Source organism: Rhipicephalus microplus, chromosome 4 (assembly GCF_043290135.1).
Source record: "Rhipicephalus microplus isolate Deutch F79 chromosome 4, USDA_Rmic, whole genome shotgun sequence".
NCBI lineage: Eukaryota > Metazoa > Arthropoda > Arachnida > Ixodida > Ixodidae > Rhipicephalus > Rhipicephalus microplus.
The window spans coordinates 39453665-39525753 of record NC_134703.1 but is presented as its reverse complement, the minus strand read 5'-3'; the positions used below and the strand labels follow the sequence as shown (position 1 = coordinate 39525753).

Below are 72089 nucleotides of genomic sequence, written 5' to 3'. Positions count from 1 at the left end.
CTTTCCGTAGTTTCTCGGCGCAATGTTCCTACTTATGGCACGCTATTCAAAACTCCCTTTTGTGCGAATCGTTCCACTTATAGCTCTGCTATTCATAACGAAAGTAGTTGCACGCTTTCTCGGTAGCTACTGCAGCACGCATAAGTGCATCGCTTTTAGGTTTTCATGCTTCCTTGTGCTTGTCGAGTAGAGACGTAGTTCTGCATTGCTGTTCGCAGTCGCTTCTTCAGTCCAAGGGCTCTTATACAACCATGAAGGGTGCATTTAGTCTTCGTATTCAATATTCAGAGAGGAAAGCTTTAGATGTCTCATTAGGCGCAAAGTTCTACTGTCTGCGTTGTCGACTCGTGGGCTGCGAAAAGTGCGCCAGGTGTTATAGGCATCTCGCGTTGCCTAGCACCTGGCCCAGCTCCGCCTAAAGCGTGGACGACATTGACTTGGCCGGAGCGCTTTCTCTTCATCCTCTTCCTAATCTTAGGCTTGACTATAACCCCACTCCTTCAATAATTTCCTGGTCACGAAACTCCGCCCGTCGTTTCACAGAGCTACAGGAGCCGTCGCTAGGGTTACCGCGGTCAACGCCAGGGCATCAGTGCGCGCGCTCTGCTCTCGGCTGAATGTTCTGCTGGTTCGAGGCAATGCTTTATTTTGCACCGAATCACAGTAATTCAACTACCACTGATACTTACCTGACCAACAATGGGGCTGTTTCCGATGGAGGCGGAAATGTTGTAGGTCCGTGTGCTCAGATTTGGGTGCACGTTAAAGAACCCCAGGTGGTCGACATTTCCGGAGCCCTCCACTACGGCGTCTCTCATAATCAAATGGTGATTTTGGGACGTTAAACCCGACATATCAATCAATCAATCAATAAATCAATCAATCAATCAATCAATCAATCAATCAATCAATCAACAATGGGGCTGTTGGACACACGTGTGAAAAACTTATTTTCGTGCGTTGTTTAAGGAGATGAAGGCTGCGATGAATCCGTGTTGGACGCAGCAATATCCGCTGCACATGTTGTTCCAGTGCGGTTCCCTATACCTCATGCAGTGGGGCACGAAAGCACTTATTCTGGCACACGACGTTTACTTAGACTTCTGACACTGGACAAGCCTTGTGAACTCCCCAATGCGTAAAATGAAGTCTAACAGCGAGAGTTGAGCCAGTGCCAATTGCGACCACCTACGGCGCAGTGCATGACCGCGCAACTTCTACATTCCTGGGTTTGGAGCTTATAAAAGCTAAGCTCACTCTGCTGCCGCCTAATACACATAGATTTCGCAGCACTTGAAAATGGGAATGACGAAGTATTCTTAGGATAACTAACATAGACAGCGTCAACACACGCTGATCTCTAGAATATATAGCCTAGCCTTAACTCCGAGCTTGCAACCACGTACTGTTTATTTCCGACGTGCAACTTCGACAACTATACATGTTACGCGGACAATATTGCACTAGCGAAAGTGTGTCGTACTTTACATTGTGCAGCGTAGCAAGGGCAATGTGTCATGGTGGCACTTCACGGAATTACAACGTGCGTTACTTTGACTGCTTATTGGGGAACTTCGTTTGCACCATTGTGATGCAACGAAATTATTGATGGTGACTGCTCACATGGCAGACTTGATCAAATGAGACACACAGTGCAGAGTTTCAGTGGTGGTCGCCCAGTGATGTTGCCCTCAAGTATTGTAGAAGGGCTCGTGTGGCTTTTTTGGGCTGATCTTGTTCGAAGTCAGGACAGGGGCACAAGACGTGGTCAAGGGTTCCCACACAGTTTCAGTTGTCACACTTGGATGAGTTAGCCATTGTGGTAACTGGATGAGTTGGCGAAGGCTACGCCGACCCACAAGCGACACAGCATTGTAGCGTCACTTCGCGAAGTCTTTGATGACGGGTATAGTTGGAGTGATGAATCGGGGTTCTGTGTACGACCAGTGGAGTACAGTGGAGACTTACAATGCGTAAGAGTGGCATTATACTCGATTCGGCGAATTTATTTTGCAGCGTGGACCCTTGACAGCGTTAGGAGCAGTGTGGGTGCTCCGTTGTAGGCACATCGGGCAGCGTTGTAGGTGTGGTGGCAACCACTCATCCCACAGTAACCCGGCAGCCATTGGAAGATTATGTCAAGTTCTTGGTTACCATCAGTTGTCGTCCCAAATCAATTAGATTACTCATAATTATCAAAAGCATCAAAAAGTGAGGAGCTGCATACGTTCATTATACATTGTGGAGGTGAAGTGGGCTCTTTGATGCGGAAAATAATTAATTATGGTGTTGTGGGCACTTCGCAAAACCATTGCAGACGGCATTTTCTGTCAGTTTGAAATGATCCGAGTGTTACGTGCACATGCGTGCGCTTTTTTGCGCTATGGTTGATGTATCGAACAAGAATGGACGTCGAGCCCGCAACTGAGAAGGCGGTGCTGCGCACAGGGCCCGACCACGCTGTCGCGTTCTACTCTTCAAGACGAACCACCACCCAAGTTTTTTTCGTTTTTCTCTTTAGTTTGAATGTATCAAAACGTGAAATGTACAGCAAAAATACACGAGCCTGCAGACGGGGATTGCGTCTTGAATTTGTAAAACTATTTCTGGCGGACTGTTCCTCTTAAGTATATGTAAGCTGTGGGTATAGAAAAAGTGGTTAACGATTCAGAGTACTTAGCACTCTACTATAGGAGAGCTGAAAATCATCCCGTGGACTACACTTATCTTGTACCCTCGCACGCCATTGCGCAGCGCTGATAATCATTGGTCACTGCCAAATAAGCTTATATGTCGGCAAATATGATATGAACGTTTGCACTACCCGATGACAATCCTGTGCTTGAAGTGTTAAAGGTAAGAAATATTACTTTGACATATTTCATTGTGGTTGTTCTTCAGCAAAAAATTATTTTCGAAATTCTCGAAAAAAAAACGTCTAGAATTGCGCTGCATGTGTGAAACCACAAGGTTTTATTTCTCGAAATGAAACATGCCAATTTGACCTTTGCCACTCCAACAAGCGGTGGCGTACTTGTGGTGTCTTCCTGCCATGCATATGAAAGCATATGAAAGCATATGAAAGCAATATGAAAGCAATAACTATTATTACATTATATACTTTAGGAGCTCAGGAGTGCATACGGAGCGCCTTATGGAATAATTTTTCATTAGCTATCGGGTCAAAATTCTACTCTTTCGATCGTAAATGTCACTGCTTTTACGCAAAATTGTTTTCACGTTGGTGCATTTTGAGCGTTTTTGCAATGTCATTGAAATACTAATCTTTTACTTGTATTTGATGAACTCGCCGTGCTTGCGATGCAATACGATGCATACAATGTAGTTCGAAGTTATTTACAAAATGACCTCATTGTTATTAAGGCCGTTGATTTATTGGCGCAGTAGCGCTTGTATAAAGCGTCAAAACGTCTTACCAACACGCCCGTATAATGTTTCATTTACAAATAACACCAAGGTGCACATATAAGCGTACCATCTCTTAAAATGCCACGGAGTAAAGCCAGTGACGTATGTGGCCACCAACATCTTCTTGTTCGATGTATCCTCATGTTAATATATAATAATAATTAAACCCGTTACTCACTGCTTGTGCTCAGAGCAAAGGTATAATTTTATATTAAAGTCGGCACCAAGAATGCACCCCACCGATTCCGCGGATCAATTTGGTCAGGCATCCGTTATTATTGACTTAGCGAACGAGAATCAGTTAAATTAAACTCGATGAATTGAACTCCTTTCTCTTTCGCGCCTTCCAAAATGACGTGCTTTCTTTTTTGAATAAAGGAAGCGCAAGAGCACAAAACCAGGGTAAATGAGCGGGGGAGAAGCGACTTCTTAGAGAACCAAATAAATCGCAAACTAGTCCGCTAACTCACAAAGCTTCAAAAAATACAGGGGTGTAAGAGGGTTAGGACGAGCGGACGGGGAGAAATAGACGCACTCAGTTATATAGCAAACCGACGGCGGCGCGTCATTACTCTCCGAGATCGCGCCAGCGATGTCGTTTCCGGCCGGTAGGCGTCGAAGAGAGCTCTTCCTGATAAGAGACAGCCGCCAAGCCTTGGTGACATCGTTCAGTAGCTCTGGGGTTCAGAGGGCAGCGAAACAGGAAACAAAGAAGTGTGGCTACTGGCACAGCGTATTAATGACAGCGCAATGCGAGAGAAGAAAGTGAAGCTTCGGGCTCACTTAAGAAATGAAGAAGGAAAGAGATAAGAAAAAAAGGTGATATCTCTCTTGAAAAGTGTATAAAAAGCGCTGTATGCCAAGCAGTGTGGATGAGAAAAAAAAATGACGTCAGAGGAGTGGATAGGGGCAAGACGCATTGTCTGGGTTTTGAATTCTCCTCTTTCGGTGAAATTGATCTGCTACGCTGCCCCTGTCGCTGCTGTTCGCTCGTTATAGAAGAATAACGGAGCCCCGCCCGATTTGAAAAGGAGGCCTGACGTCGCGCTAATTAAAAGGGGACTGTGACTCGTACATATTTCATTGCGATTAAATCGGGCCCGTCCAAGACGGGCTGGATAAGCTGTCGCATGGTGCAACCAAGTTATAAAGACGACGATTTGGCGACGTTGAAGGAGACGAAACGTTTAGCGTTTGGAGATGACGATTAGCCACTCTAAAAGTGAGCTGATAAGTTTTGTTTCTCAGAAAAGAGAGAACACGAAAGAAATACTTATTGTTATGCGATGAAGGCTTTCACAGGATGATTGCACCACGTCGTACCTCTTTCCTAGTGTTGTCATTTTGTGATAAGAGAAAGTTACTGTTAGAACGTGCCAATTAACCCGCAATTTTTTTTTGCGCTGAATGCCTCGCGAGCATGTAGTGATATCCATGCTTTCTTATTTTTTATTGCGACATAGCTTTGCGCCGAAGGTGTGTCATGATATCATGTGTGATCTATGTGTGCCGTGAGTTGGTGTTGTGTATGAAGCAAAGCAGTGTCTTGTGCAATCAGTTATATATTCGGTGGTCTTTGCTGGTAGTGTCACTGTAGCGAAGAACGGCTTGCAGGAGGTAATGGGAGAGTTCCTATTGTAACCCCCGGCATTCATCCACTAAGTATTTACTACCCGATGATGAAGCATGCCTAATGTTTTAGAGTTTAGGTCAAAGTAAAACGTATACGTTAGATGCAGTGACGGCATAGTGATTAGAGCACTAGCCTCGAGTGCGAGAAGTCTGTGGTTCGAATCCTAGTGGCAGTGGTGCGCAATTTGCTACCGGATTAAAAAGGTTATCTCTGTGAGGATGGAATTACATTAAAGAGGGCTCGTGTGTGGCTTCACCGGTGCAGTATCTGACCACTAGCTTCCACATGGATGCGCCAATTAACCCTCGCCCCTCAGTCCTAGCGGATGCGAAGCAACTGACCACGGTGGCAGTCAGATCTGCGAAAAAGCAGGGGGTGCTGAGAATCTCTGGGTCCGGACAGGCAGCCATTGGAAACTGAACTTTGCAACATTTAACGCTAGAAGCTTGTCGAATGATTCAAGACTAGCTGTGCTATTCGAGTAACTAGAGGGCGTTGAATGTGATCTGAGGCCTACACAGTGCTACATAATGGGCACGTCCTTGCTATCGTAGCATGGCGGACAGAAGAGAACTGGGGGTGGGGATCTTTATCCATATAAATGCAGCTGGTAACATAGAGGGATACTGTAGCATTAACGAAAGGGTGGCTCGTATCGTAAGGAAACCTAATTAGAGGTACAAGATGAAGGTGGTACAGGCCTACTCGCCTACATCAAGTCATGACGTACTAGTTGAAAGCTGCTATGAAGATCCAGAGTTGGCAATGAGTAAGGTAAAAACACAATATACTATACTAATGGTCGACTTCAATACCAATGTCAATACCAAGGTAGGCAAGAATCAGGCTGGAGACCAGGCAGTAGGGGGTTATGGCATCAATACTATAAACATCAGAGGGGAGTTATTAGTAGAATTCACAAAACGCGATACTTTACGGATTATTCAACTTAAGTTGAGGACGAATCCGAGAGCAATGGAAAGGAAAATGATAGGTTTAATCCTAGAAGACAAGCGCAGAGTTTATCAGGGAACAAACGCGTGTTAAGGACATCATGGTCAAAATCAAGAAGAAGAAATGGTAATGGGCAGGGCACGTAGCTAGAAAGAAGATTACCGCTGTTATTTGAGGATCACAGACTGCATTCCGAGAGAAGGCGAGCTAGTGAATGGGAGACAGAAAGTTAGGTGGGCAGATCAGGTTAGGAAGTTTACGGGTACAAAATGGTAGGACCGAGTTGAAGCACAGGACCGAGTTGACTAGCGGAACATTGGAGAGGCCTTTGTACTGCAGTGAGCGTAGTCAGGCTAATGATGATAAACACAATAGTTCCTTTACGGAAGCCTCAGATTCCTCGCTGATGATGCTATTTCATCTGTCACCATAATATCGCTTCCCAAACTAGTCTGTTTCGGAGGCTTTCCTATCGAACCTACATTTTGTTCAGTCACGTTTTCTTCGCGAAGCCAACGCAAGGAATGACGTGTCGCCCATGTAGTTCCCGTATAGGCGCCAACGTCTCGCCAAAGTTAAGATTTCCTCTTCCCGTTTGTATACTTTCCTTTCACCATGCATTTCGCATTGCCGCGCTCTCGCGGGAGAGACATCACCCGTAGCGAAACAATCTTCTTTGGCCCGTCGAAGCCGAACACGTTCGCACATACGGAGCGAGAGGATGGACAGAAACGCAGGGACGTAGCTTCACTCAATCCGGTCTCGTTGTTGACGTCGGTCGAAACGGCGCGCACGGCGTGCACAGAGAGAAAGACTTTCCGGGGGCAGCGGGCACGTGCGGCCGTGTGATGCGATTGCCGGGGAGGGGACGTGCCCGACGAGCTACAGGCAGCGGTGGACACAGCCGCGTGCATTGCTGGCGTTGCACACGCTAACACCGCAACGCGTGTCCCGTTATCCCGTCTGCTTTGCCCGTTTCCCGCGTACAACGCCTCCCTCTATAGTTCGTTTTCTCTCTCTCTCTCTCTCTTTGGACTCTCCCAGGGCACTGTTATTTTCCTTTTCACTTCTTTCTTTCATATCACGCGTCGTTTTACACGCCCGTCCCGCGGCGTTATCTCTATCGGCGTGCTCCAAGCGTTGTATGTGTGGGGACGCGCGAAATGTTTTTCCGGTCCCCTCGTACTTCATTACTTTGTTTTGTGCTATGTGGAGATGCGTAGTTGTGAATGCTTTGCCATATATGGGGTTTTGGGGTCTGGTGAGAGGAGTAGTACAAGAAAACAAACAAACAAACTAGGCAGCGTTTACGTAGGCCTATCTTCGCTAATCCCGGAAGCGCACGACCACCCGAGCGCACTTGCAAAGATGAACGCTATAAATTCCGCAGTACGGGCGGCGTGAAATAATTAGTGCTGTGTAATACAGGTGCAGCGTCGTTGCGGCACGACAGCGCAACTGCAAAGATGAAACGCATAAAATGCTAGAACTCAGCTTCACTATTAGATGTACCGCACCATGTGTCGTCGGGCTTGTTTTTTTGTTGCGAGGGGCCTCGCGTTAGATTACGAAGGATCCCAACTTCTACACTATTGAAGCAGCTCTAGCACGCGAAAAATTTTGTTTGTTGCTGTTGTCAACCTTTGTCGGAGCGTACTAACAGAGAAGCCGAAAAATGCAGGTGCAATAGAGGCGCCTGGAATGTGGAGTATTTTCTCACGAGTAGCGGAAGTGATAAATGGGAGCGCGTGCCTTACTAGTTGTGACACGCGCGTGTGGTGTTTGGAAGCTGCCGTCACCATGGGGCAGGTGTGACCCACTTTGAATACTGAATTTTGCACGTCAGCGCCTACCGTTGACGTCTGCGCTCGCTATAGAACTTGCGGTACAGCCAATCTCAATAGACCTTGGTGTTGTAACAAAAATTTTCGAGCGTGCAAAAAGTGTGCTTTCAAGCGTTGCGTTCACTCTAGTACTTCAAGCGCCTATAAGTTAGTTCCGAAGCGCCTGTATAACATAATGACTTAAGGTTCCTGCGACTCTTTCCTTTCTGCGAGGAAGCCTATATACAAAAGGAAGGTCTATCTACAGCGTCGTAGACGTCGTGGTGGCTTGGCGGCCAAGCTGCGTGACTTCAGCACTTGAGTCCGAGGCTTATGACTCTCTCCTTAGGTGGCGGTGCTATGATGGATGCACATTACAGGAACAACAGCGTGTTTTTGTTTAGATGTAAATTCAAGAACGCTCGGCAGGCAGAATTCATCCTTACTTTCCCGAAGTGTGCCTGAATATTATCAGAGGTTTAACTCTCGAAAACGCTTTAGTTTGCTTTTTAAATTTATTCTACAATGCTTCTCGAGCATTTTGTTAGCTATTGCGCGTCAGTGTAACAAAATAATAAAAGTAAACTATGACTCAACTATGGCATATAGCTGGGGCAGCTTACATACTGAGAAAAAAAAATTCTCGCCTTGCATTTTGGGTCTTTCGAATCTCACCACAAGAACGCCTGAATGGATATAACGCCAACATAAATATTTCCCGCTTTTTTTTTTTCAAACGCGAACCACTGCCGCATTCAAGAGTCGCTACAGTAAAGACAAAAGGTCATTTTGGCGCGTGGTGGCCTTGTCGTCAAACTGAGGCCACACGCGTATTGCGTGTAGTGCGCGAAAAAATATATACAATAAATAAAAAATAACGCTCTTTCGGCGTTTCCAGCGTATCAGACAATAAATTCGCCCCGCGTCAGTGCAAGACGCGACTCAAGAGACCCCCCACTTGACTCAATAATTCAACCCGTCGGAGACCGGGGTTACTTGCTGGGATATTGATGGGTTGAACCCTGGAACGCAATCCGGGAGACGGTGTCCTCAGACTTGGTGAAGTCTGTAGCGGCGCTGGCTTTGTTCGTACTTCTTTTAGCTGCTCTTCGTGCGCGCAATGATTGATACCTCCATTAAAAAAAAGAAGAAAGAAATCAGAGCCAAGAATAACCGGAAAAGTTAACTTTTGAGTTTGTCGGAAAGTTCTGCAGCTTTAATATTTCTGTAACTATGACGAGAAACCGAAACATACAGAAGGCGCCAGAGTAGTGGGGTACGTTGGGATGTAAGATAATATAAACTCATCAATTGGAAAGTCGCTAAAAAATCCTGAAGAGGACACACACACACACACACACACACACACACACACACACACACACACACACACACACACACACACACACACACACACACACACACACACACACACACACACACACACACACACACACACACACACACACACACACACACACACACACACACACACACACACACACACACACACACACACACACACACACACACACACACACACACACACACACACACACACACACACACACACACACACACACACACACACACACACACACACACACACACACACACACACACACACACACACACACACACACACACACACACACACACACACACACACACACACACACACGAACGCAAGCACGCACGCACAAAGTGATTAAATACACTGCTCAAAAATGGAAGGGTTTGGTTAAGATAGTTTATTAGAGGAATAAAGGCATAGATTAGCAGCCATTGAAAACAGTAAATGAGCTGAAGAAATAAAAAGAATTCTCGCGTGAAAAAAATCAACCAGCAGGTAATTATTTTAAAAGTTTTTTCACGCCAGATAAAGTGAAAATGTCACTGCGAGCAATGACTGGCAAAAAATGCATACGATAAATTTTCGTTTAGTTCTCGCGTTTGTTCTATGGTTTATTCACACTTACTCAAGTTGGAAGTAAATAAATAAAATAACTTTATGAAAATAAAAAGAAGAAGCATAGACAGTGAGTGAATGAGTGAGTGAGTGAGTGAGTGAGTGAGAAAAGTATGCAGAATATCAGTAGCATCTAGAGTGAGACAGATGCAGGTGTGATAAAAATGAAACACATATACTCCTAAGAAATATTTTTTTTTTCACCTGTCATAGCTTCATTAGATTCAGTAATAAAATATCGTCAGTGATCTTTTTCTTCCATCTTATCAATTCTCTGAACGAAAAAAATGTTTTCAAATAAAATGACAGACGAGTTTTCGAATACCTAGCTTCTTCTCATGCACTTTGCAAACCGCCCGAATTCGTCACGAGCTTAGCTTGCATTACGTCAATTAAAATTACATAAAATTGAAATAAAGGAAACAAAAGAAAGCTACCGATTGAAAGCGTCAGCTTGCTGTGTGGTGAAAGAAAACGCCTTTTGTATACTTTTACGTTCTAAATATACTTATTTTTTTGCGCCACTAAAACATACAAAGGAAAGAAATATATACTTCTTGCGAAAGAGCTAAATCGGACTGGAATGACAAATATGCTTTTATTGATGACAGTTTCGACAGCCACTTAGAATCACGCAGAAACACTTGGCCCGGGTGCGTCTTTTACGGAGTCTTCGGGAGCTCAATCTCGTCTGCAATTTTTTTATTCTTCCTTATAGCTACCCGTTACTTCTATAGGATTGTGACTTAATCCATCTTTTAGTCGTACGCCTGTCGCAGATTTCGCAAGTGTTGCACTCGGGCGTGCTAGAAGTTTTTCCTAAAGCCTGCTACTGACGCGTTGGTATCTTTTGCAAGGATGAAGGAATTCGCACATACGCCTTTCACGCCCACTCGTAATGTGTTTTTAAGCTCGTGCTGCAAACGAAGTCTTTACGCGAGCACGATACCCTGCTGGCGACAACAGCTTTCATAATCTCCTGCAGCGGTGAAAAATAACAGGCGGAGTTAGTGATGAGACAAGCGCTGCGCCGCTGGTCTAGCATTTGCTTGTAGATAGTTCTTCATTTTTTTTCATTTTAAGCTTTGCCTGATACATTTTCGAGTTAAAAGTAATATGAAAAGAAAAGCTCAATTAAGTTTGATGCCTTGTCAAAGTGCACTGCACTGAAATCATGCCATGATTGTATTTTATATTACTATCATTATTTAAAAGAAAGCAGTTTTAAAGTACTTACTCTTGATTCAAGCTGGCTCTGCCGGTATGTACATTGCGTCCAGTGCTGTAGGTGGAACTCCCGCGCCAAAGTGATGCTGCAGCAATACCCGAATGCGCCTAGTTTTAGGGGGAGAAAAAAAAAATCACACGTGGAGTTTTCGCAAGTGCCCTGTTGTGCTTTTTATAGCGAATGACTTGGTTATTGCCGTGTTACCACGTTAGCGAAACATCTGCGGGATCTTCTTTTAGATTTCGGTAAATCGTTGGACCGTGCTGCACTTGGTGATCTTCTTTGATGTTTGTCTGACTAATTTGTCAGACAGTGTCGGTACTTACTACGCAAAGTTACGTACGCGTTCAAATGCTTGTGCGTCGTCTGCGTATTTAAAAATATCTTTTGCACCGCCTTACTGCGTCTATATTTCTTTTTGAGAAAAATTGAAATTCCGCGGATCAATTTAGTGTTTGCACGAAACATCACCTTCTGTCATACGTAGTTAAAGTTACTGATATATATACTTTTTATTATGAAGGCCAGAACGTGAGACGTCTCATCCAACGCCAAAATTATTCACCGACGGCGTTCGGTGGGTGGCGTCGGCTTTTCACTTCGACGGCGTCATCACGACTGGTGCAAAAAAACCAAAAAAAAAACCGCCATTGGTGACATCACCATATGACGCCAAAATGACGTCACAAATCGTTCAGATTTGTCGCGCCATAGTGACGCCACACAACGTGGCGTCGCGGGATGGTATCATCACATGGCGTCCTCGCTTGGTCTAAAATGTACCGATATTGGAGGCAGCGCGAAACCACGTGAAGTGCAGAATGCACTAACATAGCAAAATGAGCTAGCGGCTGAACGTAGTTTGGTACTTAATAGTCGATGCAATAATTGAAAGAAAAGGCAAACATAAGCATTGCTTGGATGTAAAATATATTTTTTGAATAGTTAACCTAAGTCAGGGAAAAGCTAATTTAACTATTACAAAAAAGAAGGTACCGGAACTGTCTTTGCAATGAACTCAATTGGTAATATATAAAAAAGTTTACGAAAAATTGTTGGTTCACTGAACATGTTCTTGAAGTAAAACGTTATGAGTGTCAGGGAAGAGATTTTACGCAGAAGAAAGGTTGCATTGGTAAGTGTTTTTTTTTCTATGCGTCTCAAGCTGTGAAGAAGAGCGCATATCACTGAAGCAAAAAAAAAAAAACACACAGAAATAATTTATCACAGCAAGATTTACTGATGAACTTGAGAAATTATTTTCGTGTCCCTCGTGGACAACACGGTGGCCTAAAATCTTCACAAGCTTTTAATAAAGTTCTTGAATAAATGACTGTTTATTCTTCGGCTTCCACCCACTTTATAGAACCCCGAATTTATTTGAATGGTAGCGCAATATATTGGTGCTTTGTCCGAACGGACACGTCAGATAGACAGTGCTTATGAAGTGTTTGCGAAGTACATCCCGGACTTTGTACTAGCAGTGGCTAGAAAGTATACACAAAGTAAATAGAATGCGAGGATAAGTGCCTATTCAGTGATTCATTTAAGGTGGTGTTTACGAGGATAGATAGCTTGGATATCCAGAGAGCAAAGAAACGTTTGCTCAAAGAAATAAAAACTCTGGTCGAATAAATTACTTTGTCCTAATCTTTTTGTATGGTATATCGCACATGGATTATTTTAGATTTAGGTGCACGTCAAAGAACCTCAGGTGGTCAAAATTTTCGAAGCCTTCCACTACGGCGTCTGTCATATTCCTATGGTGATTTGGGGATGTTAAAGCCTAACAATTATTACATAGATTATTCATTATATAACTTTGTGCACGCTACATATTTATTGCTGAGAGAGCCGGAGGCTTCTCTATGAACAACCAGAGATTGTACATGTGTATGAGCTATAGACAACTGCTTTACTTACATTGGGAGATGTGAAAGGTGTGCTAAGAAAAGTTAATATATCTTGCTGTTGTGTACCCTAAAACAACATATGTATATATAGGTGATATAGGATACACTTTAGTTTAGGGTTTCGAAAATTTCAAGCACATGGGATTATTCAACATGTGTCATTGTTGCGACGCTGTTAGTGCTTAGTTTCTTCTGATTTTTCGGCGGAGTAACATTAGAGAGCAAACTCGAGCTATCTCGGCAAGTGTGGTCTGACCACTGAAGTTATTCAAGATGTTTACGGTTTGCATTCTTTCTTTCTTTTTTTTTTGCAGTTCAATATGACGTCACCTGTTCGAGCACGGAGATGAAAGTGGTCGTCTTCCTCAACGACTCAGCGTCAGCCACATACCTCGAGAAGCTCAAGGCCTACTCACGTAAGTCAGATTCGCTGCGCGTGATCACCAGGCTGTTCAAGAAATCATGTTCCTGATTTACTGGCAACAAAGAGCGATAGACAGAGAATGGTTAAAACACAACAGACAATGCAGTGAGTCGGTAGTTCTTTCAGACATTAGCGCCTTGCCTGTCGTTTTATCACCATCTCGTTTTTAGCTCGCGTAATAATGATGTGCCCACCAGACCACTTAGGCGCCCTCCTGATTCGACCTTACAAAAATAATACTGAGCTGGCAATCGCCTTTTGGACTCATTTAGAGATGGAAAAGGAGTGGTTGAGTGGTGAGTTGAGGCTAGAGAAGGCAATTATTTCTTCAATTTGTAAGGGAGAATAGCATACCGTAAAAAGAAAGCCGGGGGGGGGGGTGTGGAACATATTTATTAGTATATTTACAGTGAGAAGTATGGATGAGACGAGTCTGAAAGGCCTGCCCTCCAAAAATACTAGGAGGGGATCTTATAGTCCGGTATCCCTTTAGCGGCTGAGTTGGCCGGGGCTCTAGCCACCAATGCATGTACCATAGCAGCCGAGCGGGACAGCTTCCTAGTTCTCTGGGGTGTAGGGGGGAATGGGGTGGGTAGGTGGGATTTGAGGAGAATGCCCACACCTTGTGATAGGTGTCCCAAGACTCCTCTGCACGGTGCGGGTGCGTGCCCGGAAAGGCTGAATTGAAGTACTTCAGTACTGCTGGGCACAGTACAGTATCGGTAAAGAGACGCAGAAGCCAGTGCTCCTCCGCCCTGCTGAGGCCCTTACAGAGGAGGGGGGTAGAGACTATGAGAGGATTGATAAAGAGAGAAGAGAGGTAATATCTTTCAAGGTGACAGCTGGATTGAAATCGGGTTCCGGAGCTGGACTTTGTATGAGTGTATGCCCGGTGAGTGAGCGCTCGGGTGGCAGCCTTGGTGCGTAACACAAGTTTTATGAACAAGCAGCCGAGCAGCACTATAACCCCACAGTTACCATGGTGGCCATTACTCCGTATTAAGAGGGTTCGGACTCAACAAATTCTGAAAATAAGACAACAGCTTCTCTGCCCCCCACCCCCTCCCCCCTGTAAAGCTCTCACTACCTCAAATAGGGTACTACTGCAAAAAAGCCAGCTTTACAAAAAAAAAAAAGTGTACTTAGCCTAGAGGTTTAGGTAAGGTGTGGTGATGCGTTGCTCGCATGTAAGCAATTATTTCGAAGTTTTCTGTGCTGTGTGAAAAACGCACTGCATACGAGACACCTGTAGTTTACAATTTGCTAGGACAGGTTCAGAGAAACGCATACGTCGTCGTGTACTCGCTGGTGCAATGCCTTTTTGTGCTCTGCATTAGGAAAGCGTTAGTATAGACGGAACAAAAAAAGCTTTGGGGAAAGAGATAATAAAGTAAACAAATGAGCGGTGTGACACACAGATGTCATAGCAAGGTAATATTAGTCGGTGAAAAAAGGAGTTCTGGGTACATACAATATGTATCTCTTACATCTTGTACTTCTACATATTGTTATTCTGGCGGTAATATAGCTAGGCTATGCGTCGTTCTGAAATGACTTTTTCGTTTACATTTGCAAAACAAACGCGAAAGACTTTTCTGCCTTCTTTTATGCAACTCACACAGTTTCGAGCGTATTAATTAGCATGGGTACGCAAATAAACGAACGTAACTACCGCATACGGATAACGCTTATTAGTGTATTGTGTGTTTTTCTGGCAGCATGCCCACGCTTACCTATATAAAAAAACATTGGTTCAATATGATGAGAAAAGGGTAAACCTGCAAATTTTGCAAGGCTAGGTATGCCAGCTACCTACAACATTCTAAACCTATTTCTAATGTGTCTCAGAAATAGAAGGGATCCACTGATGCTGAAAGAATACATCTGAATGCAACTGCAACTTCATTTTCATTACATTGACAAACAAATAATATGCGTGAATTTTGATAGGTCTAATACATTACATTATATTTTTTATTTATTTATTTACAGTACCTTACAGAGCCCTCGAGGGGCATTGTGTAAGGGGGGCGGTACAGATAATATGTTAGCAAAATATATATACATAATATCTACATATACATTGGCAAATAATGAATATATTAGAAAATGCAGTTCAACTTATGAACATGTAAGCAAAATACATACTTTAAAAGTGAGTTACAGTATGTGAAGGTAATAAAAAAAAACTATTATGACAGTAACTACAACCTAGCAATAGTGCAAAAACATTGGCAACAGTCCTATAAACACTGATGGTTACGAAGATGCGATAGAGCAGTTTTTGGTGCATAAGTACTTTTTAAGAGTATGATAGAACTTTGTGTGGTCTTGTTTTGACGCAAGATCATCTGGCAAATCATTCCACAAACGAATAGCTCGTGGAAGAGCCGACTGGTTGAAAGCGTTAGTATTGCCATACATGCGTGATAAGCTAAAGGTGTTATGTAGTCTGCTCGAAGTTCGATGTGCTAGATTAAGGTGAACAGATGGCATCATGCTGGTGTGGATGAGTTTGTGAAATAGTAATAAAAGTGAGATGTCGCGGCGAATTTTCAGTGGCTCGAGTGCAAGGCTATGTTTAATCTGTGTTACGCTGGACGGGTAGCTGTGATTACGCGCTATGAATCGACTAGCTCTGTTCTGTATACATTCCAACTTATCTATGAGGTATTGTTGATATGGTGACCAAATGGAGGATGCGAACTCCAGTTGTGGACGGATTAGAGCAAGATAAGCCAGTTTGCGCACATTGGAGGGAGCACTGTATAGATTTCGGCACAGAAAATCTAATGATCTTGATGTGTTGGCACAGATAGAAGTGATATGTGTAGACCACGAAAGTGTAGAAGTTAAGTTTATGCCTAGGTATTTGTAATGATCAGAGCGTTCTACAATGCTATTATCAATTATGTATTGGCTATTAAAGTTATCACGTTTGCGACTAAAGGTGATTAGTTTGCATTTGGAAACATTAAGTGTCATCTGCCATGTTTTGCACCTCTCAATTATATGCTCGAGGTCTTTTTGAAGAGTTAGATGATCGCTATTGTTGCGGATGGGACGATAGATAATGCTGTCATCGGCAAATATACGCATACATGAGGATAAGTTGTCAGGCAGTTCGTTAATGTTGATGAGGAAAAGTAAGGGACCAAGAACACTGCCCTGTGGTACACCAGAGGTAACGTAACAGAGTCATGAAGAGTGATTGTTGGTGATAGTGAATTGTTGGCGGTTAGTTAGGAAGTTTCTGAGCCATGTTAGCGTGAGTGAATCAAGTTTTAGTGATGACAGTTTTAATATCAAGCGACAATGAGCAACACGATCGAATGCCTTTGCAAAATCAAGAAATAAACAATCTGTCTGTAGATTACTGTTCATGTTAGAATGTAAGTCGGTGGTGAAATCAAAGAGTTGAGTCTCGCAAGAACGACCCTTTCGGAACCCGTGCTGGTTTGAGAAAAAGAAATTGTTAGATTCTAGATGCGCATAAATGTTAGAAGCTATGATATGCTCAAGCATCTTGCAACATATGCACGTCAAGGAAATGGGGCGATAATTTCCAGGTGAACTTTTACTACCACTTTTATGAACTGGCACTACCTTCGCTATCGTCCAGTCAGAAGGCAACATTCCTGTAGCGAGTGACTGCCGAAAAATGTGAAACAGGATAATGCCAGACACATAAACAGTGTTCTTTAATATTTTTGAATTGATATCGTCAATACCAGAAGATGATGACATCTTCAGATTTTCAATAATTTTAACTATGCCTTCAATTGTGATATCTATAGGTGTCATGAATGAGTAATCGCGTTCAACAATTTCTGGAAGATGAGCATGCTCGCTAGTAAACACGGATGAAAAGAATGAATTAAAGACATGAGGACAATCAGTGTCGGCAAAAGGAGTGTTATTTGCATCTTGTAATGAAATGAAGTTATCGTCCCGATCAGGACGTATTACTTTCCAGAATTTTGTCGGATTAGATTTTAGGAGTGAAGGCAAATCCTGGGAATAGTATTTATTTTTCGCAGTTGTAATTTCGTGGCAATAATTCTTTAGGCATTCCTCGTATCTATCCCAAGACGTGTGTGAACGCGAATTTTTTGCAGACCGATAAAGCCGCTTCTTTTTGTTTCTAAGTCTGCGCAAAAACTTTGTGAACCATGGATTAGTTTTATGATTTGTAATCGTTATCAACGGCACGTGTTTTTCTATTAGGGCTGAAATCGCATTCTTGAAAAGAACCCAGTTTTCCTCAACTGAGCGACTGTAAAAGGAAGGCAGCAGCACATTGTCAAGGAAAGACTCAAGTTTCCTGTTAATGGCATCGAAATCGGCTATATTATAATCTCTAATTTCCTTTGATTCGGTTCCTGCAAAAGGTGGCAAGATGGAAAGATCAACTTGCAGCAGTTTGTGGTCACTAAAGCCATTCAAATAGTTTATGTGCTCTATAGTTTCAGGTGCAGTTGTAAGAACGAGGTCAAGTGTATTTGAACCGCGAGTTGAGTGAGTGACAACCTGAGCCAAGTGAAAGTCTAAAGTTAAGTTAATGAAGTCAGTTGAGTACTTACAAGAAGATGACAGCTGCTCCCAGTCAATAAATGGAAGATTGAAATCACCGAATAAATAAACAATGCGAGCCTCACAGATTTCGATGGCAGAATTAATGCTCCTGCGCAACTCTTCTAAGAAAGAATGATGACAATCGGGAGGACGATAACAGCTGCCGAGCAACATCCTTGTGGAATGAATTGTGCAAACTACCCATATAATTTCAATCTTATTAAGGGAAGTGACGACATAAGACGTGATGATTTTTTTAACAGCTATAAGAACACCACCCCCCCTTCTGTCTGGACGATCGCTTCGATAGACGTTGTATCTGTTAGCATGCGTAAAAATCTCATTGTCATTGATGTCAGCGTTAAGCCATGTCTCAGTGAAGACAAGAATATCAGAAAGGCTATTATCGATATAAGATGACACTATTTCACGTTTGGATAAGATGCTTCTAATATTAGTGAATGATACTGTTAATGATAGAGGAGTGCAAGGTTTATGCAGCTCCGGCTTCCTAAACGCTTGTACGTTTCCTTCTAGCTATCTGCTTGAGCGTAAACTGACTTAGAGACGGCGTCATAGACGTAAGTAACGTTTTCGATGCGCAGTTTGTCCACTACAAGCCAAAATGGCTTATTTTGAGTTCTGGCGAATTCTATTAGCTTTCTGCGGGTCTGTCGCGTTGTCAATGAAAAATCTTCGCGTATTGAAAACGTAGTGCCCTTCAGATTTCGGGCACGCGACAAGATTTGGTCCTTATCCTTAAAAAGGGTAAGTTTGGCAATGATTGGTCGACACTTTTCTTTATCATGTTTACCCAATCTATGAACCCTTTCAAACTGAGTACCAGTGAGTGTAAGCTGCAATTTTTCAGAACAAAACTTAATAATTTTCTGTTCAGAAGCTGCCCAATCTTCATTAGCATTGTCTTCCAAACCGAAAAAGAGTAGGTCGGATCGACGCATCCTATTTTCCGCTTCATCACATCGTGAAGATATTGATGTGATGAGTGAAGATAGGATGGCCATGTATCGGATCCTTTAGCTGTACTTTCAGGGGTGCCCCAGGGCTCAGTATTGGGACCACTATTGTTTCTCCTCTATATCAATGACATCAGTAGTGTGGCGGCAGAAGAGGGTGTCCAAGTTAAACTTTTTGCAGACGACTGCCTAATCTACGCCACAATTACCAAGTTAGATGACCAATTGAAAGTTCAGAATTGTTTGAAAAAGTTAGATAATTGGTGTAGGAAATGGAAAATGTCAATAAATTATTCTAAATCTACATATACACACATCAGTAAAAGGAAAACTATCCATTCCTTTCCGTACAGCATTGGTGGACACTTGTTGGTGCATGCGCAACAGTTCAAGTATCTCGGGGTAACAATTACACGAAAATTGTCATGGACTGAACATATAGATAACGTTTGCACGATAGCCTATCAAAAGTTGTACATATTGAGGAAAACACTGGAACATGCATCGCGTGACGTAAAACATATTGCATACACCACCTTCATTAGGACGATACTAGAATACTCAGCCGTTGTTTGGAGTCCCCATCAAGCGACCCTTAAGAAGAAGCTGGAAAGAATACAAAGACTGGCGGCGCGTTTTATTTGTTCAACATACCGAAGAAAGGAATCGGTCACGCTGATGTTACAGAGATGCAACTTAGATACTCTTGAACTGCGGAGAAAAAAATATAGGCTGAAGGTATTCTTCCAAATAATTCACGATCAACTTAAGATTGATAAGTTCAAATATGTACACCCCCCAGGCAAAATAAATCCCCGAACTAACCACGATTGCGTCATAAAACCATACCAAACAAATACTGACATGTTTCGATATTCTTTCTTCCCGGATGTCGTAGAAATGTGGAACAAACTACCAAACGCAATTGTTGTTTTAAACAATGTCACCGACTTCGAAAATGCTGTAGAGGCACACTTACGAGATTGTTGAGTTTGATGTAAGCGACCTCATGTCCATTATTTTGGAATATGTCAGTGAATTTTGAATTGTTATTTTGAATTCTGAATTGTTATTAATGAAATACCAGTTTTCATTGAGAAGTGCCGAGTGTTACGCAACTTTATGTACCTTGTACATTTTTTATGTATGTAATTGTATTGTCCTCTCTGTTATGACCCTCTTGGAGGGTTGACAGTATTATTAAATAAATAAATAAATGTAAGCTGATCCGTAAATCCTCGCAGTGTGTCTGCAGGTGTGACCTTAGAACTCATACCTGCCGAAGACTGTGCCTCTTCAAGTGATACCACTTTTGTACTTAGGCGCTTAATCTCATGTACAGTTGACTTCAGCTTTTCAGACATATCGTGAAGAGCTGGTTCTGTACTGTCCTTAGCCGCAATTCCGGTGGCCTGAACCTTTTCTAACGCATCGACCTTTAGCTTTAGTTGCTTCATTTCGTCGAGGACTGTGTTATGTTGCGTTACCAAAGCAGCATATTCATCTTTGAGTTCCCGTACAGTTTCCAGTGCCTGGGCGAATGCGTCAGCCTCCGCCTTCGACATAGGCCCTGGATTTACCTCAACGTCACCCGCAAGCAACAACAAAAGGTCGGACCAAGTACAACATGCAAAAGACAGACAAAATGACACCCGTTTCACTAGATCACTACACTCTGGTGGGCACGACACCGCGAGAAGACAATAATTGCTGCTTTTTATGCTGGTAGCATGATTGAGATAACTGACCTGCAAAAACATGGGTCATAAACAAGACATTCTCGATGCGGTGTCGAGCCCAAAGTGCGAGGCAGCAGACTGGCATTTATATCCCGTGGCGCGCACTTCCACCGTCGCTGTTGTCGATTTTCGTTGCCAGACGAAGTAGCCTGTAGCACCCAGATTTGGTATTGGTCGCTTTCGAGGTGGCTCTTTCAGCTCGAGTGAAACGGTAGTTAGTCGGCCAGAGCCAATGCCGTCGAGACACAAGGGCCATGTGGCTGTAGTAGACGTTGGCTTCTCGCTGAAGTGGACCGTTTTATTCACACCTAGCAGGAATGATGGCTCGTCGAAAGATGGTGAATCAGCTGCAGATCGGAAATTGCCGGGCAGACCAGAACAGAACGCCCAGGTGAGAGCAACCTGCAAAAACATGGGTCGTAAACAAGACATTCTCGATGTGGTGTCGAGCCGTTTCACTCAGTTCTTTCGCACGGTGTCGTAGGATATCGAACTATGTGACGCCTTCCTGTTCAGATTGTAAAATTTCAGCTTCCGTGTGAGTCCAATCACCTAATTTAGCAAGTGAGGTTTTAATAGCCGTGATGTCGAAGTACACAAGAGTATACCTCTATTATCTGGAGCCAAGATATCAGACACACATTCGTGCATTGTTGTCACCGCACTAAAACAGTCATGATTGTAACCGGAAGAATAACCGAGAACAGAACCGAATGCGACTTAGCCTGAAGTCTAAGAACAGCATAAGCACTTAACCGTATTGCGATATGGGTTCCTATATAGAAGCAGTATCATTGCAGTTACGTTGGGACGCGAACGATTGAGTTTCAGAGGCTGAATAGAACTTCCATGTCATTGTCTTCCACCCATTAAAGTATAAAGAAAAGAGGAAAGCTTGTCGCATGTACGGTTAGGATGAAAGCCTCTGCTAAGCGCGCCCTCGCCAGGCGCTATCACACACTTACTTTTTACCTTTGAGTAGGTGGCTTATTGTGAATAAAGCAGCTGAACTTTGTTGTTTGTAGTAGCAATGTTACTACGTTTCACGATATATATATATATATACTAAATGGGAGAAAAGGGAACTAAGCAGCACCTAGTAACTGCTACTGTGAGGCGCATTATGTGCGCCGGCCCTACAGGAAGGATGGAACAGAAAGTTTAGCGTTACGAAGAAGTGAACAAAAAAACAATAGAAAAACAACATAACAGTGTACGATGATTACAAAGAAGCAGAATAGTAATGAGAAATTAGTGTAGCATGAAAAGACTGCTGCGGGTATAGCGCTATATCGTACAAATTGTTAAAAAAACTGTTTTGCAAGGTAATGCATGCAGCTAGAAGTAACTGCTTGGGTGGTCAGCTTTGGGGGCATTATTGAAGAAGCAAATTAGTGCAAAAAAGTCAATCACACAAGAATTGAAGGCAAGCGCTTATGTTTGATCCAATTTATTGTGTGAGTTTCAGTTCGTTGCATTGATTTGCCTCTTAATACATATTACATGCAGCGGGTGATACACTCGTACCTTTGCTAACGCTGCCACTGCTTCGTATTTTTGGATCAGATTGGTGTCTTTGAACAACGTACTTCCTTTTATACGTACAATTGGACGGTGTGTCGGGCTGTCTGGTTGTAAAGCTGCATCGTTTCACGTAGGAGGAAACGGGCTTGAAACAATCGGGCGTGCCTCGTACAGGAGGATGATACAGCTCACAGTCTTTGGCCCTTGTTTCTTGAATCACTGATGTTGAGGCACTAGCATGAAAAAAAATAAGGCAGATGGCAAACCGCGTCAATGTTCGAAAGATTGAACATTGCTGCCTTTGATCAAGAATGGATGCGGCAGTGTTCATGGTGCCTCCTTGCTGTGTATACTTGTGAAACTGAGGCAGGCCATCTCTGCTCTCAGATTGACTTAATTGGAAAGGGTTCACTGTTACGGTCTTTCAGGTAACATGTTTAAGCTAGCTTGAGAGGAAAAAAGAAACTGTAGATAAATGAGACCGTGCTGTGTCTTACAATAATTAGGAGCCTCAGTCATTGAAACACAAATTAAAACCAACCGCTTTATTCTCTTTTTGAATGAGATACGAAGCTTAAATTCATTAGGTGCTTCATTAGAGTCCTTCCTTTGATTTTTTTTTAGCAGTATCTAACTTGGAGACACGCTTCTGTTTTTAATCGTGTCGACTCAAATTATTCGTTGTATGCAATCAAGTATAAAAAGTTTCATCCTGAACGCGAACTCTTTCCATGTCACTGCTTTTTTCTTTAAGGATTGATTAAATGCTTCTACCTGGTATTTTAAAGGTAGCGCGTTAAACTAAACGGTGTTCCTTGAATGGCAAAGTGAAGCCCATTATGCAGCGAGATTGTTTTTTTTTTGTTTGCAAAACGCTTTGGCGAAGACAAGTTTGCTTACGCTGCAAGCGTGTAATGCAAATATTAGGAGCGCATTGAACAGCATTAGCCGACCGGAGAATGTCACGAGTATGGAAATGCCACCTAATAAAGAAAGATGGCAACGACATCGATGTGAGAACCAGTCTCGAGCAACCCAGTTGGCTTGAACATCTGTGTTTTATAATCTATGGCGTCGCCAATCATCCTTGCGAATATAAGCTACTTTCCCCTACAGTACAGAGCGAAGCAAAACAAAACCTGTGTGCTCAGAGAAGCGTTAGCCTTTTCAATGCTAACCGCGTACTGCTGAATAAATACTCCTTGTAACATAGATTAAATAAGCATGCCATTGTTCACTATACCTGCCTATCCACCTATAGTGGGGACATTTTTTTTCTGAATTAAGATATACATGTTTATAACAGACAGCATATGCTTACGAGTTTTTAATGGATTTCTTAGTAAGGGGAAGAAAGCGAGGCAGGAGGAAGTTGCTATCGTGTTAGTACACATAATCCGCTTTTGGTATTGTGTGTTTTTGGACGTGGTGAAACGTTCTTGAACACGGAGTGTCGCATGTGCCTAGCTGAACTTCGTGCTCAGAAGCTTTTTATCTCTTCAAGCTTCGATCTTTCCCGGCACATCTGCCTTATTTGAGAGATAACATGAAGTGGTTTGCGAAGAATAAAGCAATGTGAGTGTCAATGAATGCAATATATTTAGCTAAGTGTTAACAAAAAATAAAACTCAAAAGATCAACCTGGCCCAACACACTGCACATCGACAGCAGTCATAGAGCTATGGACTTCTAGAGTGATATATATATATATATATATATATATATATATATATATATATATATATATATATATATATATATATATATATATATATATATATATATATATATATATATATATATATATATATATATATATATATATATATATATATATATTTACACGAAAAGAAGTGTATATGAGGGCTAGTTTTCTGTGTTTCACACGATATTAATCAGATGTAACAGCCAATAAAGCCAAGGAAAGTATAGGGGAAGAAATTAGACCGAATTGTAATGTAACTAGGAAGAACGAAAAGTGGGTGAAAAGATGACTTGCTGTAAGCAGGAACCGAACCTGCCACCTTCGAATAACGCGTTTGATGGTCTCTCTCTCTTTTTCTCTCTCTCTCTCTCTCTCTCTCTCTATATATATATATATATATATATATATATATATATATATATGTATATATATATATATATATATATATATATATATATATATATATATATATGTGTGTGTGTGTGTGTGTGTGTGTGTGAATGACTCAATTCTCATTACCATCGGTTTACACTTCTGCTGTTTTAGATAACCAGTACTACCAGCCCTTCTAGTGGCAGGTGACATAATATGTATAAGAGCAAGAAAAAAATCTTGCAGGTACTTATGGTGCATCTTGTCAAATATTCAAGTCTTTCAGATAAACGAAAACCATTTGAAAGAAGTATTCAGAGGCTGTGGCTTTTCTCCTTCATACTACAAATTCATTACTCCTGAGAGCAAATGAATGAATGAATGAATGAATGAATGAATGAATGAATGAATGAATGAATGAATGAATGAATGAATGAATGAATAAATAACGAATGTGTTTACATATGTTTGCATTATACCGAGCAGCAGTCACGTTGAGTTCTCTACATCCACCCTCTTTCAGTTCCTCTCATCTTTTGCTTTAGAACATGTATTCATCCCATGCTTTACAATAATGTCATCGCGTCTGCGTTGTTCGAATAACTTAGCTTGCAGTGACCTAAATTTACCGTTCATTCAGTTCAGCATTCTCCAATCACGACCTCCACATTGACTCTTAATCATTAGTTACATAGATCTATTTCGAGTTGCGACACGACACTGTTGCCGTCTCCGATGACTAGGTTCTGGCGTCTGTTTTGAGACATTGATTCGAGGCTTGGCTCATTTTGTTTAGCTGAGAAATCTCTTCGAACACAATTGTGTTAACTTACTAAGGCTACACTGGCATGTCTCGCGTAAGGCGCTTCCCTTCCTCTTGATCGAACTTGCATTTCAGCTCGCGGCACTCACAGGATGCACGTCGAGAGGATTTCCTAAAGACTTTTTCGGAGGCCTCTCGCAACCGACTATGGAGCCGTGATCAATATTTGACAGGATTCCCATCGCTTGCTTCAAGGACGACGACTACGTATCAGCGTTCGCCAGGCGACCCGCCGCGGCAGCTTCCCGACTCCGTGACCGAGCGTGCTTGAGTGTCTCGAGCGTCGTGCGCCTCGGCCACCGTGAGGGATTGGGGTGTTCCGGTCGGCGCACAAGAAGAAACGGTGAACGAAGTATAACACTCTAGTCGACCGACCGCAAGCAAACAATTTTCGTGCGACGAGTGGTCCCCGAGGACAGCTCGTTTTTCACGCTCCTCTCGGAGGACATTACGTACGAACGCCGACTATACGAGGCATGGGATTAGACGGGTGATTGATGACGAACCTCCCCCTCCTCGTGGATTGAACCAGCATTCGCCTGCGCTCTCTCTTGCGTTGCTTCAATAATTTCGCGATGAGCAAACCTGACATTGAAAGAGGAGGTGCGACGTGCCGCTGCTATGGAAGCGAGAACCTGACCTTACTGCACGTTTCTGTAGCTTGAGCCTATTCGGTGCATAACTCGGCTAGGGATTAAGATAAAATTAATGGAACAGGACCATCGAGATGCTGGATTTAAAACACGCGCGTCCTCTGGATATACTCGCGCAGGAGTTTAGAAACTGTTGCCCCCATCTGGATTTGTTTGATTGTGTTTTTAATGCTATGGAAGACGCTTCGTATGTGAATTTGGAAGTAGGATTAGGTGCAATGAAACTTGCCTCAGATATACTTAGCGTTGTTGTTTCAAAGGTTGATTGATTGGCGTGGATCAACACTTCGAAGTAACAAGGGCTTCGCTGGCTGGGCAGAGCCGAGAATGAGTCCTTAATCTGGCGCGATGTATTAATGCCCACGCAGAAATCGGCACGTGAACGCTGATACCCTTAGCTGCCTTGATAATACCGCCGCCGCTGCTGGGAATAGACTGATTGATACGTAGGGTTTAACGTCCCTAAACCACCATATGATTATGAGAGACGCCGTAGTGGAGGGCTCCGGAAATTTCGACCACCTGGGGTTCTTTAGCGGGCACCCAAATCTGAGCACATGGGCCTACAGCATTTTCGCCTCCATCGAAGATGCAGCCACCACAGCCGGGATTCGATCCCGTGACCTGCGAGTCAGCAGCCGAGTACCTTAGCCACTAGACCACTGCGGCAGGGCGCTGCTTGGAATAGAGACATGTGGTATTGGTTCTGATATATTCAGTTAGCATTCAAATTGTACAATAAAAAGAGGGAAAAATTGTGCACACATTTTAGTATGTATGTAGGTGTCTGATAGTGGATCCATACTGAGGTTTCAATAATTTGGAAATATACTTAATAATTAGAAAACGAGATGTGTGAGCTAAAGAAGGGCACAGCGCTCATTCAAATAAACAACACTGTTTATTGTAAAACTCCGTTGGTTGTGCCGCCGCCGTGATCCAGTGGCCAAGACACTCGGCTGCTGCCTCGCAGGTCGCAGGATCAAATCCCGGCTGCTGCGGTTGCATTTTCGATGGAGGCACAAATGCGGTAGGCCCGTGTGCGCAGATTTGGGTGCACGTTAAAGAACCCCAGGCCTTGCCGCGGTGGTCTAGTCGTTGAGGTACTAGGCTGCTGACCCGCAGGTCGCGGGATCAAATCCCAGCTGCGGCGACTGAATTTTTGATGGAGGCGGAAATGTTGTAGGCCGTGTGCTCATATTTGGGCGCACATTAAAGAACCCCAGGTGGTCGAAATATCTGGAGCCCTCCACTACGGCGTCTCTCATAATCATATTGTGGTTTTGGGACGTTAAACCCCACAAATCAATCAATCAATCAAAAAAGCCCAGGTGGTCAAAACTTTCGGTGCCCTCCACTACGGCGTCTCTCATAATCATGTGGTGGTTTTTGGGCGTCAAATGCTAGACATTATTATTAAAAGCTCCGTCCGTTGAAATAGCTTGTCATTGTCTGTGCAGAGAACGAATGCAGTTAATACGTTGTGAATTCGAAATGGATTAGGTTGCACAGATAAGAATGCCAGGCCTGTGCGTAAGGCGCAGCACATGTCACAGCGAAAGCTAGAAGAGCGGCCTTATAGAGCCTTTTCTAAGCACTCATTGGGTAACTACTGCAAGCACACTTGCTGGATACCCACTACAGCATTATTAGTAAAATGTTTTGGTACAAGGCCAGCATTCGCTATGCTATTTTTGTCACTCTTCTGAGAAGTGTGGTATCCGCTAAACACTTGCAAGAATTGCCAATCGTCATGCAGTGGCTGACGACGATGAGAAAAAATGACTTAAGTGGGTATGCGCTACAGTTAATAGGTGAACAAGAACAAGCTTTTGTAACGGGCTGGAGCATTGAACGACCCACTCGTTACGCTATTCGCACTGTGTGACGACAGGTTGTTCTTTCGCCATTTTAAAACACCTTATAGGTCGTATTGACGCGATTGCTTTCCCGACATCAAGCCTACCTAAGGCAAGTTTGCCAACAAGCCCCAAGCAGCAGTGTGGCTCCGTCCGCTGGGTGTCAGCCCAAGGCCAGTACTTGGGAGGGAGACCACCTGGGAACACTGAGTGCTGATGGCATCCTCTTTTTTAATTAAACAAAAAAAAAACCGGTGTGGCTCAGTGGTAGAATACTGGACTGGCACCTAGTGGACCCGGGTTCAAGACCCACTATGTCATTGGTGCAAGTTTTTTTTTTGTCATTCCTTGCGATGTGGTTACGGACTCCGGCGGCGGTGGCGGACAACTACAGTGGCACGTGACCTGATTTGTGATCTCATAACAGCTTCCGCTGTAAAAACGTGCGAGGTATCTGAAATTACAAAAGAAAACAGGTAATGTTTTACGACATGATCCTAAAATGTTATGAAAAATCACTATGGATTACAAGTCTTATCAACACTATGGTATTGAGAGTAGTTTTTTTATCGGAAATTTCGTGAATGTTGTGCACTTGCATCTCTTAACTTTTGATGCGACTGGTATTTAACAGACTTGAAAATGACGTTCTCGCATTACGGAGACGCAAATGTATTTCTCTTTTTGTGCATTGGCCAAGGTTAGCGCGAGAAGATGCGGCGATTCGTTCTAACGACAAAGCTTTTAGTCAGCTCGAGTAGCGACACTTCGTGGGATGCGCTGAATAGGAGAAAGGGCTGCGTTAGTTTGTCGAACTGTACCACGCGAGCTCTGCCCCACTTTGCGACACAGCAACGGGGAGAAACCGAGCGCAGCATTTTTTTGTACGCTTTTCAGACACGCTTTTGCTCGCCCATTGGCGTAACTGCTCTTACATCTACACCGCAGATTGTCAGCCACGACTGTCGCCAGGAAAGGCAACGTTCGTCCTGCCCTTGGACAACATCTACGCTTGTGGAACAACAAGAATGCACAACAAGCTCACGGTAAGCGACCTCGCCTGCCAAACTGGCATGGCTGAATCCTTAAAGAGAAAAATTTAAAAGCGTGATCAGGCAGTTGTTTCTTAAAAACACCAACTTTTCTCGCCTCTGTGCATACTTCTTGTAGTTGTTCTTGTTCTTCTTCTTCTACTACTACTACTACTACCTCCTCCTCCTCCTCCTCCTCCTACTACTACTACTACTACTACTACTACTACTACTACTTATTTTTCAGAAAAAATAATGATTCAGAAATAGAATGACGATTGAAATGAAAAAGCTCAGCGAGTGAAGCTCAATAATAATAATAATAATAAAGGCAGAAGGAGTAGCGGTTATACGTGAAGAACTACACCAAGATAAAATGGTATTCATCACTAAATTACCAAGAAAAATAGGCAAGTTTTATCGCCTATCGAGCATTGTAGAAGTATGCCTTTTTATATTATGCATAGAGAAGTGTGACTTCGGGGAGTTTTTTTTTTATTTTTTTTCTTGAACAAAGCAATTGAAGTTTATCGGCGGATTTTATTTATATTGTGAGCGCTGATTGTGTTGCTTATCATTTTCACTTTCACCTGCGCATACAAAGCACCGTGATCATCATCATCGTAGCGGCTCGCTGCTTGTTCGGTTGCTGGCTCGCGCGTCTGGGTTGACAATAAAACGGTCGCTCCTTCGTACCTGACGTCGTCTCACAAGTGGTGGAGGTGCTGTGATTCCCAAGTCCTCGTGCACTACCGGTCACCCCTGGAGCTCCGATCAGGTCGACGGCTGTGCTTGCCAACAGTGATGGCGCAAAACGACCCACCCCCTACCGCCTTCTTCGCACCACCCGCTCAGCCTGCTGGGCCTCACCACACCGTGAGTACCTCGCAACGAGACCCTCCAGTGTTTTCTGGCCTTCGCGGTGAGGACGTAGAAGAATGGCTGGACAGTTACGACCGTACCAGTGCTTGCAATTACTGGGATGAGGCACATAAGCTGCGCTATGTACCCTTTTATCTGAAGGAGGTTGCTAAGACGTGGTATCATAACCACGAACGCGACTTTCCTGATTGGTCAGCATTCACGGTGCAGCTGCGTCAAATATTCGGCACTTCTACAGGACGCTCTGAGGTAGCTAAACAGAAGCTCGCTACCCGCATCCAGGGGCCTGACGAATCGTACACATCGTACATTGAAGACGTTCTGGCCCTCTGCCGCCGCGCCCAAAAGGACATGCCGGAGGCCGATCGTATTCGGCAAGTAATGAAAGGCATCAACTCCGTCGCCTTTAATGCTCTTGTCATGCAGAGCCCGACAACAGTTCAGGACATTATTACCACCTGCCAGCGCCTGGACGCACTTTACTCAATGCGCCTTCCACACGCCTCCTATGACACTCGTCTTACTGGCGAGCATGAGCTGCGAGCTCTAATTCGCACCATAGTGAGAGAGGAACTTCACAGCCTTGTTCCTGCCAGCGCACCGACTTCACCTGCCCGCTCACCCCCTCCTAACCTGCGGGAAATTATAAAGGACGAATTGGCGTCGATGACGAGCGTCGCACGTGCCCCGCCGCCTGTGCCCTTACATGTGCCTACGTATGCCGAAGTCGTGTCACGGCCTCCTCCACCTACTCCACCTGTAACTACGGACGTCGTATACGACCATTTGGCTGCGATGGCAGCCAAGGCACCACCACAACCACACTTCCCTGCCTGGCGCCCTACGCGCCCCGTCTGTTACTACTGTGGCATAAGAGGACATATCTCCCGCTTTTGCCGTCGGCGCCAGCAAGATGAACGACGAGGTTATTCTTCGTACGAGAGTGACCGGGCTGCGCGGTCTGACCCCTACGTTCCAGGAACCTACATTCCCTCGTCACGACGTTCGCCTTCGCCTCCTTTGTCCCACGGTGAACCTCGTTCTTCCCGCTCACCCCGCCGTCGTTCACCATCGCCCTTCCGCCGTACTACTTCGCCTTTACGTTCTGCCCTGATGCCCCTCGACAGCCACTCGGAAAACTAGCAGCTGCAGTTTTTGGAGGAGAAACTGCCTGTCGTCGAATTGTCCCAATTCCTCCTGCGCGCCCTGCAAATTTACTAACTGTTTGTGTAGAAGGCATTTCGGTTGACGCACTCGTGGACACTGGAGCAGCCATTTCGGTCATTGATCGCGAACTATGTCATCGTCTACGAAAAGTGCAAACTCCATATGTTGGACCGGTGTTATGTGGTGCTAATGAAAATAGAATTTACCCTATTGGACAATGCACTGTTCGTGTTCTGATCGACGGAATTCGTCACCATATACAATTGGCTGTGCTTTCTTCATGTGCTCATCCGATTATATTGGGCTGGGACTTCCTGTCAGCCGCTTCCGCTGTCATTTCGTGTGGTCCGCCCGTTATTCGCATTACGGACACTGAAAATTCTAGTGCTTACGATTTTTCGTCGCCTCACCTTGTTGCAGCTGCAGACTTTGTACTGCCCCCGGCCCAAGAACGTATCCTCACCATTAGATCCAGCGATACCATTGACGGTGACGCAGTGGTTGTCCCCGATCAGCGCTGCATTTTCCGAGGAATCGCCATCGCATGTTGTCTAGTGCGGTTTTCGCGTGGTCATGCCAGTCTCACCGCCTACAACACGACAACAGAGCCACAACTACTGCCAGAGGGGTCCACTGTTGCCAGCCTTATCGACATAGCACCGGTATGTGTCGTCACTGTATCGTCTCCGCCGTCAGTCGCTAAGTGTACGCCACCAGGAGGCTCATCTAATGCGCTTAAAGCCACTTTGAGTCCATATCTCACTCCAACGCAAACTAATGACTTAATGGCCCTTTTAACAAAACACAAGACTTGTTTTGACGTTTGTTCGGATGGCTTAGGTCAAACTACGGTGACCTCTCATCACATCGCCACAGACGGTTCTCGTATTATCCGCCGTCGCCCTTACCGCGTGTCGTCTTCAGAACGCAAGGTCATCGAGGAACAAGTCAATGACATGCTCGCACGCAACGTTATCAGACCTTCCACAAGCCCTTGGTCTTCTCCTGTTGTCCTAGTTAAGAAAAGGGACGGATCAGTGCGATTTTGCGTTGATTACAGGGCACTAAACAAAATTACGCGCAAGGATGTATATCCTATGCCTCGAATTGACGATGCACTTGACACCTTACAGGGTGCAGAATATTTCTCAAGTCTCGACCTACGATCTGGGTATTGGCAGATCCCGATGCATGAGTCTGATAAAGAGAAGACAGCGTTTGCTACTCCTGATGGTCTCTTCGAATTCAATGTGATGCCTTTTGGGCTCTGCAATGCCCCAGCCACATTTGAGCGGATGATCGATACGGTGCTGCGTGGCCTAAAATGGAAGACCTGTCTTTGTTACCTGGATGACATCGTCATCTTTTCATCCAGCTTCTCGCAACACCTAGAACGTCTAGACGAGGTGCTCACATGTCTAGCCAAAGCCGGTCTCCAGCTAAATACCAAGAAGTGTCGGTTTGCGAGCCGCAGCATCAAAGTGTTAGGCCACGTTGTCAGCAAGCTTGGCATCGAACCTGATCCCGACAAAGTGGCCGCTGTGCTGCACTTTCCTAAGCCCACCACGCTCAAAGACCTTCGCAGCTTCCTCGGCTTAGCCTCTTACTTCCGCCGTTTTGTCCGTGATTTTGCCACTATCGCGGCTCCTCTTCACAAACTCCTGACCACAAGTGCATCATTTCTTTGGACAGATGACTGTGAAGCTGCTTTCCAGACCCTGAAGCGATGCCTCACGTCAGGGCCAGTTCTTCGCCATTTTGATCCCACAGCCCCTACTATATTACACACTGACGCAAGTGGGCACGGAATCGGCGCTGTTCTGCTGCAGCGTGACCAGGCTTCACAAGAGCAAGTCGTGGCTTACGCGAGCCGTACTCTCTCCCCAGCGGAACGCAATTACAGCATCACTGAACAGGAATGTCTCGCTATCGTATGGTCCGTGCAAAAATTTCGCCCCTATTTGTATGGCCGCCGCTTCACGATCGTCACGGATCATCATGCGCTCTGTTGGTTGTCATCATTAAAAAACTTGTCAGGACGCCTCGGTCGTTGGGTGCTCCGACTGCAGGAGTATGACTACAGTGTCACATACCGGTCGGGCCGCAAACACCAAGATGCCGACGCTTTGTCACGCTGTCCGCTGTTGCAAAATCATGACGCATCTACCTGCTGCGCAGCACCTCCCAGCCAAGAGACCACGCAGATGACCAGTCTTAGTCCCATCGAGCCCACTGCACCGGATGACTTCCTTCAATCCGCAGACCTCACCTCGCTCCAACGTGCAGACACATACTGCCGTACAATCATCGATCGGCTCACCGGCTCATCTCGTGCTCCCAACAGCCGCTTGCGACGACAACTCACGCGTTTCAAACTTCATGACGGAACGCTACTTCGACAAACTTACCATCCTCTCGGTAGCCGATGGGTCCCGGTCATACCTCGCTCACTTCGACTCCAAGTCTTAGAAGCCTTTCATGACGACCCGACGGCTGGCCACTTGGGTTTTCATAAAACCTACGATCGCATTAAGACTCGCTGCTTCTGGCCTGGCCTCTCCACTAGTGTTTCCAGGTACGTCACTTCCTGTTCATCATGTCAGCACCGAAAACGTTCGACATCTCTTCCCGCCGGCCCTCTACAGCCTCTCCCGTGCCCATCCGCTCCCTTCGAGTTCGTCGGCATAGACTTATACGGACCCCTTCCGCTTACCGCCGCCGGTCACCGCTGGATTGTTACTGCCGTAGACCATCTTACTCGCTACGCTGAGACGGCAGCTCTTCCTACTGGAGCTGCCAGCGAAGTAGCCGACTTTGTTCTGCGTGCCATTATCCTGCGCCACGGCGCCCCTCGTGTTCTCCTGAGTGACCGTGGCAAGACATTTCTTTCTCGTGTGCTCGCTGAAGTTTTACAGGCCTCTGACACAATCCATAAGACCACCTCGGCATATCATCCGCAAACCAATGGTCTTACTGAGCGTTTTCATAGAACCTTGTCAGACATGATCTCTATGTATGTCCAACCCGATCACAAGAACTGGGACACAATACTACCTTTCGTCACGTTTGCCTATAACACTGCCATACAACGCACTACAAGTTACAGCCCGTTTTTTCTTGTGTATGGCCGTGCACCATCTTTTGTTCTAGACACCAGCTTTTTGTCCACGCCTTCTGTCCCATCTGCGTCCCTTCCGGAAGAATTCGCTGCCCGTGTCAACCACTGCCGCACAATCGCCCGCGCCAACACCTCTACCATTCAGGCCCAGCGAAAAGTTCGTTGTGATGCGACACGTCGAGTTGTGTCATTCTACCCAGGCGACGAAGTGCTCCTCTGGACACCTGTTCGCACACCCGGCCTCTGTGAAAAATTCATTCACAGATACCTGGGTCCTTACACCGTGCTTGAACGAACATCGGCCGTAAATTATCGCGTCGCGCCGGTTACTTCGGCTTCTGATCGCCGTCGTCGCGGGACCGAGATCGTCCATGTGTCTCGCCTGAAACCTTATATCCAGCGCTCATACACTTACTAAATGAACGTCTTGCAGACCGCTTTCGTGTAGGGGGGACATAGTGTGAGCGCTGATTGTGTTGCTTATCATTTTCACTTTCACCTGCGCATACAAAGCACCGTGATCATCATCATCGTAGCGGCTCGCTGCTTGTTCGGTTGCTGGCTCGCGCGTCTGGGTTGACAATAAAACGGTCGCTCCTTCGTACCTGACGTCGTCTCACAATATTTGTAAGATGCGTAGCTCTACATAATCATTAATACCAAAACTCAAGGAGCAAAGCCTGCCGATTAAACTTGAATTCGTATATGGCATATGCTTATCGATGCTTACTCAAACCATCGCTCACAGTCTTGTCGCACTCTTTTATCGCGCGATTTTATAACTGTACCCTCACGTTAAGCTCCAACTTGCAGCGTTTTTGACAATCTCGTGACGCAGCACTTTTTGTATTGAGCCTGATAGACGAAGAGCTGCGAGGACGCACTCCTAATATATAGCGCTGCCTTGTTTGAGTTTGTCAGGCGTTATTGCACGGAAGACTGTTTACGTGAGGCAACACAGGCACACGTACATGAATCAATGTTGACCGTGCGTGTTGTAATGGAGGGTCTCTCTTTCGTAAACACCCGTCCAAATCTAATTTGTAAAAACGTTCTTAAAGGGTGACACGCTTTCGCCCTTATCTTGGATAGTGCACTGCCCACGCGAAAACTCTATTTCGCGGAGCTCTGCTGGCCCACGTTGAAACTGAGACGTCAGGAAGGTTTGTGGGGGCGAAATTTAAGTAATAAAAATAAAATAACAAATAATGCCCGGCCTGCTGCACTGAAGTACCTGTTGCGCTACCGATTTAAACAAAAAATGAATAAGACAACTGTGAAATGGTCATTTCGAAGAAGAAAAGAGAGAAAAGAAACAACTGTGAAATGGTAATTTCGAAGAAGAAAAGAGAGAAAAGAAATAAAGTATGGAGCACCACCATTGTTGCCAAATTACCTGCAAGGTGACGAGCGAGGAACTCAGCGACATATCGTACAAAACGGAGACGACAGAAGCGGTTCTGCTCTGTCGATGTTTTCAGTATAGTGGCCCTTCCTGTCTGCTTTGTAAGTGGACTCGTCTCGTCTCGCCAGCGCGACACGAGACACTGCCCCGCCTTGTAGGCACAGATTCCCTGATCAATGGGCCCGGTTTCATTGTCATGCTAGTTGCGTACACTCTTTGCGAACGCTGTGACAGCGCGAAGGGCACCGCAATGAGCCACAAGGAGCGGTAGTTGAAGGTTTTGTACGTGCAGATATAGTGTGGGAGTTGAAGCTGTTATGCAAGTAATTGCGTTAATTTTGGAGAAAGGGCTTGCGCATTGGGTTGCCCGATCTCTGTGCAGAAGTTAACTGGTAAATGAAGCCGTAGAAGTAACATTATTTTCCCATTGAGAGTTACAGATGTTACTACGTCCTGTGTGTTTTCGGTTTTACAGCGAAAGCTGCTGTGAGATGACAACAAGGGTTGCGTCGACAGGGAAACCAAAAGTGGGACATTTAAATCCACAAGGGGATTTATATTTGCGAACTACTCGCACTTGGAGCACGGGAAAACGCAGCAACCTGAAACCATATGGATGCGCAGTGCGGAAACCATATGGACGCGCAGTTTGTTTATGTGTAGGCAGTATGTTTTCGTTTTCTTTACGCTCAACAGCGCATTTTATTTTCAAAAGTGGGACCCTTGAAGCAATGCATTCACGTATATTGATTTTATATGCCATATGCACAAATATGCGCATTACAGTAGTACAGGGATTGCTGTTTGAAGAACAGCTAACTCATAACGAAATTCAGTGCCTCAGCACTCCGTTCAGATGGTTAGCCAGTGAAGCTCAAACCTGCGTCCCAGTTGTCCATCAGTAGGTTAATGGCAATAGTTTGGTAGTCTTTCACTCCCTTAATTAAAACGGAGAGGATGACGTTACAAACGGTGCAGCCAACGGCGTGCCCCTATTTCTCTTTCGTTGTTTTCGATATTACTCCATATTCGATGCACCTCCTCTTCGTCATCTTTAGTGGACGCGTGTTGAGTAGGGAGGCTCGCACATTTCTGTGGCAGATATGAGCTGGGAGAGAGACATAAAGAGATACAAATCCATTTCGTGAAATTGCACTTTTCACGGAGGTGTAAAAGCGTTTCCGCGCACATCGGACTTAATAATTTTAGTTCCACCTTTTCATATAAAACTTCGCTGTGATAATGCCACCAAATCATGCTGACTGCACTTGTTTATGCAGGGCCAATGGATCTACTACCACCGAATAATGGTGGAGACGCCCGGTGAGGAGACGCAAGTCATTCTCGCCAAGTGCGTCCTTCCAGGGGGTTTCAACCAAAGCCTCACGTCTCGCGGACGCTCTCGTCGAGAATCGCTTCTGTTCGACCTCATCGAGCCTGAGTAAGTGATAATCGAGTCGACTTAGTCAGCATAGACTCTAGAGCATTCTTTGCTCCTATTCAGTGGCCCTAAGATACGTTAACACCGGCTGGTCACACAGGTCGCGCGACCGACCGCGACCTGCGTCAAAATGGTTACATATTGAATAGCGCAAAAAAAGAGGACTTAAAGAAGTTGCTCGTGGAATGTGCTGGCTTGAAACACACATTTATTTGTGTCACTTACAATTTTTGTCCCCGCCTTTTTGGCGCTATTCAACGAGCCAACATGCAGCTTTACACCAATCTGTCCAGTTCTCCGCTTTCGGTTACTCAAACTGACCAATGCTGCCATCGGCAAGGACGGCAGGCTTGTCACCGAGAACAAAAAAAAAAACTAGAGTTTACGCTAGATGTGTAAAGCTCAAGAATAAGTGAAGCTAGTTGACCACAAGGGCATTCCATGTACTCAGATTTGGGTGCACGTTAAAGAACCCCAGGGGGTCAAAATTTCCGGAGCCCCCCACTACGGCGTCCCTCATAATCATATGGTGGTTTGGGGACGTTAAACCCCACAAATATAATCTAATAATCCATAAGGGCATTAACGTGGCCTTCTTCGCCGATGGTCTTTCCTCGGCGTGGGCAAAAGAGAGTTGAAGAACAGCCTGTCACAGATCATGCTAGAAGGCCTGAACTCCAGCGCCAGTACTAACGTGCCTGGCTGGCCGGAACACCCCTCGTAGAAACGCAGGCCTTTCTTCCCTCGTAGTCGGCTCACGCGACGGGCATAATCGGCGCGGCGGCTACTCATACTGTCCCTGTCGGTGGGCGTGCCTGATTAGCGACGGGGAGCGCGTGAGTAGCAATGGCGCGGAGGGTATCCTGTCGACACCCTACGTTTTCATTCAAGCTATAAGAGATTCGCTCTTGGTCAGCACACACCTTGCTAGTGCTCCACAGACATGTTCAGTAGAATTGCGCCTAAAAAAAAAAAGAGCCACGGGCGTCTCGTTGAATGCCCAACCATCAGGGTGACTTTATGAAACGATAAACGAAAACGCCCTGCCTATGCTGCGATATAATCGCAGCTGACTCATGACACTGGAATTAAGATGCGCTTTTGAAGTGACAAAATAAAGCTGTTAATTCGTAGACTGCGGGACTAGTTGGTTTTGGTAACAGCTATGTACGTATCATATGCTGGCGACCAGGACAAGGACGAGTTCTTTCTACTCGACCGTGTAATCTTCGCCAGTATCATACGCTGTATAGCTATAAAAGAGAGCTGCTTGCCCAGCGAAGCGTACGTTTGGGGCGACTATGTATGCTTCCGATCGCTTTGTGACCAGCTGGATCGTGCGATCTTTGCGAGTCACTGGTGAGAACATTATTTTTTATAGTATGGCGCACTCGTTGTGTCAGTACTACGGTTCGTGGGGCTGCCATAGGGACCGTGTTCTTGCGATGTTTTTCGTTGACTGCTAAGCGCGAGAAAACAGCGCTTTGTGACGTTGCTTTTGCTTATATGCTATTGTATCAGATTTGAGCTAATTAATGACCCCCTATTGCAGGCACCTGAACATCACCGAGTATATCGAGGCCCGGGCACCTGTACCCTACCTTGACGTGGCGATCCGGCAAAACGGTCGCGTGCTGGACACTACCCTCAACGTGCAGCCCGGAACGCCGCTGGAAATGCTTGTATTTTTGGACCCAAAAAGTAGAGGTATGACTCTTGCCTATTCACTTGCGCCTGTTTTATATCGCAAGAAGTTGGACGAATTTTAAGTCTTTAGTTTAGACGTTTATTTTACGAGGCACAAGAATGTGTGGGCTAGTCAACACGCTTAGTGCTGGAGGCTAATCATTTAGCGTCACAACACCGTTTTTTTGCATTTATTTATATTTGGGGTCAAACTGTTACTAATCTGCAGGTTCACCTCAAAGGTGAAACCACTGGCTAGGTGTAGCATTGAGATTCGATTCACGGACGGTGTTCTAAACATGCGCATGTGGGACCATACCAATAAATGCTTCGACGCACGTTTTTCGTTATAATAGCGTAAGTTGTGAAGGAAAGATTTTATTTGCGGGTAAGCTTTCAGGAAATGTTCCGGACTCTAGAACAGCTGCTCTAGAAACATCAACGATTGAATAGTGTATCCGCCATACATTTGCATATAGCGTACGTATGAATATCAGATGCCCCATGGTGACAGAGATGGCAACAATTTGCCTGAAATTCCCGTAAATATGGTCGGTATCGTAATTTTTAATCTATTTGAAACTCATGTGTTGTGACCCTATTCAAAGTACTGTAGGTCACTCATGCGTACTTGCATTGCGAAACCGTGTTGCGATACTGTCACGAGACTAGTAAACGAGGTCGAACAGATGTTTGTTAACAGGGGATGGACCGCCAGTGCATGCCTGTACTGCGCGCCGTTCTCCTCTTCAGCGTTCTGTTGTTGTTGCCGCTGCTGTTGGTTCACTAGATTTAACCCACTGTAACGATATCATACTTACGTCCACTGCTACATAGGACTTGCAGGGCGAAATTTAAATCTGGGACAGTTATTTGCAAATATTGTCTAGATGTATGCGCACTGCACGCGTGATCGGATGTTTTATGCAGGCACCTATGGCATCTTAACCAGTTACCTGAAAGTCACAGACAGCGCCAACAAGCAGGAAGAAGTGATCGTCATGAATGGGTGAGCACAGCGTGCGAGATGCGGACTAGTGTGGCTGTACAGGCTACGTTTACTGTGGCACCTTGTCACGTGATTCAAGACATGCATTCTTAATTGTTTTCTGTAGATATATCAATTTTTAGAATGAATATCAGTTGAATTTTGTCGAGGTGGTCTGAAAATCTTGCGCAAGGTGCACCAAATCTAGACGGTGCAATAAAATATTTTATAGCTTACTAAAGTTAATTTCAAGTCAAGAAGGCTGGACCCACTTGTTAGGACAAAATAGATAACTGGAATATTTCTCTACTGACTGGTTTGCTCTGAAACAATAATGGTCTTTGCCAGTATCACCTAAACATTGTCCATCAATGTAACTTTGTCCAGCCCATCACTTTAGTTACCCAGATGCAAATAAAATGAGCTGCTAAAAAATGAAAAAGCTTGATATTGCTTCTACAACAACGCTTGTGCTTTCGACAGAAGAGCACGTTGCCTGAACCAACTTTTTATGGTTGCTGAAAGCTTGCATGCTTTGTGTCGTCGCTGTGGGATGAAAAGACAACATATATTTATTGTTGATAAAGATCTGGAGACGCGTAGCTTGAATATGCGATTTAGGGAAACTCAGGTTTCTCAAGAACAGCACCTGCCATGTTTATTGACATCGTGGTTAAGCCACCGAGACCTTGCCTTTTCGTACGCGTTGCACACTCCCACTCGGATTAGTTCGTGGCGCAAGCGTCTGCCGTCATGTGCTTTTCGCCTGTGACTGCTTGTAATAACATTAGCTCAGAGCTCTGAGGTCAGCGTCTGATATTGCGAAGCTTACACTCGTTAGAATTGTAAGTGACATGTGTATAAAAAAAGAAGTATTGGCACAGTCACCGTCAAAAAGTTAATAATGGAGTCTGCTGCCCCTGCAGGTTGGTCTGATACATATTTAAAAGCGTAATTACAAGTGGCAGATTACATATGCATAATCGAATTGCATAGACTGAAGATTTTCACCAGTCCGTAGGAGAGTAAGCATGATGATTCAAATTGGAAATTAAGCATTAAGTCACGTGTATTATGGTCTAAACTAATGAAATCATTCTATAATACAGATAAAGTATCAACAATTCTAATAACGTGAACATAGAAAGAATAAAGAAAGCCAGATAGAAGTCTACAATTTACATGGTATGCATTGAAGAATGCTGATTCGTTTTTTGCTATAACAGGGAAACTGATTACTTCTGTTAAAGCAAAAAAGGTGGGCTTTTTTGCGTCATACCATAGGCATTGCTTTTTTTTTTGCTTCTCACAATGGTGTACAGTAAAAGAGATCGACAAAAGTCTTGTTGCTAAGTAGGCTTATGACAATTTTAACTAACTTTAGTATCCACGTTTTGATGATGATGATGATGATGATGATAATGAAGAATTAACTTTTAATCAGCCCAAACTACTTAGGTAGTGCAAACAGGCATGAGGCGGGGTGGTTCCCTAGCTATGGGACCCCCAATATCCACGATTTGGGCGATATCTACAAATGAAACAAGAAAATTTTTTCTAGGAAATGATAAATGTGCGGTAATTCTGAGAAAAGTGTGTGCGTGATATCAAGGGCATAAATACCGGCAACAATGCAGGTTTTAGAAACACCAATGTTATTTTATAATTGATGAAGCCCAGCGAGCCCTGCTTGAGTGTTAAATAGGACCGGATGGAGCGTTACACCAAAGAACCTTAGAAGTAGGGATAATAATAGTGGCTTTACCCTTACTGCGTTTCAGGTGCTCCATCGACCCGTACATTTTCGGCAACTTCGAGACTATCGACGGTGGTGACACACTTTCAGCCAAGTTCAGGGCCTTCAAGTTCCCTGAGTCGAATTATGTGCTCTTTGTCGGCACCGTCAACGTGTGCATCAAGGAATGTAAAGGCGTAAGCGAAACTTTCCACATGCCTCAATTTTTTATCGCGTACTCTCTGGGACCCAATTGAAGACTTTGTGAACCTCTAAACGATACCTGTTGGTAGTTATCACAGTGGGCGAGTGTCATTAAAATGCTAAGGCTTAGGCTTTGATGGCCTTGTCGTTGTGAGCTCACACTTTTCATTTAGGTAGCACTAATGTCGCGCTACTTACGAAAAAAAATGTCGCTGTTGCGTCCCAAGGAGGAGCAACCAATGCGGGTGTGAGAAATTCAAACGTCATATGCAGAAAGTCTAGCAGCTCGAAACGTATCGCGTGCTGCTCGAACACAAAGGATGCTTAAAAAAAGACGCAGGGAGAGAACAACAATAAAAGAAAGACATAGAGGCTAACGATGGCTGAGTCCAGTAGGCGACCCTGCATAAAGGAGAAGGAGAATAAAAAGTTCAGAAGGGAGAATAAAAGGAGAGTTACAGAAGAAGCATAAAAAAAGTCGCAGTTTTGCCAGACGGGCGAAGCACTGAACGTGATAGCAACATATTCTAATGTTTTACGAAGTAAGACTAGCATTTTTAGGAGCAATGGTAATTGTAGTAAACATGTGCTCGCTAAGTAACCAAGTTTTTTTGCGGCGCAGCCACAGTAGATGACCAAAACAAGGCTCGTGCGTAGTGATGGAATTGACGAGAAGCGTCTCCGGTGGGCCGCGCATGCTGGTAATAAGGGCTGTCTGTGGCAGGGACGATGATTGCACTAAATCAGATGAACAGAAAAGGTGAATCAATGAATGTGATAGTGACAAATGGCAACGTTATACGAAGTGAGGCTGGCAGTCAACTCATTCAGATCCGATCTCACTAAACTCGACAAAACGCTGGTATAAGAGAACACAACCGCTCCAGATACACTCTCGGCTCCGTTTTTTTTTTTTTCGTGTTGAGGGCGCAGCCCGCAGAAGCTCCCGCCTGCTATGGGGGCACAAGGCGCGCGTTTATCGTTGCACGATAGCGCAGCAACCATAAGCGCTCTTCTCCCCTTCCCCCAACCTTGTACGCTCACGAGATAAGCGCGCGCAGACGACCCCGGCCGGAAAGGCGATGTTCGCTCTGCAGAAAGGGAAGGATAGCGCATCCTTCCCCGTATATTATACATACATTTAAGTATACGTGAAAGACGGTGGCGGCGACGACGGCAAAAAAAAAATAGAAACAGCTGAGACGGTCCATATAATTGTTATTGCAATAAAGGTCTCTAGAACGCAGAGGCGTAAACTAGACGAGCGTGAACTATTAATTGCGTCGGTTGGCAGTTCGCGCTCAAGCGAACTACCAGCTCATGAATCCTTCTTGTGTTTAAGCAGCAACCCTACCCCTGTCGACTGTGCATTACCAATTAGCCCCTACTTTGACTCATTCAGCGAACGGCTACTTGTTTCGCAAACACGATCACTGCAGCGAGATAACTACTTCTTCGCGGTCCATAGCATCAACGCAGACTTTGTGCTGAAAGCACAACACGCGCAAACCTAACCCTAATAGATAAGCGTCGTAGCACGCTCCAATGCGCCTTGCTGGTCAATGTACCAGGTGGAGGTGAGCATCCTAACTCCGGCGAAAGACAAGCTGGGTGACAAACTTCAAAGCACGCTCTTTGAGCAATTGTGCGAAGAAATAGCGAACGATCTTCTGCCGCGCTGAAGCATATCAGAGCTCTGCGTGCTTCTAGTGGTATACGGTGCGCTTAAAAGCTGCCGGTGGCATGCCGGAGAACGTATGCAGCAAGACAAAGCCGTTTAGCACGTCGTGCTGTGGAGCGAAGTGGCGTGGTTATAATTCCTGGTCGCACGACTCGTAATAAGTTCACAAAAAGTGGCAGTGGCTTAGCTCAGCTATGCTAGGATATACGTAGCGTTAGCAAAGGTTCAGCTGATTATTCTTAGCTTTCCAGAGTGTCTAGGATTAGCTTGATTATCATGCTTACTGCTGCTACAATGACACACGTATATTTATTTTGCCGGGCAACTACTTCAGGATATGATGAGTTAAGCTTCTCCGCTCTACTGCACCGTTGAGCAGCATTTGCACTCTCCTTCTCCATGGCTATACCACAGCGGCAAACGCCAGTCAGAGGCGCTATCAAGCGGCTCCAGCGCAGTGTCAGATGGCGATTTGCACAGGGAAGGCGCGCGCGTCGGCGTCCATATGTCTACCAAGGCTATGACGGCACTCCTCTGGAAAGCGCACACCGGCGGCGGCGTATCGCGTGCGGCCGCGGCTGAGTGCGAGGGAGGTGCCGGCTCCGGTGCGTGACACCACTGATCGTCTGCGCAGCGCATCGAATTGCGCGCACACCGGCGGCGGGCCGCGCGCGGCGGCGGCGGAGTATCATTGCGCATGCGCGGACCAGTGCCACGCGAAATTGGCTCAGCGAGGCCAGTGTAGCTAACGCTACAATATCTATAAAATAATATTGTTTCCGTAACAGTTAACGGTTACCGAGACTCGGCCACGCTGAAGCACAAAGGATCACTCCTGTTTTCGCAGTTGAGCCGAACTTACTTAGTTTGCGTGGAATGAAACAATACTATTTGCCAGTTCTGTTAATGACATTCGTTCATTGTTTGCTTTAAAGAGTCGCTGAATGTTGCTTACATAACTGATTGCTCGAAGTGCAACGTGCTTCATTCGCTTATCTTTATCAGGTTCCGTGTGGCAACGATCAATACGGCTTTGGCAGGAGGAGGCGTTCCATCCCTCCGGAGATTCCGAACGATCCGAACAAAGTGTTCGAAGTGGAACTCACCACGTTCCTCAAAGTTCAATACAGGGACGACCTTTTCACGCTCAAAAAAGGTAAGCCCACCGCTCAAAATGTCGAACAAAAGTTGTCGTTTTTTGTGTTGTTGGTTGTTGATGCCGTTTTCTAGAGTTACTTTTTAATTAAAGCTGTGATTTGTTGTATGGACACGTCGATTGACGTGAAACGGGCAAGTATATTCCAAGGAACAGAATAAAGTTGTATTACCACTATGATATTGAAGATAGCAAACGCAAATTGACGGAGGTGCAGGAGCACAGATGCGGTTTTTTAATACCTACTCATTAAATTTCGCTAGCTACAGCCCGAAAATTGGTAACATCACCAGCAAGGATATAAAGTTAGGACTTCTCATTCAAAAGCCTTTGCTGATTTATTTCACTAACCTTCGCTACACAGAAGGAACACACGCACATTTGCTGTTTGTGGAATAATAACGTTTCGGCCGAGGCGTCCTATTTTTATAAGGAATCACACTGTTATCACTTGGTTACCGCAGAGGGATGGTGGTATCTGAATTCGTTTTTCGCAAAGGTGCAACTATGTTTAGAACTGTTTTCATTAAACATAATTATCAATACAAGAAGTAGTTCTAAGCAATGATATGTAGGTAGCACAGCAATATTTCTCCGATGAAAAAATTCATGGTGAAGAAATTTAGGCCAGGCTTGAAACTTGTTTTCACTTTTGCATAAAGCGTAACTACTCGCGTTTGGAACACATGCATTCCGTGTGTGTGGTTCTCTGCTATGCGCTCATATTTTATGCACGGATGTTGTAAAGCCGCACATACCTGAAATTTATCACTCATCAACAAAAGAGTGATTATCATCATTAGCGGGAATTATCTCAGATATACGTTTCCCTTAAACATGTAAATTAAAGTTCAGATAACATCTGTGTGATTCAACTTTCAGTAATTCGTATGCATATCACAGACCTATTCCTAAGTCACAAAGTGAGCTTCACATGAAACTTTCTGTCGCTTTGCCCACTTAGTTCGAAATTCTTCTCAAAGAGAAACCATCTTGTAAAAATTTTTGATTCATTCTCATTCTTCATTCGACATTCCTAACTTGAATATGAGGACACCACAAGCACTGGATCTTACTGTATTTGAGTCATTAATTGTGTACACTACTGTTATGGGCTGCCTCTGCTTTTAACCATGCTCAGCACTCTTCCATGCTTTCATAACTGGTCCTTCCGCAACGTCGCTTTGCTTGTCTTCATAATAACGCACTCCATTGCTTTTGTGAGTTTATATGAAGCCCAGCCAAACAAAGTGACCGTAAAGCAATAGGTAACATAAAGAGTAAGTATAAATTTATTAAAAAACCAAGACTGGGTGCCAATTTTCCGAATGCTATTGACATTGTATTACTTTTTATGTTGCAGTACTTTTGGTAAATTTCCATAACCATTGGGACGCGTAATAGGTTATTGTTTCTATCGAAAATTTTAGTCTACATGCTTTTAGGTTAACAGTCTGTAATGCTGTCGCTTCTAGCTTAGGGTACGATCTGAATAAATTACAGAAAGAATCATAAGCACTGACGCGAAATGATTGATATAGAAATATAGTGGTTCTCGTCATTTTTGCAACAGGGGGTTGCTGTTACCACTTTCCTCGTGAATATACGTATTATCCGGACTAAGTGGGAGTTCGATGCTCAAGTCCCGCAATTCCGTGCAGTGAGGTACAAATATTGTTCAAAAATGAAGAAAAAAATGATATGGAAAGAAAAGTCACAGCTTTGCCGATAAGGCGAAGCAATGAACGTGATAGCAGCAAATTAGAAGGTCACGCGTAGAATTGCAAGCAGATCAGAACATGCCCCGCGTTTCCCACGCACAAATTGCAGACGAAACGTACTCACAGGTACAGACGAACGCGAACAAGCGTCTCAGTTCTCACTTCGCTGCGTATGGAATGTGCGCCCTTTTCGCAAACAGAGACTGTGCGACGATTGCAGTGACCTTTGTGCGCCCGGTAACTACAACAGAATTGTTCTGGTGAAAGCCCAAGGCGTAAGATTGTTCCTTCTGCGAGATAAGCAAGCGCACGCGTGAGAGTCCACCCTGCCCCCTCTCCGCAAGGCAAAGTACGCGTGGAAGATGAGAGTGCGCGCCGCCGCGTTGTGACGATGTGGCGACGCGCGCTCAAAGGCACCATCTTGCTGGTAATGATGAAAACACTACAGTTCCCCCCGAGATGCCCATCACCAGCAGTAAGTGGTAGATATAAATAGCTAGCCGTTTGAATGTTAAAGGAGGTGCTCCTTCGTGACTCAGTGGCGCACTCACAATTCAGAGGTCCGACGTTCGATTCCGTGTGCTGGACGGAGTCTTTTTCTGGATAATTTTTTTTCGTGCGTTTTCATATTATATATATACGGTGAGTGACGGTGACGCCGGCGGCAAAATTCAGCCAAGAGTGTCCATATAATTGCCATCGCAATAAAATAACTGCGCATTCAAAATACACTGCACTATTTTCGCGGACACCACATGTACGTTTGCGCCAAGTGGTATTGTTTTGCACGCGTTTTGTACAAATTTTGGAAGATATCGGTGCACCTCGTGAGAGTTTTATAGCATTTCAGGTATCTTCTCGGACGATCACTTGCAGGTAATATTCATCTCAAGTTTTTAGGCAAGTACACGGTAGAGCGACAATGGTACCGATACTCACCTGAAGATGCAAAAAAAAAGAAAAGGGGCGACTTCCTCACGCGCGCAAGAGCACGAAAGGGCAACGTTTAAAATAAACAACTATGAATACCTCACTGACGTGTGCGGTATCTGGTCTCAAAGAGTCTATATAAAATGAGGGCTACGTAATAATTACTATTTATAAAACATTGGACAAATTTCTCAGAACGCAATAATTCGCGATATCGTTTGGCTGTGTAGCATTCTCTTCATTGCTAGGAAAAGTTGTCCGCAAAGTGTAGGCTTAGAAGCGGTCTTTCAAACGCGAAGCAGAAATCGCGCACTCCTGGACCGGACCAAAGCTTATGGGCTTCGCTAAGACAGCTGCTTTTTTTTGTTTTGCGCTGGTAAATCTATCTTATGGGCTTGGCGCGTTGCTTGGCGTTTGCAGGGTCCATATCGGGCGAGTTCGACGCTCGGACGGCCAACCAGCTGCCGCTCAAGCAGGACGGGGACGCGTCCTTCCAGGATCGCTCTGCTGCCGCCGGTCATCGCGGCCGCTGCTGCTTCTGCGCGCTTCCTCTGCTTGGCCTGGTTCTCGCTTACTCGCGGGCGACGCTCAGGCTTTCCTTCTGATCACGTGGTGGTTCGCTGGCCACTAATACATGCCGAAAACTGCGCTTCGAGCCACCGACCTTTAGTTTCCGGTGACTCCCGTCGCACCGGAGAACAAAACGAATTATGTTCCCGAGAAAGCATCGTCCCGTCGACCGTATTTGAGAGAAAGACGGGAAGTATGAAAGTACCGTCGTTAAACGGGGCTTGTTGATCCCTATATTTGTCTCTTGGGTTTACTAGCGCAGTGTAAACGGAACACAAGGAGAAGTAGTAGACGGCCCGGACTATGGTGATATTCGCGGTTGGGTCGTCTGCACCTCGCCTGCTTGTCCCGTTTGTATCGCGCTAGTGTCACGGACCGCGATCGTTGGAAATCGCAACCCCTTTTTTCAAGTCATGCACACATGAGCGTTAGGATGCCAGTCAGCTCTCCGAAAGACCTTACGAAAAGCAACGTTGATAGCGCCTCGCAATAACTACTCATTCGGTGAGCTCAGTGGTAAGAAAAATATGTTTTAACTGGATTTTTTTACTAGTTCTTCTATATAAATAAACAAGACAAATGAAAGCTAGAAAGATGCAAGTTAGTTGGAATTGGCTATGTGGCCCCTTGGGAGAGCCGTTCCAAAAAAGTAAGGTAACTGTAATTTAACGGTTTTCATTTGATGATTGAGGAAAAATAGAGCCCATTAGCTGAAGTAGTTCTGCTGTTCTCCAGGACCTTAGCAAAATATTGCGTTAAATGAATTAGTCGCCAAACGTAATGCATATTTGACACTGCATGACAGTGATCTTCGATTTTACGTGTTCATTTCATTCGCAGTATCTTGAAACCTTACACGAGACATTTCGGTGAATGACTAGCACATACCTAATTATTATTCACTCTAACGGTCTGTAGTGTATTCTGATATTTTAAGCGTAGTCAGAGTTTACACAAAGAAAAGATAGAGACCATAAGATATCTTTTTTGTAGCACTTGAAGTTCTTACGCCGTGAGGGTCAACAAATTGAACTTTTTTTGTCAAGAAATGAAAAACAAGAGTCAGTTGATGTGAGTGTGTGTGGAAGTAATTATAGATAGCTTTGTTCCCGAACTGTACCATTGCCTTTTTTGTTTGTGCTCACCACGTGACAATTCGACATGTGCTGATTGTTCGTGTATCTGTTCTATTCGTTCGCGTCCTTCCAAGCGCGGTGAAAGTACGCCACTGCGTCACATCGGAGGCAGCTATATTTTACTTGTACGAAATGTGAGATTTCTACTGTAAGTGTTTTTCGTGCCGTTCTTGCTCATAATTTAATTTGCAGCTTTTCGCCACAAAGTTCAGTCACTTGGCTCGTTTCATTAAAAAGATATTTCCAGACCTATGGCACCACAATTAGTAAATATCAGTGCTATTATCAATAGCAGGCATGGCGTCCACGGAATAAGCAAAAAGACGTGGTTCGTCCATTTCACGAGCGTGGAAATATTTTTTCATATATTTATGTTGCCGTTTATGGACTTCTATTTCGAAAATCAGACTCTTTAGGCGCTGTAACGGCACCCCTTTCTATGTGACGACAAAGACAAGTAGCCTAAAAAAAACGCACACGTGAGCACTATTACAACACAATAACGTTAGTGCACCACGAGAGAAACAGTTCTTGAAGAAATGGAAGCGCAAGTTGCTAAAAATTGCGATACTCAACCAACTTTTATACACAAGTAAAAATGTATGGGACGCTATAAGCCGAAGAAATCTTGCATTAGCTTGCTCCTTCTCATAATTGCCACTAGCTCTCAAGGAAGCAAGCATTCGCGATTTGTCTTCCTTTGTTATCTTTTTTACTCTGTGGCATCATGCTCCGCCATCCTATCAACACAAAGACATGTTTCCAAGTGGCTCGCCATCTGGAGTGGAAGTTGACCAATAACAAAAAGTTATTACGAATGGAATACTTGGTGAACTCCTCCCGATGGGATTCTATCGCTAGCACTTCATAATTTAAGTCGTTCCTATTTCGTACCGTCTCAGCACCACTTCAGCGCTTGTTCACGACGCTACTGCGTCGAGTAAAAGGTAGAACAGCATTTGTTTTGCTTATTTCTGTGCTTGGGCGTCTAAAACAAGCGTTCCCGTCCCTGTACAGACTGTAGCCAAGAACTTGTACAGTTTTCTAAAAAAAAAAAAAACGAATCGTGAAGCTGGTAAATCATTTGACTATCACCCACCGCTTTGCGTAATGCCTTTTTTTTAAATTAAGTTTTGTTTTTGATCTCTGTCTCATCACTCACCCGTAGACGCCGATATATTGCACGTCGTTAAAAAAAACACGTTTTCATGGTTCTGTTTTCTTGAACTTACTTGCCTCACGTGCACAATTTCTTTGTGCAATTTGTTTCTTTTGATGAAGCATCGCACAAAAAGAAAAATACACACACACTGCTTCAAAGAGTTCATGGCTGATCAACTAGCCCATCAGCACATATTAGGTGTTATGTTTCGTTGATTTCTGAATTCATCAGCTCTGAGGCCAAATCATGAAGCAAGCAGAGCTCTACCTTGGGTTGTCATCAAGTACAGTCGCCAGAACAGTGCTTAATGTGTAAACCATGGTCTGTGAATAGTCCGCCGTTTGCTAGAAAATGTTCCGCAATGGGATTCTGAAGCTTTGCCGCGGCAGCGCACAACAGTGACGGGGACAAGATGCTGGGAACGAATGAAGACTTTCAAGAAAGTTGGCAGAAATCCTTGGGTTTACTGTCATGAGATAGTGCAGTGATACCGTGAGCTACTCAAGGATAGATTTGGTAAAGCCCGGGTGCTCCTCTTAAAGTCTCAACCAGTTTGCAGACTTTAACATCTTGAATGCAACTTATTTGATCAGGAGTGGTTGTCTAGTGGTGCCAAGATGGGTTCATGGGTGCGTTTGACGCGTGCTCAAACGTGTCTGTTAAGCTGCTAGTTGCAGCTATGGGCCACCTCGATATATGTTTGAGACATGGGAAGTAGACTCACAAAAGCCAGTCTGCTTCCTCTCGAATGCTATAAAATTTGTTTATCAATTGTTCGGCGAGGCTGTTTCTGCATTCGCGTGTACTGATACATGGATGTGGGAGTTTTCCCAGAGCTCAAGCTTGCTTTTAAGTTCTCTTGGAAAAGTACAGGTGAAAAGGGTGTATCCGAAGGTTTTACAGCAGATTCATGCCTTCGTGGAACGTGACTGTTTTCAATGACCGTTGAACAAACGAGTGTGGTATGAGCTTTGCGAAGTTTATGATTGGACTCGAAATGTTATCAGCACATTTGACGTTATTGGATGCCACGACTCACAATCCCACCACTTCGTGAACGCACAAAAAAGGACTTTTTAAAGCCTGCCCTCTCTATACATTTGTCTCGGCCTTCGATCACCTGTCACGAAGTCATGTCCGAAGTTGCTGCTGCGCAATATGCCGACTACAGCTGATGAAATCGACGAAAGTTCGCGCGCAGCTCTTGGCGTGCGAAAAAGAAAATCCTGCAAAGAGTTTGTTTATCCATCGGCAAAAAGCAGCAAAATACGCGCATGTGTTTTTTGTTGATTGGTACAAGGAAAATCTTGGTGCACAAATTTGGAGCCGTCTCCTGATTGGATATATTGGTAATTAGGACGTCTCGAGCTGACTATTTAACCATCTCTTTCTTACTCTCCTCTTTCTCTCTCTCTCCTTTGTGTTATTCTCCCTCCCCCAACTCAAATGTAGGGTAGCCAACCGATTCAAGCTTGGTTAACCTGCCTGCCTTTGCTCTCTATTTCTGTCTCTTTCGAGGAAGTTCAACACGCAGTTTTTGTTATCACATACAAGTAAACAATCCACGACGTCACAAAATGTTAAGAAATGGTTGCGCATACAAAAGACAGGTTATTTAGCATGTAAAAGTAAATACTAAGGATTCTGAAAAAAAAGCTCCCGAATGTGCGAAGGAAGCCACATAGAAAAAATGTCAAATAATTGTGAAATACTTGGAATGTACACTACTGTTATAATGTGCATGACATTATTTGCGATAACATCTGCTTCTTAAATGTATTCTTTTATTTCATGGGACAAAAAAAAAGACAGTTATATTGACATGAAAAAACTGACCTGCACATCTTTTGTTGGAATGAACGTGCATTCTTTTTTCGCCTCGTAGTTAAATAAGCTTTTTCACCCACCCTCTTGAAGGCAAGGCAGAAAAAAAAAACAGACATGTGGTTGACTGAAACTACCTCCATTAAATATAAGAAAACGAACACGCAATGCTATTTCAGCTCGACCTACATAATGAAGCGGCTTCTGGCGTCGCTTCGTGACATTGTTGACTCGCATTCAAACAACTCGCGTCCGTGAAAACAGGAACATTGTGCCATTGCGTGCGTTCCATCATTATCATCGGCCAGCGTCATCTTCGTCAGGCATAACTGAGTCATCGGCACAGCGCATTGCCAAATAACGAGCGCGTCACGTGCTGTTTGTTTGTGTTCATTGTGGAGACAGCGCGCTAACCTTTGAGCTATTAAGATCGTTTTGTGTGAGGTCCTTGTTTTGTTTTTTTTTCGAGTGTTGGTCTTTCGACATCCTCACTCATGACTGTTCTCCTTTAACACTTGTACGAATAGTTAGTTGTACCTGTCTATTTCCTCTACTGTGTCTCTTTATTTCTGTACCAGTCGTCATTACTGTTTACCTGTTTCTATGTCTTCAAAGTAAGTGTGGTCTTCAAGTGCGTTTTAGTAGCGACTGATTTGCGTGACTTCTTTGTTTATGTTTAGAGATATATGCTCCGTTTCGTACATAGTGCGCTACGCACCCGATGCTGCGGTCTAGTGGTTATGGCTCCTGACTGCTATACCGAAGGTCGCGGGTTCGAATCTAGACCACTATGGCCGCACTTTATTGGAGCCGAAGTGCTAAAGGCCTGCGAACTTTGATATGGGGGCACTTTAAAGAAGCTGGTCGAAATTTCCGGAGCCCTTCTTTATAGCGTCCCTCATAATCAAATCTTCGTTTTGGGACGTAGAACAATGATCATTACTCTTTAGCGTACGCTGCAGCGGAAGCGTGCACAAGAAGTTCGATTATGGAAATGTTTGGCTGGCCGCATCTCGTTGTCAGCAATTGTGGTTGCAAATGGCGGCGTGACGTTAAGGGGGACGCACCCCAAAGGGCTACGAATGGGAATAAAAACAATTTTCCCATAAAAGTAACGAAGCGCTAATTGGTTAGCGATGGTGTATCATCAGCCGTTTACAACAGCTTGTGCATTATCGAGCTACGAAAACGCCCTCATTTATTGCTCAGCCTAAGGTTTGGAACAAAATCAAGCAATGACTGGGGAAAACGATGAAATAGTTATTGGTGCGGAGGCAGCTACAGCGCAAATCCAAGTCACGCCTGCCTCCGCAGTGTTGCACTATTACATGCATGAAACGGAGCATAGGCGATGTGTTGTAGTTCACTGCCTTTGTACTGTAAATGTTCACTGGTTTGTTCTGTGCGCATTTCTATGCTTGTCTATTTTCCCTCTATTTTTTCAGGCGTTTTGTTGAATGAAGGACGCCAGAATGAAAGCACGCGCGTCGGCCACGTGAAATTGCAGTAGCGTTTACATCCTGCTGACATTACTAATGTACATACTTTGGATGTTCCAAAAGAGTGTAGCGTGTTAGTGGTGCTGGCAACTAAAAAGCCAGTAGCCATGTGAAATAATAAAGAAACGCCTTAACATTTGTACGTGCAGTGTTTGTCTGAGTTCTATTGACCCGTATTTGGGATACAAGATTAAAAAAGGATGCTTCCTGTTTTTGGAAGAACTAGCTCGCTTCAATGAATGCATGTCCACTCCTCTCTCCCACATACTCTTGTTTTCAAAAAAGAGACATCGAACGTCTTCTCTTCGACAAGCATCGGCCCTGAAATGAAGCGACTACTTCTACCGATGCCTCGCACACACTCAAATCGGCTTCAGCATGGTTCACATTTGGAAATCTTAACCGACTTCAATATGGATATTAAGTGCCTTATACTCTTTGGTGTTGTCTTTCCTCTGTCGATTTTTTTTTGCAATTTCTGTCTCTTTACAACATTTGTTTTTATCATCTTTTATTCCCCTCACCCTTTTCCCCAGCACAGGGTAGCCAGCCGATTTAAGAACTGGCTAACCTCCCTGTCCTTCCTCCTAAACTTTCCTCCTCCTCCTCCTCCTCCTCGAAACAAAGCGCGCACCTGACGTGTACAGGCAGAGGAAACACAGGACACGGGATCTGACTAACAACTAAGCACTTATTGTTCATACGCCATGATAAAGATACATCACGTATCAACAACAACAACAACAACAACAACAATAACAACAACAACAACAACAACAACAACAACAACAACAACAACAACAACAACAACAACAACAACAACAACAACAACAACAACAACAACAACAACAACAAGAGACACTGCAAAAAGAAGCGAATCCTGACAGATACACACTCAAAGTAGTTTAACAAAAAAGAACTATGATTATCTAGCCGCGATAGGAAGGCTAACTTTTTATCTAAAATTTCCGTGGTGTCACTAGTCCCATTGATAGGGAAGCAATCGCTGGGCTAATTCCAAGGGCTGACATACCAGCCCCCGAAGTGCACCACGAAAGCGCAGACAATTTAGTGTTGATCTTTTTGGCGCTTCAGCGAGCACCGGCTGGGGTTCAAAGAATGAGGAAGAGCCGAGAATTGTTAACAAAACAAAATAATATTCTCGGAGAAAGCAGAACAAACAACACACAAACGTGCACATTCGGCAGTTATCAAATACAATACAACCCGCAAGGTACTACAATAAACGCAAAACAACACTCGCGTTAATATGCAGTCTCATGCATTAAACCAACCAGGACAATTGTAACTAAAATGTTCGTGAAACGTATTTAGTCTAAAGTTCTCGGAATCAAGCTTAAATGCTTTTCTAACAGGAAACGCTCACACTATATCCAGCACCGGTCGTCGTCTCGCTGCGTGCGAGATTTCTCTCCCAGAAAAACTATCATCTCGTAACTGACCACACTTCGATAACCAAACTTCTTCGCCAGTGACACGTCGGTCACTTATGCTCTACTACTACAGGACACGTATTTGCCCACTGGCGGAATACGCACTCCGAATTCGCCTGCTTTGTGCCTATGGGACAAGCCTTCGCTCACTGGCGGATAACTAACTCACTTCATCTTCTTCGCCGGCTGCTTATACGTTCGCCCCGAGTTCTAGAAGTGTCCAGGCTTTTCGTCGCCGCACTGCGCAGCCAAGGTCGGGGAAGGGGCGCGACCGTTCTCCATAATTTCCATGCCCCATGACGCAACCAGGAAGTGACTCACTTCTTCCTCCTCGATATTTTTAGAGTTCGCTCGGCATATGATCCCGGACTTCGTCGGCGTGGCGGTGGCTTTTCGAGGGGGAGAGGAGACGCGCACGCGGCATCTTTTGATGCTTCTTCGTTGCCTCGGCGCCTGCTTTTCACGTAGCCGTTAGAAATCGGAGGCGCGCGCTTTCTTGAGCGCTCATCTGTGACACCTGGAAGGGGTACTAGCGCCGATGTCTTTTAGAGCAGACGGGTGTCCTGAAGGACGAGTTGGTGCATTATATTGTGAGTGAACAGTGCAAAAAAAAAAAAAAACAAGACTACAGTGGAGAAACAGTGTGTTTTTCCGCTGCAGTCCCGATTTTCCCGCTGTATTCTAGGTTCACGATGTTTTGGGCTTTTACGATTTGTGGAATCAATTTTTCATCAGACCTGCATAGTACACTCGTGCTGCTGCATTGAGGCGAGCGTTCACAACCTCTGCAGTGGATGCTCAGATACCCCGAAATGCACATGGTCACATTGTACTTATGCTATAAAAATTTTTCATGAAGTCAACTGCCCGTTTGGTTGAGTTAGGTGTGGCCGCCGAACGGGGGAATAGGATAAGCGACGCCCTCAATGCATAGTATCAACTGATCGCAATGATTTTTGGTGCAGCCTACATTCGTACGACACATCTGATTCATTTGTTTGCAAATGCTTGACGAGCAATTACGAGCTGAAAAAAAAACGTGTATCCCATTTCAGCTGCCTATCCTTGCCAGGTTGTGCGAGATGCCTTGCGCGCAGAGGATGACCGCGGACCTCTTGTCTTGCTCCCTTATGCCAGTATTTTTCGTCCTTAGCCTTGTCTGCGCCACGAAGAATGAGAGTTATCAAGTACCCGGTTAGCAGTGGCATACTTTTATGACATACTCCTGCATATTCCTCAGGACAGCACAGTTTATAAATAAATAAGGTGGTACAGAACTGTACTGCGTTTTTCAACTAGCTTGCAGCGCCGTAGATGCTATAAAGGAATTTGCTGTAGCGTGTTCGCAACAAGAAGCAGACCAGTACTATTACTAGAAAACACGCAAAATTGTTCTTTTTGTAGGCTGATCGATAATGTTGGTGTTGCTACTAAAAGAAAATTACAGCAGCTTCACACTTATGGTACTAAGCTTTAATGATGCGTGGAGCTGAACGTCCTCCCTTGCATATGTATATATTTTTTTCTGTCTGTCTTCATATGTTTATATTTCTTTGTTTGTCTGTGCTCATATATTTCTCTTTCTTTATTAATTTGTTTATCCTCCTCACTTTTTCTTCATTTCTTTCTCTTTCTGTATTTTATCTTTTCTCTTTTCTATTTCTCAATTTTTCTTTGTTTCTATTTCTATCTCTTTGCCTTTCTTCCATTGTGTATATTTGCCTCTCACTCTCTTCCTACATTGTTTCGTTTTTTTCTATATCTTTTTGTGTTTATTTCTCTTATATCTTTTTCTATCTTTCTGCCGTTTTTTTCTTTCACTCTTCCTTTTATCTCTATTTGCATATTTCCTCTACTGTTTATATGCTCGTTCTTTCAACAGATCTCTATACAATACAAAGCTATGTTATGCTCTGCTAGCACACCGTTATAGTCGAAGGGGGTCCCGACGCTACACTCCGGATCGTTGTTACACCGGTTGGAATAACGCCTCGCCAAATATTCATTTTTTTTCGCTAAACAAAATGATAGATTTTTCTTCCTTTCTGTTGCTTTCTCTCTCTTTGTGTAGTCGTTCTCTCGCCTATCAGAGTTATTGCATCTCACGACGGACAAATTGGCACATGGGTTCTCGTAGCGAAGCAGGAAATGAAGAAGAGGATGAACGAGTAGAACAAGATGAAGAGATCACGTGCCGGTTTATGATTATAATAATTTGTGTTCGCAACTAACGGGAATCAACTGGTCTCATATAGCTTCACGGTCGAAATAAAGATGCTATGCAGTTGATGGTATACGGCCTTCAACATTCTATTGTGATAGTGATTATATGGAGACTGTCGGCGGGTCTTCGTCGTCTCCGTGACCGCCATGCTCACCCAATATGCAAATATCGGCCCATACACATTGTATGTTCTGCGCGCGAGTACGAACTCTTTAGCACCGAAGGTGAACAAGGCTCAAAGAGCTAGGTAGAGTAATGCGAGATTGAATCGAGAAGAGTGAGCCTCAAGGCCTACTTTGTGTGACATTGCTATACATTGCTACGGCATTCGTTACGAGCAAACAATAAAGTTACACTTAGCATTGTTCACACAGGCCACAACGCCGTTATATTGACCGAATATTAGCTAACATACATGGTTAAATACGGGTCTTACTCAACGTCATTGAATATCCAGTAATGTTTTACAACACAATATGCCGCGGCAATGAAACGCTCCTAGTCTACGTAACGATTGAACGGTGGCGCAGCCTTAATGTTTAATCAATTATTCATAAAGAAGGCACGGACATATGAGATGTAGAAAGACGGGTGACGCATGCCACGCTTGTGTGCGCTGCACTGTCGTAAACGAAGTGATGTCAGTAGGTGGTTTATATGTAAGTAGCTTATCAACATACAGCGAAATCGGAAGCCACCCTGTTGTATGAATGGCGCGTGCATAACAAATGCCAGCTTCTTTCATACCGCACTTTGAAGTTTCAACTTGTACTCTACTAGATACGCCGATTTTGAAAACATTCAGGGCAGAATGTAGACGTTGTGGCATAACGAAGCCAATATCACCATCATCTCACCACAAGGACATTGTTTCATATGTATTTCATATGTATTTATGTCACTGTCATGATCTTTAGTCTTCATGAGCACGTGTTTCTAATTTCTACTACTCCTAATTAGGCGCGTGAGGTTTATTGAAGATGTGTTTAATTTTTCATTAAGACATCAATGCTTGAAGCAGTAGCTACAGGCACGCCACAAGCCGACTTGAGAAAACTTTTAACTCAAAAAGTGTGCCTCGCGAATGAAGAAGCTGGCAGCAGGATCAATATATTAATTTGAACCACATAAGTTCTCGCCCGAATTTCTTTTGTGTGTGAAGACAAGTTCACCGCTTTCCTAGACAACTACATTTCTGCATACGATTCGTGATGTGGTCTCGTAGACTTGTTTGAAATAACAGCCCGAAATCTACTTCGGCGTCCTGGAAAGACAACACCTTTCTAATACACTAAACAGGTTAGATGACCAGCCGCTGTCAGAAGAAAGTATACTGCGCCATCTTCATGACTCATCATCATAGAAGAAAGCCGTGCAAGCGCTACTAGCTGGGCTTCTTGCGAACTACAGGCCTTTCGGAACGCCTCTGAGTGGACTGATTTTTTGTGTGCGTGTGTGTCGCTGTTTTTTAAACTCTCTCTTTCTCTTTCAACCCCCTATTTTTAACCCCAGTGTAGGGTAGCATACCGGATACTAGCATCTGGTTAACCTCCCTGCCTTTCTTTTTTTCCTCGTTTCTCTTTCTCTCTTGTCTTATGAGAGTGGAAAAGTCTTGCTACGAACTCAATGAACATTACAAATTTAGAAAAGTTTGAAGCTAACAAAATATCGAGGTGTTGGAGTGACCGGCAGTGGTTTAATAATTGCTGTCTTTGCAGTTATAATTCCTAGAAAGTGCACGAGTGACTGCGGCTCTCCTCAAATAATACAAGAAATCCCGAAACGTTGGTTCACCACCATCTTTCGTGCCATCAGTCCGCCTTGTGCGTGTTAAGGATAATTTTTCTAAAATGACCACGAAGATTCAATGAAATTGAAATCAAGACAGTGTAACTTGTTTTTGTGAAAAAACCTACATCAAAAATTTCGCAACACACACACACACACACACACACACGCACACACACACACACACACACGCACACACACACACACACACACACACACACACACACACACACACACACACACGCACGCACACACACACACACACACACACGCACACACACACGCGCACACACACACACACATACACACAAAGACGCACACACAAAAACGCACGCACCCACACACGCGCGCACACATACGCACACACGCACAGAGACGCCCACACAAACAAACACGCACACACACACGCACGCTCTCACACACACACACACACACACGCGCGCGCGCGCGCGCGCGCACGCACACGCGCAAATACACATACACGCACAGACACGCACACACACAAACACACACACACACACACACACACACGCCCAAATACACACACACGCGCGCGCGCACGCACACGCGCAAATACACACACACGCACAGACACGCACACACACGAACACACGCACACACGCACTATAGAGTTAACACTCGAAGTAACACGTGGCACAGAATGATTCTTTCGATCGGGATACTTCCGATGACATTTGAAGTGTAAGTGTTGGGTACAGGTTGGTGAATTGTGTACTCGGAAAACCGGGAATATTCCCCATCGAATGTACGCACGCACAAGCCAGCGTACATTTGCGTCTTCCTCGGCTCTTTATAGCAAGCAGAACGATTTTCTGCAAACCATTTCCATAATCATTCCTAGCAGCTTTATTAGTCCAGAGCATTAGTCCAGCGCATTTGGTCCTATTGATCGGGTAATGAATGATGTGAACGCCCCTCTAAACGATATACATAATGCACACAAGTAAGATTACAGGCGCTTTTATTACAGGCCCTTCCAGTACCCCCCCCCCCTCCCCCATAGCAAACTGCAGCATTCCAAGAAGTCGGCATCGCCATTGCCATTGTTAGACATCGTTTTATAGCTGCTGGGCGTGCATAAATGTGAAACTATGGTAAATAACTCTTCTGTGTCTGTGTTGTGCGTAATAGGACTGTGCTAGAACGCCGAAATTTTATCTTAGGTTTGAACTAACGGTTCCCAAACAAAAACGCCGAATTTGTGGGATTCGCACCGAGTCGGTCATTAAGTAGTTTAGCTGGCCTAGGCGCCTGTTGTCAAAATGATTGCTTCAGCTGACTCCAGACCAAGTGCCAAAATAGACAAAAAATTATTGAAGGTTAGAAGGATGAAAGCACAAAGGGAAAGTTGGGATGAAATTACCGAAACCTTAATGAGGGATCAAGACGCAGACCACCACACAAAAAAATCTACATGCCTCGAAAGTATTCCTGAAACAATTGGAAAAGGTTATTAAAAAAGTGAAGGCTCATTATAAGAAAAGCTGATCTCCTGCGTAAATTATATTCCCCCGCAATTTTGGCCATTTAATTTTCTCGCAGACCATGGCTTGCACGCTTGTGATCGACAAATTCGCCAGTAATAACGACTCACTGTTCTCTCAACTTTTATCATATAGTGAATGAGTGTCGCATTGGACCCATAATTTTCCGTAATGTATAAGTGCGCGAATTGCGCTCGAAGTAGCCCCGGCATAAGCACTTCCGTGTCACTGAATCTTGACCAAACATGTGCGGATTCCTATTCATTTATTCATTTTTTCTTTGCGTCGCGCTTTTAAATGAAGCGGAAATGGAGCGGAATCACTAATGAAGAAAAAATAGATGGGGTCGGGTAAAATGTTCGTTTAGTAGTGCAGGCTGTCGGTTTTAATTCGATGACGAAGTTGAAAGTACCCTATAGGCACTAACTTTCTACTTCGCTACTTTTGTAGGTAAATTGATTGCCATTGAAGAAACCAGTTGGTATGTTTCCTTGAAGGTGTCCAAACTGAATGACCGTTTGCGGTGACAAGGAGCTGTTATTAAGTATGTGGCAACGATGCGACCTTCTTTCCATTCCAAGTTCCGTTCCCTTTTCCTTCCCTCTAGTGGAAGTTAACCCACTCTTCTCAGCCCATAGCCTACCTCCCCGTCTTTGTTATATTATTATCTTTATTGTCATCATCAAAGAAACCTTGCTGCATATTATTATTATTATTAATATTATTATTATTATTATTATTATTATTATCGTAAAACATTCTATCTCACAAACGAGCGCGTAAGTCGAATAGTACAGTTGATCAGACTTATTTTTATTGATTAACTTCAATTAGGAGCTAACTGAGCACACGATGTGTTTGCGCAGCATAACGAACACATCACTTAGGTATATTCAGGTTCGAGCCTGTCTCTAATCCGAGCCTGTCGGTCAGTCCGTAATCGCTATTGCTTTGTGGTAGATGCAGCGCGCGGCGATTGCAGCCCGATATAGAAAAACCGGCGATGGTACGCAGCTTTAAAATGAGTCGTCATAGGTCCTAGACAACTGAAGATCTCATTTTGAGAGCTGACTTGACCCTGGCCGAGTCTTTCATGTTCGAGATACGTAAACCGGTAGGCGTCACAGACATTGGGTAAATCTCTCTACTTATTTATTTTATTTTTTTTATTTACATAACACTGCAGGCCCAGTGAAGGGCCCAAGCAGGAGGGACGTACTTACAAAGCTCGTAATAAGGGCAACAGAAGATCAAGAACATGAAAAGTGCGAAGTATAAGGACAGAACTCAAACAATGAATAAGAAAGAACATTTAACACTTTAACAATACAGGTCAAGATACAATATGTTCAATTAGGTCTATGCTATTTATGAATAATGCTGGTAATTGATTCCTTTCGGTTACAGTGCGCGGGAAAAAGGAGAATTTGAAAATGTTAGTTCTAGCATTGAAGGGCGTTACAGAGTCGGCATGCCGGTGTCGTGTTCTACGAGCAGTGAGTGGTTGGATGTATTGTTCTGGTCTCATTGACAATTTGTTATTCTTGAGAAGATAAAGAAATTTTAATCTTTGGATTTTACGTCTTAGTTCTAAGGTTGGTATGTTATGGTCTCTCATGAGTTGGGTCGGGGAATCGCTTGAACGGTATTTAGAGTAAACAAACCGAACCGCTTTACGCTGAATCATCTCAAGTGCATGAATGTTAGTTTTTGTGTAAGGGTCCCAGATTATACATGCATACTCCAATTTAGGTCTTACAATAGATGTATAGGCTAGCATTCTAACATTTGCAGGAGCATGTTTGAGCTTATGTCTTAAAAGACTCAGTTTACGAAAGGATGACGCACAAATGTCTGAAATATGCTTGTTCCAACTTAAAGTGTTAGTTATGGTAAGACCCAGGTACTTATATTCTGTAACTTCGCTCAAAGGTTGTCCTGAAAGGTTGTAAGGGAAGGATAGAGAATTTTTCTTATTGGTTATTTTCATAAAAACTGATTTGTCGGCATTTAGGTTCATATTCCACTTAGTACACCAGTCATATATATTACAAAGATTGGAATTCAATACTGATTGGGCTTTGCGGCATGTTATTTCATTATATAATACACAGTCATCTGCAAACAGCCTTATTTGAACAGGGCGAGTAATTAAATCCACAATATTGTTAACATATATGAGAAACAACAAAGGACCTAAGACACTTATGGCTGGTCTATCGGCCAGCCGTAAGGAGAGAGATAAGTAGAGAGAGGGAGAGGTACTAAATATCAAGGCAACAATTAGCCCAGCAAACAGGTATGCGCCACAGATATCTGCGAGGCCTATCATAAAGCATCATGATTATGAATGCGTATGAGCCAAATAAATGGGGTCAATCGCACTGCGCACGACTTGCACTGAATAGGAAGAAGTTAACCACCCAGCAACTGGCGTGCGCGCTAGTATAGTCACGGGAGACTTGGTGGTTATAAGAGGTAGTGGCTATGCTACCACCTCAAAGACTATCAAAGAGTGTTTAATAAAGCGCAGTTATACAGCATATCGGATAATCTTAAGCTTCTTTGTAAACCTCTCTATATCAGTGGTGCGTCCACGATTCAATAAAACTGTGCTATCACCTTCAAGCTTAACAAAGAGCGTTTAACAAAGACGAGTGATGCAACACATCTGGAGGACTTACAGAACACAGAAATGCGCTCACTTAACTTCGACAACGCAACCAGCTTCGCCGTGTAGTCGGTGTCCGGGAAGCGGAGCATCGTTGTGTCTTTGTCCTGAAGGGCCCGCGGCAACGAGGAGGAGCGTTCGACGAGTTTTGATGGTGTTCCTGCGAAAAACCGGGCTGTTGAACGCGTGGCGACAGATGCCTGTACAATTCATTAGATGTTCAGGCGTAACGATTTTCATACTTGTAGCCCATGCTAACCCCACCTGCTGCATCATCACAACCACAATCTCCACCGTGCGCCACCGTACCGATGGGCTACATTGACTGCTTGTGCTGTAAAGACGACGAATGGGAAGCTTCGCCATTTACTCCTTTCACGAACAAGAACGCACGAATATCCGGGTGTTTCTCTCAAAGACCTTTGCACGTTGACGCACGTATCTATTATAAATCTTGTCACCTCCGCAAAGTAAGGCTTGCCGTCATGCGGCGGCATTGTGGTGCAATGGGTGAGATATCTGCTTCGTGTGCATGCGGTTCGAAATAAATTCCAGTGCCTAGTGTGATTTGCCAGTTAATCTCGCAGATGTTAATGAACGGCACACTATCGATTTTATAGTTAGCCGTAGTTACAATTTCAATTGTGAAATCGGCTAAGAAACGCTCTCGATAGCGTAAAGAAATACTTTTTTCCACAACCGCGTCAGGGCCAGGCCGCCTATGGAAGTGTGACGCTTAACCGTAGGCCGTACCACCTGGCCAAGAATTATTTGACTTTCGGAAAAATTTTGCATTACGGAAACAGAGCACATAATCAAATGCGCATATAATCGAAAAGTACCAAATATGGAGGGAGATGTAGCAAAAGAGAGTCTTTGGAAATAAAAAAAAAGCTTTTATTTTCGTTCGTTCGATAAAGTGTGCCTATAGACCATTGGGAAGGTCACAAAATCACTGAAGTACTTATACACGAGTAATTTGAACTTTATAACACTGCATTTATTTATTCCTAACCACTGATGCCATGTGCCTGAAATGGGTGCCTCAATAATCTCTCTGAACCGTATACTCAATCGGAAAGCCTGGCGACAAACTTAAACGAGAGTTGTGGAACGTTTTACTTTTTGCACAACTTTTCTCAGACAACTTATTATTTATTCATTTATTTATTTCCGCCGTTACTACGATGAAAGTTGACATTTGGGCCAGCATGGGGCATGGCTAATATGGCGGGTGATTGAGGCCACTGACTCCGTTCAGCAGTGACCGTAAAATACGAGAAACCACGAGCGAGTAAAGAAGGAAAATTGTGTGAGAAAACAGGAGATTTTAGGCCGTATAAGGTCCACTCTCAGCTCGTTCGCGTAACGACGCCCCGCCAAAGATCAATTTTCGTGCGGTGCGTCTGAATTGTTCTAGTGATTCTGTTCCTGCCACATAAAATTGTATCCCCTCCTCCCCTCTCCGCACTCGTAGTTTGGAAGGAGGCGCGCCCTCAATGAGCGACGGCTGCCCAGAAAACGTGATATGCTAAAGAAGCTAGTCGTTTAGGGTTTAGCGCGTGGCATGTGTTTAGAACGAATGGCTGCTACTTCACAAGAATGTTATATGATAGCTACATAATGTCCTGAAGAAACTTAATGGCAAAATTTTAGGGTGCATGTGTTGAGGTTGTATGATAGATTGGGGTGCGTGTGTTTGGAGGGGGAGGGGGAGGGGGAGGTGCGCCTCTCCCTCTCACACTCGGGATCAGTTGGTCAGCGTTTTAATCAATCGATCAATTAATTAGGTGCTGTCCCAGAAGCTTGGACCCACCAGGGTGCGCGTGACTTTTTCCACAAGGAAAACAAAGTAGGCTGGAGAAACAATGCCGAAATCTGCATTTGTAGGTGACGCAGTAGCACAAGCCAGATAAATAAACAATGGTGGTGTGTAGGTAGCCTTTATTGCTGCTACATTCCACATAAAAATTTCATTATATTTTTGTTATCTTATTTAATTTTATCAGTTCTAAATGTGCGATAGCGAAGTCGAAACACATTTTTAGTTACCTTGTAGTAAATTCATACACCCGAAGCTGTTCTCTCTCTGCTCAATACAGGGCCAACAACGAAATACTAGAGTACCAGATATATGCTACACGGAGTACAGTGCCTCAAAATGTTGCTTAGTACATTGAAAACACGATGCACAACTTGCAGTAATATTTTTATTGCATCGAAACTTGTCAGCATACCATGCATATTTTAGCAAGCATACTCTACATATGTAAGTTCACTGCCATAATTATGTGTCGAGTGTAGAAGACAACCACCTAAAACGTCTATAAAGAGTTTTGATTAAGTTAAAAAATTAAGCACAAGTTGTGTAGCGACTCTCAGCTGTCTTTATTCATGTGAAAGTCGAAATACATCTTCCTATATCTATACGCCCCACATTGGAACTACGTCAATTTTCACGGTTGATTGAAGTTTGAGTGCTGTCTCTGGTGAGGCTTACAACAACAACAACAACAACAACAACAACAACAACAACAACAACAACAATAACAACAACAACAACAACAACAACAACAACAACAACAACAACAACAACAACAACAACAACAACAACAACAACAACAACAACAACAACTACAACAAAAACAAATTAGAACGACGGACGCAGCAGCGCTGCACTCTCTTGCGAATATTAAGTTAGCTATAATTAGTATAGTGGCCGGAAATCTGGAATTGTGCTCGCCAGACCACTTCTCTTTCCTTAACCTAATCTAAGGAGCCCCATATCTGCTTCTCTCCTCCTTCTCCCCTCCTCCACCCTCCTCGGCATTCATGAAAACACAAGAAACTTAAAAAAAAAGATGAATGAAAAACCACAAAGAATGTTTTGATGGCATCGTTTTCAGTACGCTTGAATTACAATTCACATACCACGACAATCAAAACAACCATTTCATCGTGACATCTTGCATATATATATTAAAAAAAAGGCATTACGAAATCGAGCTCTTACTGACTCGCTAGTTTTATTTTGATTACGTGCGTATTTCGCGAAGGACCGTAATAGCTTGCGCACCGTAGATGCTGACGGCTGCAGAACGCTCACGGAAACTCGATTTGCTTGCGCAGTCGGTGCAGCTTGCGGAAATGTGCGTGCGTCCGCGTGCGTGCGCCCATGTCCGAGCATGGCCGAATCTGAATAAGAGTGTCGGCTGCCGTTCACCGAATACAACCCCCAATTCTATTTACCTGCCGTCAGCCATGCGTCCCTGTATTTCCAGTCGCATCACTGTGCCAGCGCAAGCGCTACGCATTCTGAGGAGTGTTTTTTTGGTGACGCATTATTTGTTTTGGTATTAGACTTACTTCGTTGTTACTTTTTCAATGCTATCTCGTGCCACGTGCTGTCAAGCGGGATATTTGAACTTTCTGAACACTCAAAGAGCTCCAAATGACAAAAGTTTTTTTTTCTTTTTTATCCTTGTTCTTGGTCATCGTTATTCCCATGTTGCGCTTGATAAAAATAGCCGCAGTGCACAAGCTCCGCGTCGCTAAGCGCTGTTACGACCGGCCTTAGGGAACCAAGCAAGAGGAGTTTGGGGGAGAACCGGTTCTTGACCGACTGTGTCGTCCACCCCCACCTCCCCATTCAGGCTCCTCCTCTCGCCGGGAGAACTCCGGAATCTGCTGTGCGTTCGTGACCATGTTTGGGCATTTTTTAGGGCGCCTTGACCATATATGGACATCGTGTTAGGTTGTGCCACTCCATGTGTTGTGAGAGGTGTTTCCCCCTCCCTCGTGGCCGAGGTGCCGGGGCCACCGTATTGGCTGATGATGCGGACAGTGCGCCCATGACACATTCCAGGTACTAGGAACTACAAAAGGGTTGTGTGTCATGCCAACTTCGGATAATTTCAGTCGGCTGCTGCAGGTGAGCCCCGCTTCATTAATAACCGAACAAAAGGGGGACCCGACGCTTAAGCAATTCCAGGACAGTTCGAAAGAGGGAATCGCCAAACGAAATGTGAGATTCCAAGAGAGGAGCGGCATACTCTATCGAAAATATCTAGATAGGCGAGGAGTAGAGTTTGACCAGGTAGTCGTACCTCAGGCGTATCGTCAGGATTTGCTTAGTTTGGTGCATGGAGGATCATGGTCAGGCCACTTAGGCGTAAAGAAGACGAAAAATCGTCTTTTACAGGAATACTACTGGCCTGGATGCTTTAAAGATGTAGAGAGGTTTGTAAAATCTTGCGATGTGTGTCAGCGAGTGGGTAAGCCGGGAGATAAGGCGAAATTTCAAATGAAGCTGGTACCCGTAATCACGGAGCCCTTTCGTTGGTTGGTAATTGACACAGTAGGTCTTTTGCCCAAGACAACTTCAGGCTACCGTCACATCCTGACCTTAATCTGCCCAGCTACTAAATTTCCAGAGGCGGTCCCGCTAAAAGAGCTAAGTTCCGTGGAAGTAGTGAACGCACTTCTGTCCGTGTTTGCCCGGGCAGGCTTTCCTGCCGAGATACAATCAGACCAGGGCACCATTTTCACGAGTGCCTTAACGACAACCTTTCTAGAGTGGTGTGGCGTGAAATTATTGCATAGTTCAGTCTACCATCCGCAGTCGAACTCGATAGAAAAGCTTCACTCCGTGATGAAGCGAGTGTTAAGAGCCTTATGTTTTGAACGAAAAACTGACTGGGAAATGTGCTTACCTGCAACGATGTTTGCACTAAGAACTGCACCACATGAGACAACAGGGTTTACGCCAGCGGAACTTGTTTACGGCCGCAGACTGCGGTCTCCTCTTCGTATGCTGAGAGAGTCGTGGGAAGGTCAGGGTGATGATCCTGTAGTAGTGGAATATGTCCTCACCTTATTGGATCGTCTAACAAAAGCCCAAGAACTGACCGAGAGTGCGATGACCAAAGCACAGCAGAAGGCTAAGCTTTACTACGATCGGACAGCTAAAGCGCGCCACTTTGCTGTAGAAGACAGGGTCATGTTGTTGAGGCCCTCCCAAAAGAATAAGCTTGAAGTGCAATGGGTCGGTCCGGCCGAGGTTACTCGAAAATTGTCTGACACCAACTATGTGGTAAAATTACCAGGAAGTCGTAAGGTACACCAGGTGTATCATAGCAACTTACTCAAACCCTATAAAGAGAGGGAAGCCATCGTGAACATGACTTTAAATGTTCCGGAAGAGGTTCCGGCAGAAATTCCTGAATTATCTCCCGAATCGGACGAAGTCCCGATCGAGAAAAGAGTTGAGGATTTAGTATCAAAGTCACAGCTGACAATGAAGCAGAAGCAGGAATTGCGTGGTCTTTTGACCGAGTTTCAGCACAGATTTGTAAGCGAGCCAGGCCGGACATCCGTCCTCACTCATGACATAGAGCTTACCTCGTCGGAACCGGTAAGATCTAAGACGTATCGGGTGTCACCTCGCCGGCTTGAGCTTATAAAAGCAGAGGTTAACAGGATGCTGGAATTGGGCGTGATTGAGCCGTGTGAAAGTGATTACACTTCCCCGTTAATTCTTGTGGAGGTACCCGGTAAAGATCCGCGTCCTTGCGTAGACTATCGTAAGTTAAACCTCATCACCAAGGATCAGACATACCCGATTCCCCACATTGAGGAACGCGTCGAGAGGGTAAGCAGCGCGGAATTTATCTCAACGCTAGACCTAGTGAGAGGTTACTGGCAGGTGCCGCTCACCGAGAGGGCGAGCCGGTATGCTGCATTTATTTCACCATTGCGGACATTCCGCCCTATAGTGTTGAGTTTCGGCCTAAAGAAAGCGCCTTACTGTTTTTCAAACTTAATGGATAAGGTTTTACGGGGTCAAGAGGACTTCGCATTGCCTTACTTGGACGACGTCGCCGTGTTTTCTTTGTCCTGGCCAGAACACTTGGCGCATTTGAGAGCAGTACTGACACGCCTACGCGAAGCAGGTTTAACGGTAAAGGCGCCCAAGTGTCAGCTAGCACAAGCAGAGGTACTCTATTTCGGGCATGTTATCGGTCGAGGGCACCGCCGTCCCTCTGAAATGAAAGTGGCAGCTATCCGAGACTTTCCCCAGCCCCGAACGAAAACCGATATTCGGGCTTTTCTTGGAATAGCTGGTTACTATCGTAAGTACATCCCTAGATATTCCGACATTGCCAGCACTCTTACTGCCGCGTTGCGCAAGACCGAGCCCCAAATGGTCGACTGGGATGAGGAGAAAGAAAAGGCTTTCCGCGTTTTGAAAGCGGCCTTGTCGAGCCAACCTTTGCTTAGTTCACCGGACTACTCGAGGCCTTTCATAGTCCAATGCGACGCTAGTGATAGAGGCATGGGGGCAGTTCTTAGTCAAAGGGATGAGGGGGATCAAGAGCATCCCGTCCTCTATGTTAGCCGGAAACTCACCCTTCGCGAGCAGGTTTACAGCGCTAGCGAAAAGGAATGTGCGTACTTGGTTTGGGCAGTCCAGAAACTGGCTTGTTATATTGCCGGAATCAAGTTCATTGTGGAAGTGGACCACTGTCCTCTCACCTGGCTACAGACCATGTCCTCTAAGAACGGCCGCCTGCTGCGTTGGAGTATCGTTTTGCAACAATATACGTTTGAAATACGCTACAAAAAGGGTGTACTCCATGGCAACGCTGATGGCTTAAGTCGATGTCCCTGATGCGAGAGGATGTCTCGAGAACTCTGGCATTTTTTTTTCCTGACCTAGACAAGGGATAGTGATTGTTTTTTTTTTACTCTTTTAGGTGTACTTGTTTGAAAACGTTGAAGACACGGCTATCCAGGGTTTCGGGTTCAGTGTGCTTCCAGTGTTGTTGTTTTGTGTCACCTTAACGTATGAGTAACATTTTGAATAAATTGTGTATTTCCTTTAATATCAGTTAAAGAAAAAATTGCCTGGTGGAGTTTGGCGGAATTGTCCGGCGTCAACCGGCTGAGTAGTTGTGTTTTCATGTGCGTATGTGATGTCTGTTGAGCCCACAATGAAGCAGGTGGTGCCCTCTACTTCATCAAAGACGGTCGTCACCAAACCGACTGCCGGCGCTGATCTCTCCGGACAGTGGCTGCAAACCTCAGCCCATCGAGATCTTTACCCCCCCGCGCGAGAGACTGTTACGACCAGCCCTAGGGAACCAAGCAAGAGGAGTTTGGAGGAGAACCGGTTCTTGACCGACTGTGTCGTCCACACCCCCCCCCCCTCCCAATTCAGGCTCCTCCTCTCGCCGGGAGAACTCCGGAATCTGCTGTGCGTTCGTGACCATGTTTGGCCATTTTTTAGGGCGCCTTGACCATATATGGACATCGTGTTAGGTTGTGCCACTCCATGTGTTGTGAGAGGTGTTTCCCCCTCCCTCGTGGCCGAGGTGCCGGGGCCACCGTATTGGCTGACGATGCGGACAGTGCGCCCAGTGTCGGCAACGCGGCGCTATAAAATGCCGAAGACGTTTTGTATCTCTCTCTCTTCTCTCTTTGGATCAGTTGACCACTTCTCCACATGTAAATAAATCTCTGTCGTTTGTTCGGGCGCTTCTTTCTCGCTGAATTGTTGGACGATGGATCCTGCGACGGGGCCAGCTACCGAAAACGAGACCGGCAGGACCCGGAGTCCCAACAGCGCTAATGAAATGACTTTGGCACTTTTATTCCCTTGCTTTTCGACAGAGCGATGACTTCCAGCGAGTTGTACTCCATTCACATTCAGTTGTGTTATTTCTTGGCGATAGTTTTACGCGAACTTAGTTTGTTCGGGCCATGTAAATTTGTGTTTGTAAGGAAGTGGGAGTCGGAACTTTCTAACTATGTTTCGGGATACTGCCGAAGTGCGCAGGTTAGTTTTGCACAGTCCAAAACATTCTAGCCCAGGCTCTTAGGACATGCCTTGTTTTACCCCGCCGTGCATCAACGGCTGAAACCGCGTTGTTATTGCGCAGGACTACCCGATGATGACGCACATCACCATTTAAACGATGCGTATGTGCCTCAGGCTATGTGCTAGAAACCCTTCTCACCGTTTGGCGAGCCTCGCTACTGAAAGGCCTCGCAGAAAATTTTGCGGAATTGTCTGCGCGCATCGCGCGTCGTTTACGTCAAGTTATACGCCTGCGGAGCAGCAGGTGTATCTTCAGTGGTGCCTGACTGTTCTACAAGTACCTTACAATTGCAGAAAAGCAGACGAAATCAAATTGGTGTTAGCCATAAAACAATTGAGCCGGCTCCTCTTGCAAGAAATGCACAGTAAGCACGTGCACATATACACCGATGGTTCAACCACAGAGTCTATTCTGGCAGCGTGGTGGTGAACCAGCTCGAGGAATAGTCTTGCGAATCAAGCTGTCACATGTCACTACGTCTACGGAGGCAAAACTGGTGACTCTGCCTGGTGCTCTAGAGTACACCACATTCCGGAGCCCGAGTAAATGGGCTGTTTGTTTTTCAGACTCAAAACCTGCCTTACAGAACATGCAGTGAATGCTTCGACGATGTTGCGCGAACAGCTAACGTAAGAGGTTGTAAAGCTTCTTCACCACGTCACAGAAAGAGATCACGAGGTCAATTTTCAGCGGCGTCCTGATCTTTGTGGGATAAGTGGCAATGGTTCCGCAGACAACACGGCTCACACATCCCACAAAAAGAGCGCACCCTTCGATTCCTCTGTCAAGTACAGACGCTGCAAGTCAACTTTATCACCTGGCACGTAGTCTGTGTCTGCTATATAGGAACACCACAAGCATAATACATACCAGACTCCATGAAATATACCTTCAACTAGAACTTCGACCTCCATCCGGACTTCGTTGATGTGAAGCGTCGTTTCTCTGTCGGCTTTGGTTGGGGATCGCCTTCACAAAAGCATGTACAACCCTCATGAGAGTGACAGACAGTGCGCAATGCGACGTCTGTGGCCCCGAAGAAGACATTGACTATCTGCTGTGCCGTTGCCCTTGATTCACCTCGGAGAGACAAAGACTTTGTGTCGGGTTGTGGCCAATGGAGGATCAGCCACTCTCTTGTGCAGATGCTGCTGGAGCGTTGTCATCTTTCATTGGATCAAAATACAGTCAAAGCTTTTTTGCGCATTTTGAGGATTACGGGAATATATGTGAAAGCCTTTAATTTTGTGTAGTACCACCGCTGCATACGCGTCAGCCCATCGACTGAAAATTCTTTTTGCATCTCTTTTTCCGTATCTTTCATATTTATACTTCTCTTTCTCCTTCCACAAGCGTAACGTAACAAAGCGAGCATGTGCCTGGTTAACCTCCCCGGCTTCTTTTTTGTTCGTCCTTCCTTCCAACATAAGTGCGTCACTATTCAACAAATAGAGGTGTTATTTTTTTTTATTTTTTTGGCACTGAGGTACTTTCATCTTCCGTAGTGAAAGAATATAATAAGCTGGCATTGTTTCTGTTTTGATAACTTGCTTCTTTGGTTTGCTGTTTCGCGCATTCATTGTTTTGTGTTTGAATGAATATTCCGTTCATTGCTATTACAGCACTAAACT

General features: G+C 44.6%; 1 protein-coding gene across 2 annotated transcripts; it reads left to right on the top strand.

Annotated features, from left to right (window-relative positions):
* Positions 1-13263: 13263 nt before the first annotated feature.
* On the top strand, positions 13264-53078 carry LOC142814234 (uncharacterized). 2 transcript variants are annotated; one of them, XM_075892596.1, is made up of 8 exons: positions 13264-13365; positions 28549-28646; positions 36484-36644; positions 38197-38351; positions 39261-39339; positions 41100-41250; positions 43944-44094; positions 52883-53078. In XM_075892596.1, exons 1-8 carry the CDS (start codon positions 13296-13298, stop codon positions 52945-52947), a joined length of 930 nt encoding a protein of 309 aa, XP_075748711.1. In that variant the 5' UTR covers positions 13264-13295; the 3' UTR covers positions 52948-53078. The 2 variants fall into 2 exon arrangements, with proteins under 2 accessions (XP_075748711.1, XP_075748710.1); XM_075892595.1 differs by having other exon boundaries at positions 47166-53078.
* Positions 53079-72089: the final 19011 nt, after the last annotated feature.

Coding starts and splice junctions, on each gene's coding strand:
- LOC142814234 (XM_075892595.1), top strand. CDS start 13,296: ATGAAAGTGGTCGTCTTCCTCAACGACTCAGCGTCAGCCACATACCTC. Junction 39,340..41,099: donor GAAGTGATCGTCATGAATGG/GTGAGCACAGCG, acceptor ACTGCGTTTCAG/GTGCTCCATCGACCCGTACA. Junction 41,251..43,943: donor GCATCAAGGAATGTAAAGGC/GTAAGCGAAACT, acceptor TATCTTTATCAG/GTTCCGTGTGGCAACGATCA.